Here is a 71,260-nt window from a genome sequence, read left to right as displayed (position 1 = left end):
TGTCCTCACATCTTCATGTAGTTTAACAGATTCTGAGAGAAGCAGCAGTTGTGCGTTTTCTGTGACGCCTTAAAGGCCCAGATCCACGGGATGACAGACCAGCAGGGGGCAACTTGCAGTCTATGGGAAAACATCCCTCCTTCTTCCAGATTTATTAGCTCAGTAAAACTTTTCCTGATGAGTTTATGTCGCTCTGTAGTTTTTTTTTTGGTGTTGTTTTTTTTTTTTATTTAAAATACTCTCGCTGGTTTCTGGTTTATTAAATGTTAAAATGTTTGTTTTCATGCTAAAATAAAAACTTTAAAGATTTCCTTATTTAAATTTAGATTTTCCAAATCTACCTTACATTTTATCCCTGACGTTGTACATCTGCTCGGTGTCCTGTAAAGTATTTTTGTGTATATAAATAGATAAATAAATGTGTCTCCCTTTGTTAACAGTGGTGCATGTTTCATTTTGGCCAAAGATAAAAATGCTCTACACGATACGAGCATCTGTGTGTGTGTGTGTGTGTGTCTGTTTGTGCTAAGGTGCTTATATCTATTTCCATCTGTGTGTGGCTGCATACCTACATTATGTGTGTGTCTGTGTGTGTCTGTCCAGGCTGGACGGCAGCCAGCAGCAGCATGTGGTGCAGGCCCGTTCCAAACAGCCCACTGTAAGGAAAGGGCTTAGCTTTAAACGCTCAGAGATCCATCTCTGGGATTACAGTCGCACTCCAACGGGAGTTTACACCTCCATCAACAGCGCAGCCAAAAAAACCAAGTCCTCAGTGGACACCGAGAGGGCGAGCTCCTGAAGATGAACTGCTCTTTGGGTCGTGAGGAATGACTCTCAGTTACTGTCCAGGATCGCAGGATAAATGAGATACTCTGTTTGTAAATGGGGAAAGAGTCGTGCTGTGGTGGTGAGTTCAGGTGCGAGCAGACGGAATATGCTGACACACCGTCTGTGCTCGCTGGCGTCAATCTGATAACATCCTGCAAAAGTGATGCACGATCAACATTGAAATCATTCAGAAGCAGCTGCAGCGATAAGTAGTTTATCTGAGCAGCCTGTATTTACCTGTTTCTGTTTGACCCTTTTAAACCGCACTTCGAATTATCCAAGAAATTCCACTTGTGTTTCACAGACGATGTCGGGTCATTTCGGTAATTCCACTGGCTGGAGGTCAGCGAATCTGCTCCAAACACTCTTTTGACAGACTGTAAGCTGGATAAACTGACTGACAGGACACTTTCTGCCCCTTTGACGGCTAAAATAAGCAAAAACTGCAGGTGGACAGCAGGAACCTTAAGGTATTAAACGGTTTTTGGGGGTGCTAACCGGCGACGCGGCATTAGGACGAGCACAGACTGTACGTCGCTGAGATACTGACATGACATCAGGCCTCATATCTGATGTCGCTGGTTTTCATTCATCATGTGACTGACCAGCCCGAACTGAGCTCCATCATCTGAGAGAACTGGCTGCTACGTCATCATTCCATCATTTCCTTTGGCCAGGCATGATGCGAAACGTTGGCTCAGATCCGGTGGGGAAACTTCAGGCAAGCAAAGTTTATTTCTGCAGAGCTTTTGCAATCAAACGACTGAACAGACGGTTCGTGCCCTGCAGTCCAAAGATCTGCGGGGCACAATCACTGTGGACTTTTCAACATAATTGTGTAACACTTCAAAAAAAAAAAGAAACATCTAAAAAACGAAAGATTTAAAATGCATTATAAAATAAAGGGGAGGCCAGTTCAGAGATATAACACTGTTTTATATGTGACCATCTGTGTGATGTTCATTAAAAGTCTTGGCAACAGCATTTTGGGCAGCGTCGGTTCTGTTGGGACAATCTGTTCAGACACTTAATCCAAATTTGATGAAATAAAACGCACATACGAACATTTCGATTTCATTTAACGACACCACAGACCAACAGACCAAAGTCTGGGAATATTTCATCAATGAAAGAAAAACAGAAATGAAATGAAAATATGTTCATCAAAAGTTACGGAGGGGCAAACAGGAGGAGCCTGACTGCCTCCTGAAAGCCAACAGGGGCAATAATGAATGAATAAATTCAGTTTGGTTTTTGTTAAAAGTAAAAAGTTGTCATCTGCATAGAAACAATAACGATATCGGTAAAGTCAAAGTGTACCGGCTTGTTTGATTTTAAATAGGTAGACGTTGACTCGCTAACAATCTGAGTCCTTTCTGTCAGCTGTTGTGTTAATTTTTGATGAGCAATAATCAGGACGGCACAGCGGCACATTTCGGGGACATTTTGGGGAGTTTTTTTCTGTTTTTTTTTTTACAGTTTACAGTCTTCTCTTTCTCCTTCTCCTCTTCAGTCTCATTGATTTCCAGTTTCATTATCACCTGATTGCCGGACGCACGACGGCTCTGCTGAAGCAGCTCCGGGACTGTGAGGAAAGCTAAACATAGAGGACGGGCACGAAGGTGGGAAGGAAGTGTTGCTCCGGACAGACCTTCGTAGCCAACCGGCCCTAAAAACACGAGCCGGCTGGTGTTTATGCCGCAAACACAGATTTCCAGACAACAGTCTGAGTGCAGATCGCTGAAGGTCGAGGAGGTGAGGACTGAATCGGGGTGTTGGGTCAGAGTCAAAATAACACCTCACCCTTCCCCATATGGTTTGAGGTGACCGGTGGCCATAAACAGCAGCCTGAGGGGGGGTCCTAAAATAGTGTGAATGCATTTACGGTGACTGTTTGCTCCTCTCTTGACCCTCAGCTTCCTCGGCACGCCTTATCAGCGCCTCCACATGCACACACAGGCATGTTCGAGATAACTGCGGCGACACACATGCACACAAAGTGCTGCGTGATCCTCCGTGATCTTTACACGACATGCTTCTCACGGCAGCAGCATTCTTGGTGTGTCAGGCTCCTTTTGGACCCGACCTTCCCGACCTTGAACAACCAGCAGAGCGGCGCTCTCTCGCTTTCTTGCTGATAAACTGCTTTTCTCGGGTTGTTTTGCATTCTGGGAACTGATCAACCTTTGGTGATCGTGATTGTTTCAGCTTCTTGTCTCCACATTTCAAAGTCATTATGTGGAAACGTGAATGAAAATCAGTGCCGGTCCCGTTTTAATTCGACTGCTTTGTGCGTGTTGTCTGAATGTTACAAGAGGAAAAACAACGAAAAGTCACAAAGGTAATTAAACGATCCTGACTATAAAAACTCAATAAAGCAATGATGAATGAAAATGGATGGACCGAAAGTTCAACCCCTTTTCTTTTTTGCATTCTGCAGCTGTTTTGGTCTTTATCACCAAGATTGGAGGAAGATTTGGCTTCTTGAGACTTCTCGATATGCGTGGCATTGATGACGTCGTCTTTAAGACACCGATTGATATGATAGCTGAAGTTTGTGTCAGGAAGAAGGGAAGTGCATTTTTGTGCGTGCTGTTTTGGACGTCTAAGCTACAAATAAAGTTTTTAAAGTCTCGGTTGGGGGATATTTGAGCAGATTTAAAAATGTAAAAGTATTTTAAAGATTCAGACACAGATATCAACCAGATGAACTACAAACCAGAGAGTCAAGTGATCGCGATGAGATTATTGTTAATCAACATTTAAAAAAAAAGGTTTAACTGAACTGAGAATTTAGCTCAAATAAAACAATAAAATCCAAAGTTCGCTGGTTTCTGGGATCAGTTGTACGTCCTGCTGGTGGACACGTCAGCCTGATATTGACGGACTGGATGGGCGGATGATCAGACAGCTGGCTGTTGTGGGTGGAAGTCATCAGAGAGAGAGAGAGACAGAGAGAGTCGGGGGTCGACAGAGAGACGTTCATGATGGCAGTGATGCAGTTTGACATGTGGAACACTAAGTTTATTAATCCAGCGCACAGCAGCCCTGTCACCGTGCATCTGTCCACTCTGCTGACACCGGCTGTGTGTGTGTGTGTGTGTGTGTGTGTGTGTGTGTGGCTGTGTGTGTGGCTGTGTGTGTGTGTGTGTGTCTGTATATGTGTGTGTGTGTGTGTGTTAGTGTGTGTGTGGCTGTGTGTGTGTCTGTATATGTGTGTGTGTGTGTGTGTGTGTGTTAGTGTGTGTGTGGCTGTGTGTGTGTCTGTATATGTGTGTGTGTGTGTGTGTGTGTGTGTGTGGCTGTGTGTGGCTGTGTGTGTGTGTGTGTGTCTGTGTGTGGCTGTGTGTGGCTGTGTGTGTGTGTGTCTGTGTGTGTGTGTGTGTGTGTGTGTGTGTCTGTGTGTGTGTGTCTCTGTGTGTGTGTGTGTGTGTGGCTGTGTGTGTGTGTCTGTGTGTGTGTGTGTGTGTGTGTGTCTCTGTGTCTGTGTGTCTGTGTGGCTGTGTGTGTGTCTGTGTGTGTGTCTGTATATGTGTGTGTGTGTGTGTGTGTGTGTGTGTATGTGTGGGGTCTTTTTTTTTGTTTGTCTGTGTGGGCGTGCAAACAAAATTGTAAAGTGTGAATTTGCACATGCATCCGTTTGTTGTGTAGCCTGAACACTGTGTGTTCTTTTCAGTGCTGTTGTGCATGAATTGTATGACTCACACACACACACACACACACAGCGGGTGGCATTTTTTGATCTCATTATTTTTCTTGCGACATCTGAGAAACACAAATTGATGCTTTTATTTGCGTCTCTATAATCTGGGATTTGAATGATGATGAAACGTATCTTCATCCCACTGAGCAAAAAAAAAAAAAAAAAAAAAAAATCAGGCAGCCATCTTTAACTGGTGACGTCGAGGCCCCGCCCACACACCTACAGCTGTCAATCAGGATGTCGCCCAACTCAGGAAAACCACACTGACCAGAAAAATAAACACAGAGCTACACAAAGACAAAACAAAGGGGGTGACGACAGTCTGAGGTTTCATATCTGTTTTTTTTTTTTTTTTTTTTGGCTCCTCCCCTCTCTCCTGCCGCTGGTTGAGGGATAAAAACGACGCCAGGAGGAGCAGCTGCGAGTCAAGGCCAGCAGAAGAACATCATATTGACAGAATCACTGAAGCTCCCTCCCTCCGTCATATCGATGTACTGGAATCCTTTAGTGAAGCTCCGGTGCCCTTTCTTCTCCTCTTTACGGGTTTAGTGAAAGGTGTGACTCCTTTTAGCGCCGCCTTCTGTCATTTTGTCCTCTCGTTCGACCACCACGTCCTTCAACTCGCCTCACTGCTCCTTTCCATCTCCCCCTTCTCTTCCTCTGACAGATATCCACTTATCCTTTTCTACTTCAGTTTTTTTTTTTTTTCAGCTCAGTGAGGTGGCGCTGGGCTCACCGCCGAGCGGAGGAAGGTCACGTTGGGATTTAGCGCTTTCTGGGAAATAAGGGCGCAGGAACTGAAGGCAGGAGGTGGCGACCTCTGGTTGGCATCACATGTCACAGATTACAGGTAACAAATCATACAAGACTGTTCTCACCCGAAAAACAAAAGCATCACGTCATCGTTTAAAGCAAGCTGGAAATATTCAAGGTTAGATGTTATTTTCTCACAGATCTCTTTACACTCAGCTTTAAAAAAACAATCTCTTCCAAAACATTTACTGCCGAAAAAAACAAAAGAAGCATTTCACAGGTAGGTCTGATGAGAAATACTAATTCATCCACCAAAACTGTCTCCACTGGACGCCTCTCACAGTAAAAACGTTTGGTAATCTTATCACGCAGTATCAAAGAGATCCGGAAACACAAACTGAATTTATATATGAAATTCTAAAATGTAAAAAGAGCAGTATGTCACATTACAGTACAACAGTTTTTACTTTAGAGAAGGTCAGAGGTCAGATCTGCTGAGAAACCGTTTAGAAGGATGTTCATATTTAATTTGTTTAAATTCCTTCATATGCATTCTTCTGGGTGTCGATCTCGATGCGGTGGATCGGCCGTCATCTTTTGACATGTTCCTTTTGGTGTACTGTTCTAATTTAACTTAAATCTTTTCTTATGAACTTTTGCGGTTCTGTTCAGTGATGTACTGACAGAGAAGCAAATCCTGAAGTGATTCGAAAGCAGAAGAGACAAACGAAGTTCTGAAGAAAAGCGAATATTTGGATGAAGCCAAAGAAAAGTCACCTTTTGCAGCTTTGTCTAAGTTGTAAAGTTGAATTCAGGCCGTCGTGAGCGGAAACCGAAGCCGGACTGCAGACAAAGTGACTCTCTGCAGTTATTTAGAATATTCATTCAGCGATGTCTAAGAACACAACGGCATCGAGCTCGGGCTGTTTTTAGTTTTGTCCGTGTTTTCAGTGAGATGCCAATCAGCAGCGCTCAGCCTGTGTAATGTAACACACCGCAATGAAGAGTGACAGTTCAGGCTGTAAGATGAGAACGATAAGGGTGTGTGTGTCTGTGTGTGTTTGGATTTGTGCATCCAAGTGTGTCAGTGCAGCATCAGGACACTCCAAATTTAATGAGAACGATCATCTGATATGTTCGAGTGCACGAGTGTCTCTTAATAAGGGAGGTGTGTGTGTGTATTTCGGTTTCTGTTCTGCTGTTGGAGCTCATCAGAATTTTTTTTTTCTCCTACGAGAACAAACAGAAAATTAACATTTTGCGCAATCCAGTTTCCAACTCATAGAGTTTTGAAGCACTTAAAGATTCGATCATCGCTGAGCCGATTGCAAACTGAAGCTCTAAAAATATTCATCTACCTCTTCATTTTTAAAGTGCAAGCCACCGGAACCAAATTTAATCATTTCACTAATCAATTATTTTCCACTGCGGCGCGAACGCTGAGCCGCCGTAAACCTGCTTCTGTCTGATGATATGTGAAGGCTGATCAGCGGATTTGGATCAAAACCAAAACCATCAGACGGGTCAACAACGGATGACGACAGCGTCCAAATAAACTTCCTCTTCTTCTTATTGAACTGTGAAATCTACAGGTGGGTCAGATTTATCTAAATACATAAAGCTGCCCACACACAGAGTTGTGTAGCACAGAAAAGTCTGTCGATGGACTAAACTGATGCTGCGACAGTGTGTTGATGTCGGTGTGTTTGTGAGACACACACACACACACACACACACAGGGAAGAACAGAGTAGTGTAGGTCACTGACCTCATTCTACACACCCCCGTCCCTCCCACCTCAGCTGAGCAGCAAAACAAACTGCATGCCGCAGCTGCAGACGTACAATCTGTTGTGCAGAAGAAACACAAACTGTGAGCTTTGCTGCTGAGATATCGCACAATCATAAAGTTAACACAAACCTCTTCAGAGCAACGACAACCGGACTGATCTAACAAATCAGCAGCAGGCGGATGTGAGATCGTGATGATGCGCTAACAATAAAGAGACCTGATTCCCCTGTGTGTGTGTGTGTGAGTGTGTGTCTGCGTCATGCCAGCTCAGCCCAGCACCTCTCCATCTCCTCGGGGGGTTTGACTTTGGCTGCTCCTAATTTCAGACATCAGCTGCCACCCCAAACGCACACACGCACACTTTACACCTCGCTCTCACAAGTGTGTGATGTTGTGAGACAGTTGGTCACAGCACCCGATGTTTGTTTGTGTGTCTTTTCAATCGTTTCCTTCCTCTTTGACTAAAAATCATGACATTCAGGATCAGCTGTAAATAAGACAGCCATCACACAACACACACACACACGTAATCGCAAGCATACAAGCACACAAACACACAGACACGCAGAGGCGCAGATGGCTTGCTCTCACCCTGAGGCTGCCATTAGCAGCATGAACAGTTTGGTTGACCGTTGTTGCTCTTAGCACACATATACACACACAGACACACACAAAATGAAGACACAACATGCTGGTGGAAGGAAGATCACTAAATCTGGTCCTTAAACACACACAAACACTGATACTGCACAATGAAACACACATCAAGGCCACGTTTAGACAACAGCTGTCAGAGAAACGCAACTGGAGCACAATGACGACAAAGAGGAGGTGAAGTGTTGTTGTGTCTCCTGTTGCTCTGCTGCACTTTTAGATCTAGATGTCGCTCCTCTTGGTCGTTATCTGGAGTTAAACTGATGAAGAAAAACGAGAAACCGAAAAACTGTGACGCTCTTCTCTCCTTTATGAGAACACAAAAAACTGCTGAGGCACGGTGTAACCAAAAAGGGAACGATCGAGCACCTCTTCCTCTTTGTTGCATCAAATACAGTTTTATATATTTTAAATATTAACGACAGCTGTAAAGAGCTCGAGGCGGAAATAATCCTCAAACATCACTTGAGACTGGAGATATTAATGTGTTCGTAACGATCAACAGATCCCGGCTTAGTGACAGCTGAGGATCCAGGCTCAGATTTATCTCGGCTCTCAGGATGTCTCAGAGTTCTCGGGTTCTCGGGTTCCTGCTCAGGTGCAGGTCTCGTGCTGTCCTGCAGGCAGCACTGTGAACGGCGAAGCTATTTTTAGCTCCGCTTCATCTAGAGGAAAAGATATTTATAGCCTACGATCGGCCCACTGTTACACTGCTGAGGCTCAGCCAAACACACAAATATGCACACACACACAGGCATGCCCATCCCCCCTCCCACGCTGATACCAAGACTAATTTCTAAACACACACTCACACTCCTGCGTGCAGTCACTCAGAGGATACGGGCCGCCTGAAGGAGTTTCTGCACAAACTGCTGCTGACCGAAGAAAAAAGGTTTTGGATGATGTAAACAACGATGAACACAAACAACAATGGACACACACACACACACACACACACACACACACACACGCGCTTGAATGGAGCCGTATGTTGTGCAAAGACGTTGCTGGATCAGGACGAATGAGATATTCAAGGCCTCATGCCTCCATTTGTACACTTTACATGAAACATCCGAGTGTCTGCAGCCACGTGGGGGAGCGGGGGGGGGGGGAGGGATGGGGTTGGGGGGGGCAATGATGGAAGAAAAAGAACAGAGGCTGCATTCGTTCACTAAGTGCTGCTCTAAAAGCCCCCAAACCAGCTCTCCAGTTCACACTTCGCTGCCTACTGGAGCCGACTAATGTTCCCTGTAGAGAGACACAACACACACACAAACACACACGTGTCTTGTCCACATCAACAGGCGGCTCCGCCTTTAAACACAGCAGACGTGATGATACAGCTGTGCAGACACACACACACACACGGAGCCATTAAAAGACCACAGAGTCGTTCGCCATTCCAAAAGATGAATCGTTTTCTATAATAGTATTGATTTTCAAACAGTTGATACAGACTGAAAACCAGAAGAGAAAGCTTCCTCCTGTCTGTGAGACTCAGAGTCAGAGACGACACCAGACGGCAGGAAGTGCAGCTGAACTCAGACAGGCCGCTGGGAGACGTGACCTTTGGGCTTTAAGGAGCCAATCATGTGATCAAATATCTCCACTTTTAGTCTGTCAGACTTCTGCTGAAGGCAGAATCTCCTCTAAAGCTCAAAACAAACAAACAAAAAACCAAACAGTGTGACTCAGTCTATTGTGTTCTACCAGAGTGTGTATGAGGACGCACGTGAACACACAAGCAGGATGAATTTCTGCACAACAAACAGCAGGAAGTAAAATCGTTAGCCATCATCACCCACCACATCGAAGCGTCCAAACACTAAACTGGAACATTTTCAGGAAAATAAAATCCTGATTTTGATTTCCGATGTTTGCTGCCATGTCTGGGATTTTAATCTGCCGAGTTATATAACTCTAGAAAGTCCATAGAACATGAACGTTTCCTGTTTCCTCCGTAAAGAAACTCTGCTGCCTTTAATCTGAGACATCGCTCTACAAAATGTCTGATGGTTGATGGTCAGGAAGAAGAAACACTGGTGCAAACATACACAGCGTGTTTTCACTCCAGAAGGAGAAATAAACACAAAACTGAAGCAAAGAACTTCCTGGTTTTAGTTTAAAGCTCCACATCAACATGAAGATTCAGTTTTAATCTTCATCACTGTCAACATGTCAGTTATCCTCATCAGCTTCTCTTTGGACTGCAGGAACCAGCTGGACTACAAACTCCAACACACAAAGGCCCCAGACCCAGGAAACTGGGCCACAACCATCAGAACCAGGACCGAACCACCAAGCCACCCAGTTCAGCTGGAAAGAGAATAAAGCAGCTCCTTTTTATTTTCCTGTCACCCCTCGTTAAAGTTTTCCAAGTTATCCTGTGAAGGCCACCACACTTCTTCTTCTTCAAAACTCATTTTAAACTTCTGGCTGGAGGACTTCTTGTCTTTCTTCTTCTGTGGTCATTGGCAGGTTGTGAAGCAGCTCCAGACTTGTTTGCAGCCATCTGCTGTGTGAGCAGGAACACAACACCGGCCTGAACATCAGGGAGACAACAGGGAACTCATTTATTCGTGATGTGAAAAATTTATTTAAAAATTGAACATGTTGAGATTTAAACTCTGTCAAAACTCCTTCCTGCTGAATTTTGACTCTAGCACGCCGTGTTTTCTTTTTTATCGCAGTGAAACAGCTCAGAGGAAAAACTGCTGGACTGTTTTTTTGTTTGTTTGTTTGTTTGTTTTGTTCTGGTTGGTGTTTTAATTTGTCACCTTGTGTTTTCCTCTTATTTTACCGTGAATCCATACTGAGGCTTATTCGTCTCATGTCTCTCCACTCCACCAAAAATATGAATAAAATCTGCTTAAGAACAAACTAAGATCAGGACTGTGTGGCTGCGGAGCTAAGAAATATATGACAGCCGGAGAAAAAACACAAATTAGGTGTTCAGGGTCCACTCACAAAAACACACACTGTGTTTAGAATACAAAAATGCTGTCACAATAATTTGTAACTTTCATTTCAGTGGAAGATGTTTTACCTGCGAGCTGCTTTACATTCACACAGCAGGTAAACAATTCACTGAAGGCAACGCTGAACTCAGCCAAAACAGAAACCACCGCGAAGCGCAGCACAGCATAGAAATATCTGTGTGTGTGTGTTACTCTGCTGTCTCTCTGTTGTGCGTTTATTTTGCTCTCTGCAGGAGTGAGGGTGTAGATAGATGAGAGAATTACCTGTGAGCAGTAAAAACTCCCACCTGCCTGCTCTGGAAGGAAACAAACAAAAACCAAAAAACAGAAGAATGATGCAGAAAATAAAGAGACTCCAGGACGATGTGTTGGTGCCTTGCTCAAAGGCTTGAGCTGGCATGGTGAAGGTTAGAGAAGCCGGGAGAGATCAACGTCAACTTCCAGCATCCAGATTTTCTTCACCGGTCTGGGAATCGAACCGGAAACCTTCGAGACCTGGAAGGAAATATCTGGATGGGTTTGGTTTGTTAAGGGATTTTGTGTGTCTTTTATCTGAGCTCAAACATGAAATCCCACCTGTTGGCTCAGGTTTGGACCTGGACCCTCAGACGAAGAGCTCTAAACCTTCCCAGCCATCAGGGAGCCAGAATGTGTTGAAGCCTATGGGAAAATGACCCTACCTCTACCTATTTGATCCAGAGACAAGTTTTAATAAATAATGAGCTTAAACATGAAAAAAACAAACAAAAAAAAACAAAAAAAACAAAAACAAACAACAAATAAACATCCAGCGCTTTAATCAGCTGGATCTTCCAGCTGATGAAGAAAAAGCTGACTGAAGTTTCTCCCTTTTCTGATCAGTTCTGCTCATTAATGATGAAAAATCAGCTAATAATTCTAATCACACAACACTGCTCATGCTGTGTTCTTTATTTGCTGTGTTTGGATGCACAGAGCGGCGGAGGGAGTGACGATTTCTAAAATCCTCCTTTTAGAGGAACACAGACAGCAAAGCAGAAAACACATGTGGGTGTGGCTAACGTGTGAGTGACAGGCTGCACCACCCAATCAGGCTGCAGCACCTTCTCCTGGTTTCAAAACGTCTTTTGGATGTAGAACTTGAAATGACAGAAGGACACGGAGCAGGTTTCTCTTCAGTTTTATTAAATCCACGGTGTCGGCTCACACGTGTGCGAGTTTGGCAACACTTACACATAAAACATCATCTCAGGTCATCTGCTGTCAAATAAGTTAAATCAACAACTTAACTAAAAACTTAAAAAACAATAAATTATAAACAAAGATTGAGCACAGGGCAAGTTACACTTCACAGGTTATAAAAAAAAGGTCAGAGGAAAACTGAACAACATAAACAGAATGTGAGCTCAACACACACACACAGAAATACACATCTCACTTATCTAACACAACGGAGGTCTCCAGCCCCCTCTACTGGTGGAAAAGTGAAAAACCTGCCTTCTTTTGGTAGTCAAGGCACAACACACACAGACACACAACTGTAATGATGTAACCACACAATGTTAAAACATGTTAAGTCCAGTTTGCTCCACAGTCACATACTTTCAACATGACAGGAGTTTTACATCATCTACATTTTTGGTTTCATGGAAAAACACACAGACAGACACACACAAAAGGAAACAGAAGCCTTTAAAAACAGCAGCTTTAGACTCTTTAGACTTTGTCAGCAGGAGTTTAAATGTCTGAACGTTGTACCGGCTGAATTTCTTCATTCGTCCTAAATTGTCCTGTAAAGATATAAAAAAGGTAAAATGTTCTCAGGTTGGAGGTTTTGATGAAACAAAAAACAGCTTCTACCATCAACAGTAAATAGTATAATATAGTTAAATGTCAAATCTAGCTCACATGCTGCTTTTGTCATGATCTATAAGCTCTAGTTACTCTTTGTTTCCTCCTGTGCACCGTTTGTTAAATGTTTGTGTTCTTATCTCTTTTAATGCACCTTCAGAGTTTATTGTCCCCAAATTTTTCCTTGTACAGACAATAAAGGCCATCTTATCTAATCTCATTTCCTTCGTTTCCCTTCATCTAACCTCAAGGACATTTGGTATTTGGGTGTAGAAGTATCATGGTACACTCCTGCTGCTCTGCTCTGTCCTGACATTCAGGCAGATGGGGAAAGTTAAGCTCCAGCTGAGCAGCTCTAGATCCCCCCTCCCCACCCACAGCAGCTGATACAGCACGACCCGACGGGGAAATACTCCGTTTTATGCAGAACGTGATGGTGTGTGATCGGGCCGACGGCGGGAACGTCATCAGCAGCCTTTGGAAAAATGATGTCATCAGGTTGGAAGAGGAAAATGAAAAGGAAAGATGTTTAGGGCGGTTTTGTGGCCAAACGTTCGAGTTCCATTAATCTCTTTTTGGGGACATTTTTTGTAAAGCTGTAGTTCTTTTATTAAAGAAAGACAGTAACATCTTCACTTGAAGTTCTAACCGCTCAAACAATGTGCCAAGTATCATTTAGTGCCAAGCAGCACTTAAAAGCTGCTGTTCTGGAAAAACGAGAGATGAGCTGATCAATTCACAATCAATCCAGCCTAAAAAAAAGTATGATTATTATTTCTGAAAGCTGCAAGAGATGCAAAATTTTAAACATTTAAAAAGTCTTTTTTTTTTGGATGTATTATAATTTTTTACTTTAACTTGTCCCATCCATGGGCTGTTTGAATATTTTGATGATGATCTGGATCTTGGAACATGAAGTTACAGGAGATCAGTACTAAATCCAGAGATCGTGTTTACAGACAGGAACTAAACAAAGCATGGTTTCAAACCGTTAAGTCGTGGACAGAGCGGATACTCAGACCCCCCCCCTTCGTATTCTGACTCCTGAGGAGACACTGAATGTATGCCGGAGATGACGAGTATCCATGGCAACGGCCATCATCAGGTGTCTGTGTACACAGCATTAGGTCGCTGATTTTGTTTCATATCTCAGGTCTGAAGCTTTTTAAGCCAAAAACTTGAAGGAGATGATGATTTTTAGAGCTGACACTGTCACCCTTCAGTTGAGGGGAAGAGCAGATTTACGTCGGCTGATGGGCAAAAAGACTAAACAGAGTAACTGTCTCCTCCCTGCTGACGCTCCTCCACACATCTTACTTCCACTTTCTCTGCAGCTCCTTCACCTCTCCTCTCTCCCTCTCGGGGGCTGGAGACATTTTACATTTACATCACATTACACAGTCTGAGATGATGAGAGCGCTGTGTACCTGTCAGTCCTGATACAGTGCTGCTCCTGCCTCCAGGTGAGGAGGAGGAGACTTCACACACACACAGTATCTCACACGCACGCACCTGTCGGCCCAATTTCACATCAGGCAGATGCGAACACACCAACGCACTCACTTTTTTTTTTTTTTGCTCTGTGTGGTGTTGCTTTTAGTGTGCATACACACACATTCCAGCATGCAGTCCACCACTGAGGATTGCGGGAGATCCAGTTTCTTAGCGTCCAGACTCAGATGAAACCTGCATGGCTTCAAACTTCCAAATTTTCCCGTTTTCTCTTTTTTAAACCATGATCCATAAAACTCTGCGGTCCCACTCAGAGAACATCCCTTTTTCCTTATGATAAAGGGTTAAATTGTCTTCACCCTGCCAAAGTGTCCATGAGCTGCCAGTTCTGGTGCTGCGGCCCTTCATTTTCCTTCCGATGTGACACGTTAACGTGTAAAGGCTAAAGGATTCTGTGAAGCCGAGGCCAGAAATAACCTAAAATACTGTTGGTGTATCCGAAGGTTTTCCTGTCCTCACCGAGACCTGACAACAACAGCACTAATATAGAAATATCCTCCACATTTCTGCTGCACATGCTCCAGCTGCTTGAGCTGGCACCTTTCATGCATCTTTCTGCCATCCTCAGACTGTTGCTTCGTAAAGACAGTTTGGAAAAGAAATAAAGTTAAGGAAAGCTAATCTCCTTCCTTTGTTCACTCATTGGTTTGTACAGTTGTGGCATGGAGGGAAATCTGAAAAATGAAAGCAGTTCACTCAAAGAACTTGGCCTTTTTAGTGCTCACACCGTAGCATTGCATGATTAATACATGATCCAGTGTTTCTGATTTCTGTTGGAAAACTCTTTGATACTGCAAGAAATGTAAATAACTGATGGTCATGATGTAGATACATGAGCTGTGCAAAGCCGGCGCCGCTTCATCCCATACAGCTGTAAACTTCCTGTCAGTAGGGCAGCTAAAAGCCGGGTGCTCCCATCCCCATGGGCATGATCGTGAGGTAGTTGGAGGGCACGTATCCTCTCTGCCCTGCCTTCACCTCCACCAGGCTCCATTCGGAGTTCCCTCGCTTGTCGTGGTTTTCCAGGACACGGACCGCCTCGCCGGCCCGGATGGAGACTTCGTGGTTTCCTCTTGCTGTGAAGTCATAGGCCGCCATCACCTGTAACAGAAGATACAGTCAGACAATCAACTGAGGTTTGGAACAACTATGTCATCCCTCCATCTTTACTATCATCAGTGAGGGAAAACTCAGAAGAATATATCTTCTGTGAAGCAGCCATTTTAACACAACTGAGGCTCAGCTCAGTCAGCATTTGATCTGAATGTTAACGTTGGTGTGCTGGCATGACGACAGTAATTATAATAACACAAACGTCGACTGTCGGAGGGCAACATGCTGATGTCTGGGTGTAACACTGAGCAATTAGCATGTTCAAATATTAATATGTGTAGTTGTACAGAATTGGACAGATATGCAGCATGTTTAAATGTGCACAGTAGTTGTGTTAGAATTGCAAATTCAATATATCTCATCCAGCCTGGATGGTGACAAGCAACAGCTAACGTGCTATATGAGTCCATTTTCAGGGGACGGCTGAGTACAAAATTCATCACACAGGACTTCAGAAAATGGGCAAGCTGGAGAGAGTACATTCACACGGGTACAAATCCAGACGCACACAGACACACTAACGCGGTCATGAATCATTGCATTATTCCCTGAAAAGGTTAGGCCCAGCAGTTATGTCCCATCTCATCGTCACACACACACAGAATGAAGGTTTCCTAATGAGGCCCGTGTTGGTATGACAGAGTGCTCGTGCAGCACTAATAGCTGAGTTTAGCGGCTGCTCTGTGTCATTGTCAAACCCTTCACCTCAGCTCACCCCTCAGCTATGACATTAACAGCGGCCTGATGGTCTATACCAATTAGCATTTAATTAGCATTTTGCTGGACCGAGACAAGGAGAAGAGAAATGTAAAAAAAAAAAAAAAACCCAACTGCAAAGCGTTTTTGACTACAGGCTGTGCAGCAATTCATGCTGCCAGAGCTGGGCGGATATTTGCTGCAGCAAAGTTTCTCCTGGAAACGAAAGGGTGGAGAGAAGAGGGGAGCAGCTGATCAGCACCTCTCTGTGTTAGTGTACTGCCATGACAGCGCGGTCAGGCCATATCTGAGACGGTCTGTATCTACAGACAGCAGACCACAATTTAGATGTAATTTGTCTGCCAGCAGTAACAACACAGTTCTTACAGAGATCTACATTTCATTATCTCAAAAAGTCAAAGGATTATGTGCTGAAAGGCAAAGAAGCTCTTCACAACTGAGTGTGTGGAGACGAACGTGATGAGAAGGGATGATGAAAGCAAACAGTCAAGGGAAGACCTTTAACAAGAATTCAATACTTCTCATTTTTTAACAATACTTCCTGTTTACTTATGACTCTATCCTCAAAGATTTTGTGTTCACCCCATGTGATGTTACCGATTGGTTTGTGAGCTGCCATCTTGAAGCCTAATTTTGAAACCAGCAGAGCTGAGGAGGAGGGAGGGCTCCTGATTGGGTGGTTCGATGTGTCAGTCACACGTCAGCCACACCCCCAATGCACACCAAGCTTTTTGGTGTATTTTCCTCTAAACAAAAACAATTTAATTAACCATCATTAACATCATTTAAAAAATTTAACATGATGTTGCAACAAAGATTTTAAGCTGGAGACTGAGACCATAAACATATTAGGAACATGTTTATTGAAGTGAAGGGGAACCCAGATCTGTTCCAAAGTGATAAAAAAAAATGTTCCTTTTAAAATCAGACTGGCATTTTTATAACTACAGCCTTGAAACTGTTCAGGTTGTCAGGGCTTTGAAATATGATCCAATATTTTTGTTTCAGTGTTTATGTATTTTGAAGCCACTTTGGCTGAGAGATGTGCAGAGACACACAATCACATTTGCACTTTGTTTCAACTACAACTTTGTCACAAATCACAGGGAAAAGTTGCAGTCAAAACAAATATGGCACTTTAATGTCAGAGCTACACCGCCCTGCCTTTAAAGGTTGGCAGCTATGAATCATTTTGATTATCTTCAGCCGGGAACAAAAAAAAAAACAAAAACAAAAAAACAACAAGACTGTCAATCTTTTGATAACCTCTATCTTCTGCTGGGGACAGCGGGGGCTTTGTGTGGATGAAAGCACAGAAATAAGTGAAAAGTATGCAGTTTTCCGATTGATCTGCTCCAGTGAGGATCCAGCCTGAGTTGTTTTGTTTACGTACAGATTCAGGGTCACGAGGCCTGATGTGGGGAGGAGGAGTGTGAGAGGCTCTTTATTAAAAGGTCACTGGAGTAATCACTCACTTTAACAGGCAATGTGGAGACATGTCTGTCTCACACACACGATGCCAAATGCAATCTCACTTCTCACCCGCTCACCTTAATTTCCCTCTCTGTCATGTACACAGCCCGACATAAACCATCACAGATTCATGACTCACAAACCTGTGTGTTGTTAATATAAACCAGTCACCCAGTGAACGAACGCACACGGACACACACTCTATCTCAGCCTGCAGCTCCATAAATTAACTCCCAACCTTTCACACAGTAACCCACTTACAAGGTTAAACAGCTAATTATGGACGTTTCGGTTTTCACACAAATGTGCACACACACACAAATGTGCACACATACACACATATTATATCCCATCTTCTTTTTTTTTTTTTTAACTGATGTACATATAAAGACGCACACACACACACACACACACACACACACACACACACACAGTCTAACACTGAGTTCAGATGATTTAAATTAATAACACGAAGCTGAGGTCTGTGAAACTCTTGCTTCTGAATATTTGAGGCCAATGAAGCACCTGAGCTGCCTGGTCATGAAATGAACACCCAAAAATAATATGACTAACGTCTAATTTAGTCAGTGTCACACTTTACGCTCTGTCATATTCTATTTGACCTGCAAGTGAACCGTTTATGTTCAAGTATTAAAGAGGTACTGTGGTTTTAGGAGGAGCCTGTGTGGTCTGTGTAGACGGAGTAATCACCTGGAAGGAAGGCTGGCTCATGGCTGTCAGCAGCCGGCTCTCTGGGGTGTAGGAGTGTCTCCTGATTCCCGTCGTGTCTTCGGCCAGGTTCAGGTGTGGCGAAGGAGGCGGGTCCTCTGCTGGTTGATGGTAGCGAATCAGCTTTGAGGAGGGAGCATAACCTCTTTTGCCTGCATGCAGCACACAGAGATGATAAAACTTATGTTGTGTGTTGTGTTCTACACAATTATTTGCACTATCTGTCAGGATAATATCGCTTAAGGATTTTCATTTTAATTTTTTTCCATAGTTTACCCTAAACTCTTCATCTGTTACAGCAGGCTGCTGTTAGCAATATCTGACAACAGGAGTTTACAAACTTTATCTACTGGTGACAACTGATATATGCAAGTCAGTTCCATTTCCAGAATATCTGTTACACACAAAACACTGTGATCTGGATGTCACTGTCTGGCAGCTCAACCTTTTTCAAATGCTGCTTGTAATTTTCATCAGATGCTTGTAGTTGTAACAGCAATGAACCACAAAGTGGCAGCAATGAGCCACCTGTGAGAAAAAGCCACATTGGCATTGCAGTATTCTTTATACGTGTTTCAACAAGGTCTTTGGTTTTCTCTTAACTTCTAGACTCTTTCTCCCCATATGCAGAGGAGCAAACGTCCACAAGCCACATTTCTTCCTGTCTGTATGGAAATGTAGATATTACGTGTCATTTCCATGAGAAACTCTCTTATTGTTCACTTCAGTGGTGGTGATCAGGCTTTTAATGCTGCTTCTTCACGAGTCTGATCACGACAGCAATGATACTACGCTAGAAAATAGACCTTGGAATAATCCTATATGTGTGGAGGATCAGTAGATTTATGTAAAAATTCAGGCAAAGACCATCTTGTTGTTAAATATTTGAACTGTTTTCACTACCAGATATTGATTTATACCTCCTGCATCAACCAGCCATCTGCGCTTATCTCCACGGGTGTCACTCTCACTGATGATGGCGACCAGCTCCCCTTTGGATAGGTTCAGGTCCAGGTCCCGGCTGCCCACGATGGACGTTATCACCTGGTAGATCTTGCCAGAGCCGTGCTTATCTGTCAGCTGCTTCAGACGGTGCTGAGAAGATGGGCTCAGGGGCTGAAAAGGCAGAGCAGAAGTGGGAGTAAAACTGATGTATTAAAATTGACAAAGGCAAAAAAGGACAAAGAGGACCTGAGCAGAATGGAAAGTGGTCAATGCTGAACCAAAAGAGCACTGAATGCATCACCGAACAAGTTAAAGCGTGTCAGGCTGGTTTATGAATAATTCATGAATTATGAAATTATGAAAAATCTCATTTAGATGAAGATTACCACCATTTAAAGAGGTCTTTCAAATTTTTTTCATCACTTTGAGGATGTAAAACCTTCACATTTGTACCACACAAGGGCTGTTGTCTTTAGTCATAAAACATGCATGAAAACGGAATCATCTTCCTCAGTGACAAGTTAAAAAAATATTTCAAATATTTCTCACTGAATGTGTGAATGCGACATGATTTAGAAACCTGCAGAACAAGAAGAGGAACATTCACAGCCCTGTTTGCTATTGCAGATTCATGATTATACAGATGACAAAGTTTTATCACAAAGGTGACTCAAAACTTGGCATGACTGTGCAGGTTATTTATGGAGGGTGTCTGGCAGGTTTGAGGAATGTCACCCTGTTCTAGAACGGCTGACAGGTCTCTGAGCGTTAAACCGAGGCAGCAGTGACACACATTTGGGAGATGCTTGCTCATTCAAATTACTTCAAGAACGATTAATAATGACAGAAAGGTCTGGTGGCAAACCTCAGTGCTTCTCAAGAGACGAGATGGTTCAAAGTCCCTGAACTTCATTGTTTTGATTTAAATCAAGTAGGCGTTTCCTGTTGTATTTTGAAACTGGGAGATAAAGTTATAGTCCTGTGGTGGAGCAGCTCAGGTTTCTCGTGCACCCATTGTGTTATGTGAAAAAGTAAACTGGACTGAGCTCAGAAGACCAACGACACAAAACACCTGTGTTTCATTTTCTCTGCTGGAGAGTTGAAAAAGTAAAATAATGAAGTGAAAAGTCACAAGTCGCTCTCCAGTGATGTTGGTAAAGAGCTTATCAGAGCACAATGTAACACAACAGCACCACTTTGACACCAACCTGGACAACAGGTGCATTGAGTGTGTCCTGAACACCTCGACACAGAGCCTCCAGCCTCCTCGCCCCTTCCAACACCGAAGTCTCTGCCCACTGCCAAAATGCACCAGGGCTGAGAGAGCTGTGAGGAAGCTGAAAAAACAAACAAACAAACAAACACACATTTATGAATGCACGACACGCTGATGTTAACCTGGTATTAAAACTGTTCTCCTCCATTCTCTCTCTCTCAGTGGACGAGGTACCAGGATCATCTACCTGTTGGGCAAAGCTCTGAAAAAGCTGTTCCATGTCTGAAGCCAGGTCTTTGTGGAGGCAGCTGAACGTACCCAACATGCTCCAGATCATCTGCAGAGCTATACCGTTGAATCGAGGAAGTTCGTTAAGGAGCAGAGTGTTGATTGTCCTTGAGGAGGAAAAGGGAAGAAGAGAGGAGAGATTCACATGGGAACTGAAGGGACAGAGACAAACAACAAAACAGAAACTACTTCAACATCACTGCAAAAGACTTGGTCGGATTAGAGCACGATAAAACCTTTCATTAGTTTTCCTCTCCCAGCTCAAAATCAGTTTTAACATCATGTCCAAAGGGTGTAATTGTGTAGATGGAGATAGTGTGTGGTTTTATAATGACTGTGATTTAGTTGTTACACCAAAACTTTCACATGCACTGAAGCCTTAGTTAAGTCTCGCACACGTAATACATACTGTTAGCGTGTGTTGGATTGTGTGGTTTGCTCATTATTTGTGTTGTGACAAGACATAGTGTGGTAAATTACTAGTTACTATGTATGTTTGACTTCTCACTAATCATTTTGTATCTGTTTTCATTTGTTTTTGGCTTTAGGCCAAAAATTTTTTTATTGCAATTGGTATGAACGTAGGTGATTAGTAGGGGTGGGAATCTTTTACTATCTCACGATTCGATTCATAATGATTTCTGCTTCAATCTGTAGGCGTGCAAAGGATCCTCATGATCTACTCCAGTCTGACAGAATGACAAATGGAGACATTCAAGTGTCTTTTTCACATTTACGTTTTAAACATTTATCCATGCTTACATGGAAGTGTTGCATAAAAGCAATATCTTATATGATATAACAAAAATGAAAGTGTCTCTTTATAACAATAATAATGAAAAATAGTGCAGTTAAACATGGGTTCCTCATTTAGCAAACCTTGCACACTGAAGTTCATGTCAAGCTCGGTATTCCCGGGCATTCAGTAAATAGGGCCCTATAAAATCTGCCATCACAAACTGAATTCATTATGGACACAGAATAACACGGAATCGGCCGACATTTTACATTTTACAACGTCCCCCCCCCCCCCCCCCCCAAGAATGAAAAGGAACATATCTGTTGGGAAATAGTGATTAATGCTGCCGGCCCACAATAAGAAGGATGTGGTTTGATTCCCAGTGTGGGCACCTGGGCTACAGCAAGGAACGGCTCCTAGACTGACCGGGCTCCCTACCTGTACGTGTTGGCCACAGATTGTTCGTCATAGCTCAGATTAGATTTGGCCTCTATCACTTCATAGTCCAGCAGCTTGTCCAGTCGCTTCCTGATCAGGTTCCTTGGGCCCACCAGTAGGTCACGGAGTGAACATAGTGGCTTGTGGATTAACGTCCTCATCCTCTTTTCCTGGATGAAGTTGTGGACAAAGAAACAGTCATTAGAACAACTTCAGAAAGGCTGGAGTCACACACTTCTTTCCCTGAAGCTATGAGACAGAAAAAAAAGACTCACAAATGTGGGAAGGATCCACTGTCTCAGAGCTGTGGTGATCTCCTTGTAGCAGATAGGGGCCTTTTCTCCATCCATATCGAAGTCAAACTCCTCTGTTTTGCAGGCCAAGAACCCCTACAGACGAAAAAAAAAAAAAGGAGGCTGCAGTCAAACTATGTATCTGACTTCTCTCAGAAAAATATTATGGGACAAATTAGTTGTCACATATAGATCTGAGGTTATTATAGATGTTGCTTTGTGAATATACAGTGAAGAAAACAGTCAATATTTCCAACAGGAGAAAAAAAAAGCTGTCTGGGCTCAAATGACTCAGCTTCTATTAGCAAGAAAATGTGAGGAAGTTGAGGGCTCCAGGCCTGATTCCTGCTGCTTTTTCCACAGTAGAATGTACACAGAAACTCATGCATTTGACCTCAGGACTTGAGGGTTTGAGTTTACACAGTATGACTCATAAAACCCCAAGTGTGACAAGAGGTTCAAAAATAAGTGTTCAGTCATGTTCAAGTTCTCCGTCTGACCAGAGAGACGGAAGAAGAAACAAACAAGCACAATAAACAAACCGTAAGTACATCATGCCTGAAAAAAGCAGGACATTTTCTGTCTGTCTTTAGTTAGTTTGTGACCTCAGTGATAACACTTAAAAGTCGTGTGCAGTGTGAATGAAAACAAAGATAACATACTGTATTACATCCACAGTTTCCTGTTGCCAATCTGTGTGAATGCGCCTTGCGGACAGGTTTATAGTGACTGACAAGGGCATATTTACTATTTACTCAACTGCAATGACAGACATAATGTCCCTTCTCGTTGGTCTCCTGACAAAGCTAATATGTCTTCCGTGCACTTTGTTGGTCTGCATCTAGTTCCACACTACTATATAAACTCTGCTCAAATATTCAAATGTCATAACATTTGCCATCCCACATCGATTTTTCGTCATACGTCTCATAATTTCAGAAACATTAAGCATTTATTTTCAATGATGTTGATGATGCAGATGCAGATGTTTTTTCATTTAATATTCAACCATTTATCCATCAGGGTTGTGGGGTATGCTGAAGCTAATCCCACCCTGACTGCATATGTTTCATAAAATTAATTTAGAAATTTAAACAGCTTTAACACCCATGTCTGATTAATCTTTTTCTTTTCCTATCAACTGTAACATGTTGAATTTCACATATTATCCCTGGGTTAACAGAACCTCAGACATTTGGAGCTTACCTGTAGGTGGTGCAGGTATGTCTCCACGTTCTCAAGGAGCTCCAGGATCCCGTGCTCCAGAACATAAAAGAAGCCTTCCAGGGTGTCAAACTCCTCATCGACCAGCTGCAGCAGAAATCACAGGGAGACATATAAGTGTTGTGCCTGATGCTGTGTGTCAGGACTGATTTGTTGAACACTAACATGAAATCACCATCCAGATTTATCTTTTCTCTACTGTAGAGTCTAATAAGACGGAGAAACACATTCATGATAGCATACAGTCAAATCAGCTAAAATGGAACATAAACTGCAGCATGAACAAAGCTGCTGTCAGAGGCATGATCACAGCAGTTGTTGAATGAGCCAGATCAGCACCTGTGAGATAATGTCACACTGTTTTAGAACCTGTGGTTTTAAACAGTTGTTGTTATTACCTGTAGCACGCATTAGTCACTGTAAAACACCAATTAATCTGTGTGTTCTGTCAACATGTTTTTTTAGAAACATTGTCCTTCAGGCTTTGCTGCTTTTTAAGTACACAGTGCTTCATGATTAGAAATACACACATCACAACATTACCTGTAGAGCTTTGTTTTCCAGTACAAGTTAAACCCTCAACAGCAGATAATGGCTTTAAATGTCAAATAAATGGAAAGCTTTTGAAAACTTCAAGGTCAGATCTTTTTCCAGCCTGGGCCTATCTCTCCAGGCTGCAACCTATATTTAAGAGATGTGAAAAGATCAAAGGATAAAAAAGGGGAAAGTAAAAATCGAAATGAAACTGCAGGTGATGCACAAGGATGCTCATGAATGTGAACTCCTGGGTCAGACCTCAGCACAGCACAGCAGACCAGAGTAAGAAGCAGGCTTGATAACAGGTGTGTGTTTTCTCTGCAGGTTAAACATTAACTGCAGAGCCACAGCTATGGGGAGTGTGTGTACTGCGGGGGCTATTTATGGCTCAGAGGATCAGAAAAGTTCAGGTTATACTGTTACTGCTGGTGTACTGTGTCCTGAAGTGCCTCGTGTGATGTGTTGCTTCATTTATTGTCCCCTCATTGCCAACTTTTAACAATTGAAGGTGGTGATTGGTTGGTGTCAGTGACAGCCCAGCGTCCTGGAGCCCAGAGGTTGTTTTACTAGACCATAGCTATTAAACTTTTCAAACCTTATGTGCTATTCCTGTCTCATGTTTGAGTTGCTGGCTGAGCCTCGCCGTCTTCTTGGCGATGCTGTGAGAGTTTAGACGGATGATCTTGTCCTTGATGGTCAGAGTTTCTGTCTTCTTGTACTTGTCAGCTATGAAACACAAGAAATAATTACAGAAATAACTGAAATCAAGCACATCTGATCACAACAAAAAAACTGAACAAGAACTGAAAAGTTTTGACTCAACATGGTCTCACCAACTTCTCTGAAGCGTTTGTACTCGTTGATGCCACAGTTTAAGGCAATAGAGGTGTGAGCGGTCTGCTCAAGAAGCGTATAAGCTGGGTTAGCTCGGTCAGTGTGTTTCTGGATGGTCTGCAGGAGGAGGGGGTAGCGGGCGATCCGCTGAACTGGCATCACCAGGAAGAAACTCAGTGAAGTGGCATTTACTTCAGGCCTGGTGATATGGAGACAGACATAACTTCACCACTGAAAGCAACAACATGCCTAAACATTTTAGGTTCTTTCCAGTGCTTAAGGAACAGAAAACAATGAACACCCACGCTGAGGTCTTGATGATTCTGACAATCTCGTTCCAGAGACTCTCCTTCTGTTTGTAGCTGTTCTCCACCACTGTTACATGGTTGTAGTTCGCCAAGTATTCCTTATAGGCCGCTTCAATGTCTGAGGACAAGCTGAGGAATGAATTACCTGTGAGGAAGGAAAAATGTATTCATACATATCATATACAGATTGATAACAACACAGAGCTATTGTCCAACTGAATTTCTCTTTTTTGATTTGAAGTGTTGAAACACAACAAAGATAAATAATAATAGTAAAGAATGTATCCTGCATTTGAATAATCTAAGAAGAAGTGTTCATTTTGCAGTTTAATGTGAAGAAAAGTTGTTGCCTTACAGAGTGTCTCCAGGAAGAGAGGATCTCCGGGCCGAACCTGCTTCTGGTCCAACAGGCTGAGCAGTCGACTGGACACGTCGATCACGTCCTCAATGTAGAGAAACATGCTGTCCAGGTTGGCGAGAGGAGGCTGAGAGAGAGCAGGGACAGATAGGCAGAGAAAAACTTTAATTTTAACAGAAAACAAAAAACGAACTGAACATCACTGTTACTGTTACTTCGTTCTATTCTATTATATACATACGTGTGCTTGTGCGTGAATGAAAAATAAATGCACATGCCGAAAAAGATCCATTTTGTTTTGCTCATTTCCATTCTAATGAGAGAACAGTGGGAAGACGAACTGGAGACAGTCTGCACATTGCTCCGGAAAACAAACCAGCAACTTTCCAGCCACACAATAGTGTCATTCATCTAAATGTATTCTGTTTCTCTGTCCATCCCTCCTTTATTCTGATGCCTCCGTCTGTCTGTTTCCAGCTGCCTATTGACATTTATCGTTTCTCTTTTTGTTGCCCTTTGCACCTTTCCCATCCCACCCATCCAAATGCATCTATTGATTTTGAAAACACGCAACATGCTTTTTATGCCTTTTTTTTTTTTTAATCTACCAGCTTCTCTCACTGCCTTGGAGGTGAAAAAACTTGCGGACCAGTCTGTGGTTAATAATCTGCTACATCAGCTGAATGCCCTCCCCTGTCAACCAGCTGCCTGCTGAGGATGGTCTGGACAAGCTCCAAGGATGAGACAGGCATTCATTCATCTTCTACCACTTATCCATTACTAGGTCACAGGGGGTGTTAGAGCCAATCCTGGCTCACATTGGGCAAGGGCAGGGTCACCCTGGACAGGTTGCCAGTTCAGCACAGGGCCAACACACAAGACAGATAAGAGACCAACAACCTATGAACAATTTAGAGTCACCAATTAACCTAAACATGATGTCTTTGGACGGTGGGAGTAAACCCATGTAGGCACGGGGAGAACATCTAGACTCTGCACTCCCCAGTCTGGGAAGCGAACCTGCAACCTTCTTTGTTGTGAGCCAACAGCACTAACCACTATGCCACCGTGCTGTCCATGGATGAGTGAGGCATCATAACGAAATTTAATCAAGCTATTCCTCCTCTCTATATCTTCTTTTGCTTTCTTCTCTCTCATCAGGTATCACAATTCCACCGCTCAGCCCATAAAAACCTTATTTCATTACCATACCCATAATAAATGATTATTGAACTGTCATAAGCAATGCTTAGGCTGCAATAAAACAATAATTATAATAAACTACCAAGCGGCCTCTGCATGCAGTATCAGTGCCTCTGGACGCTGCTGTGCTGACTCAGCATGTAGTGACAAACAATCAAAACAAACAAAATACACATTAGCTAGGGGTCATCACTGTAAGTAACAACACTGGACTGGAACAAAAATTAAATCACAAGTTGAATGTTTTAACGTTTGGTCACATAAGACTGAACTTGCATGTGTTCGGATGTAAGTGTATTTGAAATGAATTTATCATATAGTCCCATGTATCTGCACCTTGGGGCTCTAAAACACGAACAAACAAGCCTACAGAAGGCTTCAGTCACGTGCCTTTGTCAAGGGCTATGTGATGGTACTGGAGTGATGAGTATGAGTAGTTCTGGAGCTTCATCTATCAATAATTTTCCTGATTAAATCAATCTCTCATGAAAAGTTAAAAAAAAAAGAAGTAGCAAAACATTTTAATTGTGATAATGATTAATAATGATTCTGCAGCATTTTCAAAAAGACAAACTCATATGTTTGGTCGATTAAACAATTAGTTGAACCACAAGAAAACTGACTTGAAAAAAGCTGATTCATCATACCTAACTAGCTATTAATTTGGTTCTGAAGCATAAATAGTTTGGCAGACAGCATCACATAAAGAACATGGTCAACAGAGTTTACACACCTGTAGTTTCTGGAGGTTACTCCTGATGGTCACAGTACTAACTTGCAGCAGTCGAAGATAATTCCTCTCAGACTGGACCAGCTCCTCGATGGCCAGCAGCTGCCTTTGGGCCTCCCTCTCTTTAGCTGCTGCTGCTTCCTCTTCAGACTTCTTTCTGGCCTCTTCAGCCTCCTGTGCGAGCCTCTCCTCTGACACTGAACTCTCCTCTGAGAAACTATCCTGTGAGGACAGCCTGGAGATCACAGTTGGGACATCGGACATCAGTTTGGAGGTCTCAGCTGGTGCTTCAACAAACACAGACGCATCCAAGTCCTCCTCGGCACTGAGCGTCTCCTCTCCAAGATCATTTATGTCCGTGGTTGCATCGATCCGCAGCTTCACTTTCATTGGATCGTTCTTGATGGCCTTCTTTACAGCTCCAAGTGAAGAAGGTGCAGAGGAGGCTGGTTTAGGGAGTGGCAATGTGAAGGAGGAAGGCTGAGGCCTCCGGGGCACCTCCATGGTGAAAATCACTGTCAGACAAAAGAAACATTGTTTAGACAGTGATGATATGTTAACAGATCAAACAAAAGTCTGATCATAACAAACAGCACCCACTGCCTAATCTATAGTAAGCTAGTTCTTTATATTTTAAAGTCTAAAATTCTGCCACTGAAGTCACCTTCTGAGTGATTGATGATATAACAAGAGCCGACATCCTCTGTCTGCTTGTCTGTCTTCTACAGTAACATAGCTGTCATATAAGACAGAAAACTTAACATGACCATGCTAAATCTGTCAGTTTCTCCTACAAGGCCATGGAACAAATGTAAGCATGGTGGAAGAATGATGTAAGTTTACTTAGTCTAACACGACTGCTTTATTTTATAACATAAGCAACCTCCACTTTTAAGGTCCTTTTACAACATCTATGTGGTATTGCATGATTTGTGACTCCATTGTCGACCCTTTACCACTAAGACAAGGGTTACTGAGAGTCCTGGATAAATCTTCCATACAAAACTCCCACAACTTAAATGAAGATAACATCACATTCCTGAGTTTGATTCAGTGTCTCTTTGTTGGAGGAAAAGGGCATAAACACCACAGCAGTGAGTCTGTTCGGTAAGAAGAGTTAAAAAAAGAGAAACATGCAAGTAGCATCACCTCTGGTTGTATCCATACTAATTTACAACAATTTCAACCAGCACACACCAGACGCACCAGCTTTGCATGTGTATGTCTATGTGTGCGCAGTAAACAACAGAGCCATGTTCAACCCACCAGGAGACTGGAAGCTGCTTACAGAGCCCCTAATGCTACCACCAGTGAGAAATTTAGCCATTACATGGGTGAACTGAACAGCCATGTGGGGCTTTTAAAGGACAGACCCCATTCACAGCACAGCCAACATCAGCAACAGTTTTCTTGTTCCATGCATCGTAGTCCTCATCCTGTATCTGTAACATGTTGCACCAGTGCATGCTGCTGGCCTTTCAGTATTGTTTGAATCCTTCTGTTCCTATATATGCCACTACCCAGGGGATAATGTCAAGATTTTCTATTCCCATTTAAATCAATATAATATTTTTTTATATTTGATTTCATTAAAAATGAACTGAGTTGCCAGTGTATTAGGTACACCTAGCTAAAAGTTTTGCTGTGGAAGTCTGCACAAATTCCAGAATGTTCATAATGGTCATAAATGTTCAAATGTTCAGTTTCATTATGGTCACATGCTGATAAAACTTTATATTAAAGTTTTGCAGAGAATAAATTGAGAGGTTAATATTTTTCACATCATAAGCAAATGTTAATAAAGCTGTAGGAAGACTTTGTTAGACATAAGACTGAATTAGTTAATCTTTTTCCTAACAAACCTGGAAACAGCGTAAATGAAAATGTTTTTACATGTCTGAAATATTCCTCATTCTTATTATTATACTCTGAAGGGCTACACTAGTTGTGTTGCCTTTTTTCAGATGTTAAATTATCACCAAGTTACTACGAAAACTGGTTGTTATTGTTGCTGTTCATTTTCATTTAATCCTACCTCAGATTTATCTTTTCCCTCCAATGAAGGATTTAGGGGTTGACAGCATATGGTGACCCAGACGTGAGGATAACTGAGATCAGAAAAGGGCCCACTAGCTGGACTGTGGATTTAACAATTGAATACTAATTATTTTGTCGTTGTTGTAAACTGCTTTGTTTATGCAAGTGTCCTTATAGGCTGGTGAGGTAAGAGTTATAAGATATATTAGGTACGTTTTATTGGTACAGTTCGAGAAATTCACATGCTCAACATATAATTTCTCTCAGCAAACACACTACAAGACGTTTGATCATGAATGAGAAAAAGTTTTGTTTTTTCATCCAAAAGTTTGGCATTGTTCCAGATAACAAAATCTATGACCTAAAAGACAAACCTGAACCACAACAAACTGACCACTATCTGTACAACAAGACATGTTAGACTGACTTTAAAATATCATAAAAAATAGAACAAGAACAACTTTACATGAGATCAGGCTGTTACCTTGTGCAGAATCCCTGATTCAACTGCAGTGCAGCTCGCTCTCTCGCCTCTTGCTGTGCTCTGTCCTGACTGAAGCAGAAATCTGCTGCAGAGACACCGCTGCATGGAAAACAGACACACACACGCTGCTGTAACTTTCTCCAGTGACTCACACACAGCAGGCTGCTGCTGGACCTCATGTGGCACGAGTGCCCAAGTGTGTATTCACAAGTATGTGTGTGAGAGGAAAACAGTGTATGACTATGCGAGGAAAGGGGGGATGGGAGCGGAAAGGAGGGTGGGCTGGCTGTTTGGTGGAGGAAAACAGGGGAGGGGTGGGCATGCACACATGCGCACACACACGCGCGCACACACACACGCACACACTCAGCTGAATAAGCTGATTGACTGCAGCAGCTGGTGGGAAAAGGAAATGGTGCTCACCCAGGCACAGGCCAATTGGCTGACAAGTCTTCCTAGTGCAAAGAAGGACCAACCAGTCGACACCTTGAGAGGCCTCATGAAACAGAAGACGGACCAATGAAGATAGGCTGTTGAAGTGATTGAAGTTTTCCTCTCACAGGGAACAAAAGCACAGCAGGAAGTACCATCCTCTTCCAATTGAAAAGGGATTGTCCGGTCTTTCTGAAAGGAGGCAACAACAAGTAATTTAGAACTGCTTTCTGTGGATATTTTTCATCTGGATTTAAAAAGGTTCATGCAGGTTGAGTCTAAAGTTTATTTCAAACTAACAAACAACAAACAAACAATTAAACTGTGCTCCCACTGAGCAGAAACTGGTGGCATTTATCTAAATGAAAGTCAAGAGGAGTGGACTAAATGTAAATCTAGAGTATAACTTCTCTTCCAACCTCAACCAAAATCCAGCAAGCAGCGGTGCTTACAAATCTTTCTTTTTATATTCTGGTTTAATTTTTACATCCCTCCTCCAAAACATTAGTGAACCCAAAATACAGACTCAGATGGCCTCCTTGGTATGTGCCTTTGACAATAATAAGAATATGATGTTAGCATGAGTGTGACCTCAAGCACAGAAGGAATTCATTGTTGTGAGACTTGATGAATCTGGAATGACGGAGGCAGCAAATAATCTGATTCATCAGGGAGGAATGCTGCAGGGCTAGATGCCTGTCTCAGCTGACTTATGATCATTTTATAAGAACTTCAGGTGTCTTGCAGCAGAATGAGGGTTTACAAAGTCACATTACACTTTTCCCGGTGCTAAAACCTGCCTTTCGAGAAAGAACAGCTGCATTCATATAGAGCAAAGATTTGTTGTTGTTATTGAAATCATTACTTAGGCCAGTAAACAAGATAATATTCTATGATTACAGATATCTTTGTATTGGAGAATCAGTGCCAAAATGGTTTGTGGTAGTTGTGAAACAGTATAATGTCATCCAACACAGAGAGATACACTGACCATGAACCCTCACCAGCTGGAGTCCATCCAATGTCCTTTGCTGCATGTTGATCCCCTATCTCTCCAGGAAATCAAAGACTGATTTAGATACAGAAAGTTGTGAAAGATTTATCATACTTAATTAAATCTTAGGTGCTTTTTGTTTTGACTAAAGTGGTGATATAGTTTGATTGTAAAACTTCCTAAAAAACAAACAAAAAAACAAGGACAATTTTATTAAATTTGGCCTTTTTCTGGGTGGAACATCAGAAAAACCTGATATGTTATTTCAGCTGAATTAGCTGGACAACATGGGGGCTCTATTCTATAACTGAGTGCAGCTGTATAAATCATGTTAAACACATGCAGTGCCAAGCAGTTGTTGTAGAGAGAGTTGGCGACTTAGTAAGAAATCTAAATGTAGAGGTATAATTACTGTAATTGTAAGGTTGGACCAGTCTCTGGCTGTGGCCCATGGGACTTCAGATTAAGACGCAGCTCAGCCTTGGAGGTATGTTCAAAATAGGCTGTGAAATCACAAATTCTGATATCAGATACGCCGAATGGATGAACCTCTGGAAATCAGTGGTACAAAATGGTGAAAAGATCAAGATGACCTGTCACGGACTGACTCCTCTTTGGCAACATTTAAATCCAGTATCACAACAGTCATGATACTGTCATTTGCTGACCGACAGTTTAAAGTCTACCCATATTAAGATAACTCCTGCTGAGGGCTAAAAAAAAAAAAAAAACAAGCAGTTGACATCATATCTGGAAATTAAAGCGGTGATGACTGCATCCTGTCAGCAGTGAGCAAAGAATGATCTCTGATTGACTGTGTGTGACAGCCATTTTTAAAGTGTAATTGTTTTTTTATGTTGTATGTCATATTGATCCACAAAGTACTGCTACTGCTGATTTCAAGCTTTATGTTATGGGGACCAAAAAGAATGAGAAATGTTTGGCTTCCAACTAAGCATTGATTTCACACAAGGAGGTTACATGAGAAACAGTCATCAGAACTCCTGTGACTCTCTACTGTCTGAAACGACAGGCTTTCCAGTTTTCATGTTTGTCTTTCTGCATTGCACATACTGTGAAGGCAATGCAGGTCAAGTTAAACTAATGATGTTAATAAGTTGTAGTATTTCCCACATGCCTTTGAGTTCATTGGCCAGTGAAGTTCCACGAAGGACTGCAGAAGATGCAGAAGAGGCAGAGGAGGAGGCAAACATCCTGGAGGTCATCGTCTTCGCCTCTTAATTACAGGACAAATGAGGAAAACAATTTCAGATAGACTAAACACTGTCTTGCACAGCAGTCTTGTTTGTCTCTTACTGGAGTCAACAACCAGCCAGTTTGACCTTCCTATCTGCCACATTTACTGCAGGAAGTCTGACCTAAAGAGCAGCTGAGCCTTCATCAAGTAGGTGTGTGTGTGTGTGTGTGTGACTGAAAAACAAACAGACTGAAAAACACACGGCAGCTGTTTATTACACACATTTAGACTTAATCTCTCTACTAGGTTTATTTTTTAATTCGGTACTATTTAGGAAATGTATGTTATTAAATCTTCAGCCATCAACACCTCATATATTAGCATGCTGTTATCTTTAATGTAAATAAAATGACAGCATCGAGCAAAGCCAGTGAAGACGACAGGCGGATTTATTCTGTCTTTTCCGCCATTTTATTATTTTTGATTTTTTTGTTTTTTATCCTAAATGCTTCTTCGACATGTCTGTCTGTTTGTTGTTTCTTTTTTTTTTCTATCCAACCGAAACGTCGTTAGCCTTAACGGTCGCTGATAAAACAACAAAAAGGTGGAAAAAAAAAAACACAACAGCGTTTTTTTTTTTTAGCTTTTTAAAAGCTGCCGCGTGTTCAGGTAGATACTACCGATAGCTATAGTGACAATATAGATAATAAATCGTTACCTTTCCGTCCCGCCGAGCCGCCTCCTGCCGCCGGTGTCCGGACATTTAAACTCCCGTTCACCTGTTGGCACTCGGTAGACGTCATCACGTCCGTGACGTCACGACGTCCGCCCCGCACTTTACACAATAAGAGCCACGCGGAAGTAGGATATTTTCAGACTAAAAGCCGAAAACCCTGCTGAGACCCAGGAAAGAAAAAATAAACAAACAAACAAAACACACGTGTTTTAATTTTTGGCTTTTTGAGGATAAATTAAGTGTGTGTGTTCGAAATCTCTGCACAACTGTGTATTAGTGGAATCAAGCAAAAACTAATGTGCGCCACAGCGGACGAAAATGATTTGGGGTCCCAAGAGGATATGGTAATTAGAAAATGGCAAAACTAATAACAATTTAAAAAGCTTTATTTGTATATATTTGCAAACATATAGTTTAAAATTTGTTTAAACTCGTAATGGTGGGACATCATAAAGTTTATAATAAATTAATTCGTGTATACTGAGATGTAATCAGACTGATTACATCTCACAGCAGAGATGATCAACATCCTATCAGTTATAGTAATACATTTTAGATTCTTTAGATCAAACCTCAGGACATTTTCATTGAGTTTTTATCAACATAAAAGGCTGTTTTGTATGTTAAAACAAGCCCTGGATAACTTTATCTGGATCATTATCGCTGAATAATCGAGTGGTTTTCCGCTGTTCAGCTGCAAGCACCTCTATGTGAAAGAATAAACTAACATTGAGGAATCTGATACGCTATCAGAAGAAAAGCTGACACCTGCTGGCACACTTTTCTTATAGCAACATCCCAAGGTGACATTCCACAAGGAGACTTGTAAAAAACATTCTTAACGACTGGAATTGGACTGGAACCCTAACCCCACAAAAGTATTATCCGTTTTTAGTTAGGTCTAAGTCAAAGCACATTATCATACATATTGGTGAGAAAAAGAGATCATAAAAAGGAAGCAATCAGTGTGGCCTGTCTCCTACCAAACTATAACAACAAAACAAACAAAAAAAAAAAACAGTGGCCTTGATTGGTCATATTATCGTGTGACTGTTGTGACTGTTGTTTTATAAATGCTTGTTTTCACGTTTTATCTTATGGCTGATTGATTTATCAGGAAAACGAAAGTCACTGTGCAAGTGTAGAGGGGATTTTATTCATTAAAAATGAATGAATGAATAAATAAACACCGAAACCTGGCAGACACGTGACTGGGCGGTCACGTGACAGACAGCCCGCCTGTAAACACGGAAGTAGCGGCAGACAGAAGCAAACGGCGGCGGCCGCAGCGGACCTCAGTCGTGTCGCTGTGTGACCGGAGCAGGATGGACCGGTCGGTGATGTTGTCGGTAACCGTGAGTTTGATCGTAGCCGGTGTCGTCACTCAGGTGAGCGGCAGAAGAGTCACCAAGGCGAAGGTGAGTCTCCCCCCAGCAGGACCGGTTAGAATGAGTTACCGACGCTGGCAGCATGAACGCATGAAAGCGGGCGGAGAGGGAGAGTCCAGTTGGACGCATAAAGTCAGTGCACAGAACTGGGCTGCAGCTGTTTGTTCGTTTTGTGTGCAGGTTTTCGGCTTTGACTGGAAGAACTGCGGCCGGCCCGATGACCCGGCCGTGCTGAAGTCCCTAACCTTGTCTCCGGACCCCATCACCATCCCTGGAGACCTGACGGCCTCGGCCTCCGGATCCACATCTGTGGGGCTGACTTCTCCGCTGGCTGTGAGTGCACCAACACACCAAACAGCTTCTTCCTGCCCTGTGAGGAAACGAGGGAGCTGGAGAGTGAAAAGCTCTTCTGCTCAGACCGTAGCTGACCGGCACACAACCCCAACACAAGATAACTTGACATATCCACTTCAGTGTTGATTAGACATCCAAAGTATTTTCATTTAGTACGGTTACATGATGTGCTTTTCAGTGGGGCACCAGTAAAGAAATCTGACAGCCCTACACAACCAGCAGGAATCTTCTCCAATAAGAGCCCTGTTTCTGTGTGGTGAGCAGATTGTTTTCTACAGAGGAGCCAGACGTGTGTCAACCTGCTGCTCATCCTGCAATTTTTCAGCCAGCAGCAACCCCATGTAATGACTGACGGCTGCCAGTCGTTCCTCTCATTCAGAGGAAAAAACGGAAGGAGGAGAGAGACAGAGGAACCTCACTCACACACACACACACACACACAGGAGAAAAACGAACAGAGCTACACACAACCATAACAAGCGAGGGATGGAAAAAATCAGCGAATGACTAATTTTATCTGGCTGAAGGTAATGGTTAGACTGAGGAAAATAAAAGCCCACAGAAACTTACATATGTTTTTGATTTTCTTTCATGCTGACTGTAGATTAAACAGATATTTGAGAGAATGTGTTATAGACAGGGATTTCAACTTTTAATTAAAAAAAACAAGGCTTTTTGATAGCTTCACGGATGAAATGGAAACAGCGTCAGTGTGTGAGAAGCGTTAGACGCTTATTAAAGTCTCAACAAACATCACGTTGTCCTCAGAAGAATTAGTAAAAATGTGATTTTGGATCGTTTGGATGCAAAAACACATTTTCCTGCTGTCGACATGTGACATGCTGTTACGCTGTTGTTGTTGGCCGGGTGTGTAAAATATTATCAGCTCGAATCAATAAACCATGACCTTTGTTATGTGACTCCCTCACATCAACATTTATTCTTTTAAGAGATCACACAGGCTCTCTTTATATTCCTGTTGGTCCACTTTATTTTTGTTTTATCTTGTTTTTCATTCCACTAGAAGTTGTGTCTTCTTTTGCTCATAGAGCAGATATATAACAGTTTTAAATGTAGGATTTTTGTTTTTAAATGGATTAGTTTATTAGTTCAGATTTAGATTTTATTTCTTAGTTTTCATTCTTTCAAAGTTAAAGCTGAAGTAACAGGATGTGAAATTGTTACACATCTCCTGTCTGTTTTTTTTTTTTTTTTGTTTTTTTTTATATATTCCACCCTTTTCTTACTGTGTTAATTCTTCTGACTGGAGGTTGTAGGACTTTGGATGAAAAGCTTTAGGCCTCGTCTCTGTTAACTTGTCTCGTCCTCAGGTCAATGTGACCCTGGAGAAGGAGGTGGCAGGTTTCTGGGTGAAAGTCCCCTGTGTGGAGCAGCTGGGCAGTTGTCACTATGAGGACGCCTGTGATATTCTGAACCAGCTGATCCCTCCTGGTCAGGACTGTCCTGAACCGCTGCACACCTACGGACTGCCCTGCCGATGCCCCTTCAAAGCTGTGAGTCCGCTTTATCTGGCTGGAAAAACAGGCACTCTTGAGATTTGTGATTCAAATGGTTTTCACATTATGTTTCTGCTTTAGAGGCTGAGAAGTAAACACTGCAGTGACAGTGTTGCATCAGGTGAATCTTTAGCTCTAGATAGCGGCGACTGCTATCTTGAAATTCACAGATTTAAAATCTGTGTGGTTTTTCTAAGCTCTGATCTCACTCCCTTCACTCAGATCGTCAGGCCTTGTCTGAAGTGCGACTTTAAAAGCATTTTCCTTTTGCCTGTCACATGCTGCTCAGCTGACATGACTTCAACAACACAATTTAGTTTCAAACAGCATTGATGATTCGTCATTTAGGTCAATAAATTTAGAAACAGCTGATTTGAAATAAGTTTGTTACTGCTGATCTTTGTTGGCAGCAGGCACACCTGAAAATTAAAACAATGATTGAACCAGATTGTTTCACTGAACTTTGTTTCTCTGTCTCCACAGGGCACCTACTCTCTCCCTCAGTCGGACTTCTACCTGCCCAACGTGGATCTGCCCTACTGGCTGACCAACGGGAACTATCGGGTCCAGGGAGTCCTGGGCAGTCAGGGCAAAGAGCTGGGCTGCCTCAAAGTCGCCCTGTCCATTCACTCCAACTAAACAACAGCAGGTACACTCTGTGGGGGGGGTGCAGATACTGGTTTATTTGCACATACAAAAGTTTTAAAACTGAGAAACGAAAGCAGATGCAACACAAAATTGTGGGATTGAAGTACCTCGTGTCTTGCTGTGAGAACAATATAGTGACGGACAGGCAAAACTAATAAAACAGCACATTTCCTTTTAACTGAGTCCACTAACGATCAAAACAAAAACGATGCTGTACGCACCAGCAAAGCTTCAAATCCATCTGAGCCATGAGGCAGGTTTTTTTTTTTTTTAATATATATCTACAAACTGCTTCACTTTACCATCTATTTCAACTTGATGGGATAAACAGCAAAAACATTGAAGAGCTGGGATTTTTTGGTTTTATTTACATAAAGGTACAAAAAACTGGTCACGTGACTCTGGTCCTGTTGGAGAAAACCGTCACTGACTGAAATTACTGTGAGTCTCATTCAGGAAAATTTTTATCTCTGAGAAACAGGGTCAATATCGAGCTTCTCTCAGCAGTTTAAAAAGACAACAAAACAAAACCTCAATTTGAACTGCACAAATGGAAAAATCTGTTCCTCTTTCAGTTTGACCGTTGCTTTGCTTTCTTTTTTTTTTTTTTTTTTTCAGCCCACAGATTTCAGCCAACAACTTTTCACATCTTTCTAAATGAAAAGCTGTACGGCAACTTAAAATGCTGAATACATATTTCAGCTAATTAGTTCAAGTTATTTTCAATTGAATTAAGAACTTAAAACTCAAACGTGCGTTCTATTTACACATAAAACGTCGAGACAGGCTGTATAATTTACAGAACAAAGATATTAAAGATTTTAAAAGGAGGTAAAATGCCACGGCTGTCAGATCCACATGATGCCTGTTCAGGTTTTTTTTTTTTTTTAACTGTTAACTTGTTTAGCCATTACTTGACTTGTTTCTTACACATGTTTAACTGTGCAGAAGATTTCACTGCAGTGAGCAGGACAGAACTCAGAGTATGAGATTTTACAGAATGACCAGGAGAGGGAGCGTTTTCCACAAACCTCACAGCTGCAATACATTCTGGTCTATTCTGATGGGGCTTCCTCATCGACAATAAAAAAAATAAAAAAGGAAGTCCACCATCAGTGTTTCACATTATTGATGAAATGTAAAAAAAACCTAAGTCTGGTCAGAGTCAAAGAATTTTTTAATTTATTAGGTTTCTCTCTTGTAGTAAAAACAGATATAGCACCTGCTGACAGTTTTCTTTTTTCTTATGAAATGTCCTGTCATTTTCTTTCATATTTGTAATAATGTACCATCTTTGCATTATTTAGTGCTTTAAACCAACAGTGCTGTTCTTCAATCACTGCATCTACTGCGTGTATTTCTTGAAGAGGGATTTCTGATCTGCTGATATGAATTATAGTACTTGACATTTAGTAAAGTTTGACAGAAGTTTCAATGAATGAAGAAGAAGGAAAGACAAAAGTAAAATAATTAAATGCATAGAACTGATGTGGGACTTGAGCTTGTTAGTTTAGTATGATTTTCATTTGCCTTAAAAGTTTGATTTGCTTTCTACCGAGCTGACAACAAATGTTCACTAAGTTTTGTTTGTAATTGATTTTATGTTTTGTACAGTTTTTAATAAACATTATCTTATGAATTGAATTGTTTTCTAATCAATAAGAACTAACAATATTCTGCCATGGTAAAAAGTGTTCAGTGTGTAAGTTCAATAAATAAAAGGATAAAGACATAAATGTGTAATTCAAATATAAATGAAATTCCAAATTGACAAGATGCTAAATGAATATTAATAAAGAGCTAACATTAAAAATTGGCAGTTTGTGTTTCACTGTAGGAGACAAGACTGAAATCAAACCAAATGACTGATCATTTAAATCAAAGTGAAACTAATTCTCTATGAACAGTCTGATTTTCTTTGAGAAATGAGATTAAATGTAATGTCAGGTTTATCGAGTTCTGTTCTCATTCAGGACCAAAGCTTTTATGTTGTAGCTGTGATGTTTGGGTTTCATTATAAAGCAGAACCCTGAGCACCACAAAACTGCATCTTCACACTTTTTACCACGAGATGGAAGCATTTCACCTAAAAATCTGTTCACAGTGATATCAGCTGCAGAACTGACCCAAACCAACAGTTCAACACTTTTACTTTGTGATTAAACTTCCTTCTGCAACAAGAGTAAACCAAATATTGACAACTAACAGCAACGCCCTGCTCTCCTTTTAATGACACAGTGTAAAATCAGAGTCTGGGTGGTTGCAGCAGTGAATGTTTAACAGGAAGCTGCAAAGAAACCAGAAAACAAAAGGAGGAAAGAACAGAATTACACATGTAGGAGCGAGCACACACATCATGAATGAAATACACTGAGTTCAACCACTGAACACTGAAGACACCACAGAGTCCTGGAACGCAGAAATATCAATTATAGAGTCATGATTGCTTGGAAATGCAGCAGAAAATGAACAAAAAAACAACAGTCGTGTTTTCAGCTGCAGAAGTTTCTGAAGAAAATCAGCTTCCAGAGTCTGGAAAAACCTTCATTAACAAGTTCTGGCTCTTTGTGGTTTCACCCGGAGATGAAAGATCCCACAGATGAAGCAGAAACAGAGTCGCTGATCACTTCTCTCCCACCTCTTAAAAACTAATGAGAGGAGCCTTTTTTTCCCCGAACCAGCAGCTGCACAGCAGGTGGTTTTTATTTTAATAACAAGTTCCTGAATGAAAGCTTTTAATGTGAAACCCGTTCAGGCATTTACTTCTGTGAAGCACATTTTCATTTTCAAAAACAAAGTAATTATGAAATATTCTGTGTGATCATCAGAGGACGGATGCAGCGATCTTTGTTGCCATGGTTACTATAATAGTTCAGATTTTGGGAAAAGATGGTGATTTAAGCACTTTGTCTGCATTAGGCCGTCTTTGTTGTCATGGTTACCATGTTAATGCGGTTAAATGGCCATGGAAGATAGAGACAGCACTTTGTCTCGCAGGCTGATGTTCCTGATCAGTTATCTGTTTGGTGTTTCTCTTTGTTCCTGCAGAAAACTGGAAATTTCAATCAAACTTCATTCGCGTCACACTTTTCCTTCATGTGTATTTAAACTGCTTCATTGGTAAACTAAAAAAAAAAGGACACATTAAATCAGAAAATGCCAATAATCCATTTTAAAACAACGTTGAACAAAGCAAGAGGCTAAAATAAAGTCAGAAATGATTAAAACTACTTCAGCTGCTGACCAAACACTAACTGTAGGACAATGGTGCCATTTCAGTGACTCATGGGACTGTTTGGATTCACCTGTTGGAGCTCTTATTTCCAAAGAGAAGAAATGACAATGTTCGCTTTGCGTTTTGTCAAAATGTGTGATGAATGGATGTCGATGCCAAAATAAAGAGAAAAGTGCCAATGCTAACTGCTGCTGCGACACAACAGATGAACATGTAAATGAGACTGTGAAGATCAGAGCGCAGTAACACACACATGTTTAATCAATGAAAACCAAAGGGAATTTCCTCCCAATTACTGGCTGCATGTGTGCGGTAAAATCTCCATCAAAGCACTTCAATGTATGTGTGTGTGTGTGTGTGTGTGTGTGTGTGTGTGTGTGTGTGTGTGTGTGTTGACAGACAGATGCAGACCACTTGCTGCCTTCAGACAGGAAGTGTGCTGCTTTGTTAGCTGCAGCGTTTTAATCACAGGGAGGTTACTGTGGTTTCACTTAATATTTGCCCATCAGGGACACATCTGCTATATCAACAGCAGTAATGATAATGATAATTATTATTATTATATGATCATAGTGATAACACACTTTATTATGCTTGCATTGTGTGAGTTTTGGATGAAACTGAGTCGCCATCTGGTTTAAAAATGCTGCTAGCCACATCAGCCATGTTGAATCGGGTTAAGTGAGGAGGATTTTTGGTGGGTCAGTGACATGAAGGAAAGCTGGAGGGGATCTTATATAAGAGCCCACATCCTGCAGAGGCTGCATGTGTAGCAGTAGTGCAACTTGATCGTCCTGATTTGAAGGCCTCAAGAAAGGCAGCCTTCTTAAAACCAGCTGGATCCTTCTCATTCAAAAGATTAGTTGGACACAGTAAAGAAATTAAAATGAGCAGCGACAGAGAGCCTGATGGACACACGATGAGTGATGTAAAGCGAAAATCCATAGGACGTGTTCTTTTATAGCTAGATAGCAACTTGGGTGAGCAACACTTGGTGGTAAAATAGCAAAACAAATACTTTTACATATTGATTACCTCGGGTCATGTTAGAAGTTAGCAGAGGAAAGGGAAGCAGCCAAACGGTCGTTTGGTTGATTAGCTTTTGTATGAATTTATGTTGCTCCCAAATTTTCTCCTGCAGAAGAATCAGTTTTCGAAGTTTAAATACAATCAGTAAATTTGCTTGTGCTGTCTGAAGTTGGATTGTTGGAGGAACATATTTAATGCCAATTATTTCAACTCCTCGCTCACGAAGACAGCAGCGTGAATCAAGGCAGAAATAAAACCCTGAAGGCTGTTTTTAATGGAGGACCTGCTGCTCTGCCACTCGAGCTCCATAAAAGTCTTTTTATATTAAAACCAGCTCATAATCATATTATGCTGTCACTCTTTCAAAACAGGCTGCAATCTGAGAAATTCCTCTGTAAATCTAATGATGACGCAATAACCACCACCATGGGAAGAAAACTTGAGGAGGAATCTAATTTTCTCTGCACAGAAGCTTCCTCGTCATGCTTTCCCAGATGTGACCAGCAGCCTCAAATTCAAATCAAAGTTCACACTCCTCCTCCTCATTTAGATTTAGACCTGGAGAAGTGAATCGAACTTTAACGCGTCTGAGTTGACTGATGCTGTCATAGCATAACGGAGGTTAAGCCGGTTTTATCTAAGTGCTTCTCCCTCGAGAGGAGAATGAGATGAGAGAAAATATTACCTTTGTCATCTTCATCTGATGACCAAGATTTAACTGTCATTCTTTTCATTACATGGCTTCAGATACCAAATAATTTATATCTCCCATCTGATAATTATAATAATAGACTGGTTGATTGACCTGATGTTATCAGAGCTCCAAAGAGAAGCCTGAGAGAGAAAATGATGAGGTGATTTTTGTTTCTTTTTATAGAGCAACACTTTGGATGAAAAAGAGGCTTGGTGATATTCGGCGAGACCAACAATTCCACACTGCCAACCATACAAAACCACAACTGCCTTTAATATGTCTGAATATCAGAGCAGGTTTTTTACTGCAGCTTTTGGCAGGAATTTCAGGGAAAAACCAGAATCTTGATTCCTGGCGTCCGACCCTGAAACAGTTGTGGCTCGTATAGAAAGATTTCAGACCGTTTCAAAGTTTTCCAGATTTTCTGATTCAGACTCATCTTAAAATGGCTTCATCAGACCAGCAGCTCCAGCGTCTCCTGGTCCGAGAGTTGTTCAGGCGTTTTTCGGTAAAGCGCTGTGTCTCCAAAATCATGTGGCTTCACTGTCATGCTGGCACACACACTCAGCTGAGAGACCTTTTATAGGCTTTCCTTATTATGACCAATGAATTCAATCACGCACAGCTGGACTCCAATCAAGTTGGAGAATCATCTCAAGGACTGATGTCAATGGGATCTAACAAAAAAAGTGGAGTGGAGTCTAAAAAAAAAGGGCCTGAAAACTTGAGAGACATTCCACAGATACACATCAGGAATGTTAATGTGGGAGCAAAGTGTGTGTCTTTGTGTGTGTCCAGTGGAGTTCAGTGAGTCAAGGTGACGTTTAGGAAGATCCACAATCGCAGGAAGAAACAATTAACCCAGCTGATACACAACCAAAGACTAAAACACACACAAACACTCTCAGCTCTCACTTTATTGGCCCGATAATGCAACAATACAGAATAAAGAATTCACAAACAGTCTATATCCTCACGAGTGGTCACCTTCCTTTTTTTAAAATACAGAAATCTGGAGCCAGATTCTTTGTGCTTCCAGTTGTTTCCCTGTTTGTCGCGGCAAACAAACAGGAAACACGAAGTGCATCATAGCCTCCTCTGCAGGAGAAAACACCTGAGACTGCCAAACATTCATCTCATGAATTAGAGGAAACAAACAAGATGGACAAGATAGATGATATTAAAAATTAGGAGGTGCTCTGCTATTTTAAGCTGATGAGGTCAAGTTATAAAGAAAGCCGTCGTGAGGCGAGTGAGGACAAAAGATGAAGGCTCAAACTGCTTGGATGTGACTTTTGTGATGAGAGAGATGCATAATTAACCTTTTTCTCTCCTCTCCTCCTTTCCGCCTCTCCTCCTCTCCTCTCCTCTGCAGGACATCCTGTTTCTGGCCCTCCACCATCAGACCGTTTCCTGCGACAGGAAACGTGCTTCCAGATGCAGCAGAGGAGGCGAGGGAGGAGACGAGGGAGGAGGCAAGGAGAGGAGGAGAGTCTGGAGAAATGTTCAAGGAAAAGAAAGAAGGCCGGCGGCGTGAAGGAGGCAGACAAAGAGGAGGCGAGGAGGGAGGGAGAAAGAGGGGTCAGAGGTCGACACGTAAACAAACAGATCAGCAGATTGGTGGGACAATGGAAGCTGAGGTGACCGGGTTCACCGTGGTCCCTGATTGGACATTAACAGGCCCGTGTCATCACCTCTTGACGTGTGATCAACCAATAAGACGACGGCTCTGACAGACAGACCTGAACTTTTGACACAGAGGTTATTTTAACGTAAATGTATTAAGACAAACTTTTCAGTTGTTTAAATGTTTGAAAGGAACGCAGTGTAGCTCAGAAGATGGACGTTCTCACAATCCTCAGGAGGTCCACAGCTTGAATCTTAACGGCTTCGGTGATCGCTGACTTTTTCTTGAGCTGCACAGTAAAGTTTTTTAGTTGCTGTTGAAGAAAACACAGCGACCAGAAAATGGCACAAAGGACTGTAGGAGTAAAAAGGCGATGTTTTGACAGTTGGGATGATAATGACTGTATTTATGTCCAGAGAGCCTCCGGCCACCTATCATCCACACCAGGAGCAGACATCTCCCCTTCTTCTTCCTATCTGTTCACTGTTTTTGGGCGATACTGCAGAGATCACATCAGTGGGGGACTCGGCAGGGGGGAGGGCCGGCAGACTTCACCCCCTGGGGGTGACGTCCACCTTTCCTCATGGTCGCCATCAACAACAACACCACACACGTCCATAAACTCTTTTTATCAAACCTCCCCGTTTTGTTTTGTTTTTTTTCTTTTCCTGTGAGCATCAGCATAAAGACCGAAAGACAACTGGATTAAGTCCAGTTGTGTTTTCATTAGTCAGTGTGTGTGTGTGTGTGTGTGTGTGTGAGAGAGATAAAAGAGATAAAGAAGGAACAATACACACATTCTGTGAGACGAGAGAAAAATATACATTTCTGTTCATGTGACACAATCAGCGCACACACATACAGACACACACACACACAGACATGTATCCTCTTACTTTACTGGAGAGTGTGGTTGGTATTTGTCTTCTTCACTCTGATCCTTATCTGGCAACATGTGTGTCATCAGATCAACTAAATCCTGCTTTTAACACACACACACACACACACACACACACACACACACACACACACACACACTGCCTGTCAGTGGAAGTTTTCAACTGCTTTCAGGCTTTAAGCCAACAAAAGGTGAATTTTTTGTCAGCTGCACCGCTAATGGCTGCTAATGGGGTCAATATAATCACTCACACACAAACGCACAAACACACAAACACACACTAAATGGAGGACTGTTAGTTTCAGCGCAGCATCTTGGGAAAGCCATGTACATTGGTTCTAAGATAAAATCAGCAGAATCAGCATCATCGAAGTTTTGCACTGAAGTCACGTACAAAATCGCACAAAACAGGTGACAAGACAACACAACGCTGCTGCTGCAGATGTGCTTCATTCAGATGCTGCTCTTCTGTCCAGACGTTTCCAGCTGCTGAGGAAAAAAGAAAACATCGCTTAATGATTTTTTCTGATGATCAAGTAAATGACAACAATGAAAGAGTTAAAGTTTAACAACACACTTCACAACTTTCACTACACACAGGAAGACTGATGGTATGGAGCAGCAGCTTGACCACACGCACACGCACACGCACACACACACACACACACACACACACACACACACACACACACACACACAGGTGGTTATTTAATTGCAAGCAGACGTGTGTGTGTGTGTGTCTGCCAGCATTTTCCTTCTACAACTTACTCAGAAGACACACACACACACACACACACACACACACACACACGGGTGGCAGTTGATTGGCTGCAGACGGGAGGTCGATGATGTTTGTTTTGGTGATAATCTCGCCTGATTGGCTGACCTCTGCTCCGCCTGAGATCGGGTTTGTGTTGCCTGAACAGACGGAGTTAAAGGTCAACTTAAACATTTCTGTTGAGGATTATGTCTCCTCTTTGTGCTCGTGTGTGAATGTTGTGTTGTGTTGTTGTGTTGTCACAAACGGATCATAGAACAAACTGACTTTAGGTCGTTCAGGTTTTTGTTTTTGTTTTATTTATTTGTTTTATTGTATTTTTCTCACGTCTCTCTGCCTTCTTGGCCCTCTACAGTTATTTTAATGATCCAGGTGACACTTGGATCATATTGGTCCTTAAAATAATGAACATCTTTTGATCAAACTTTTAAGTTCAGCTCAGATTTATTTAGAATTGAACTGGCATGGTCGGGCCTTGCCCCCCTCTTCCTCTCTGTTATCTCCTCAGTCGTCTCTCACTGGCAGGTGACAGTGTGCTGATGTCTTTATACTTCGCCCCCCCTCCACACTTCATTGCCAACCCCCCGCCAACCCCCTCTGAGCTGAGAGGAAAGTGATACTCTTGAATCCTCTTCAGTCCGATTCTTTCTCAGCCTGCAGGATATTTTGGGGACCACATGAAAAATAAGCCCCGTGCACGCTGGGAAAACATTTCGCTTTTTTGCCGGTGGATGTGCAGCTGTGAGCGCCAACTGGTTTCCAAACTGAGACTGAAATACCGTGAGCGCGCCCCTGAAATACTCCACCACGGTGTGTGTTTCACTGCGTCTTTGTCAGCCTGAAAGCCACCTCAGTGATTCACAGCCCAAATCAAAGCTCACTGGAGAAGGAAACATGTCAGAAAATCCAGATGAAATAGGATTTGATTTAATACCTGCTCCCTCTGAACAAACCTTCAGCTCATTCTGCGGTTTGCTGGAAGTGCTTTGACCTCTGCGGCCTGCGGTTGAAGACGAGCTCTCTAACTCCTCATAGTCATGTTTGGGAAAAATGTGTGGAAGTTGTCACACTGAGGACTTGCTGCTTGATTTTGAGCATTCATATCGTAGATGGTTGAACTTTTCAAGGACTGTTTTCCCTCCTCGGGACAATCGAATCACCTTGAATCACCAACCCCCCCCCAAAAAAAAAAAAAAAAAAAGCTGCCACCTTGTTGGACTTAATGTTTGAAAAATCTGCAATAGTAATTTACTGTATTTTTCTACAGACATATTTTAATGCAAAGTGTTACTGAGTGACAGCTCTGAAGCTGCTGCCGTATTTCTAATGACGTTTCATCGTCGTGTCTTCATTTGTTTGGGTTTTGTCTGACCTCCAGACCGTACGTCACTGCAAAGGAGCTCAGATATGTGTCTTTCTGGGGCCTTCAGTCTCGCTGGGATTTAACTTAACACAAATTTTCCACATGATTTAAAGGCTGTGTCGGCAGGTTTGTGATGGGTTTATGCATTTTGAAAGGGGTGGAGCGGGAGGGAGGGAGCGGGGGCTATAGGTTGGTGTCATATTTCTTTAAAAGCATCCCAGAGTTGTGGTGTTTCTCCTCGGGGCAGGAGGGCTTTTTCTTTGTGTTGAGTCTGGGTTTATTTGCATATAACCCTCCTCCTCTCCTGGATTGGCCGGGGCTTCACCGGCATGTGGAAATCCACATCCAAACTTTCTCAGTTGGAGCTAAAGTGTCCTGAGTAGAGGAGGATGAAGTGAGAGGCAGGACGCCAGCAGCAGCATGAGTGAGTAACAGCAACAGGCAGGATGATATCTTAATTATAGGCTTCTATAATTGTATCCTGACCGGACTCAAAGTTGTTTTTTTTCCTCGGTATTTGCTTTATAAACTGTTTATTTCTCCAAGTTTGGTTGTTGCATTTTTCTTTTTAGGAAGAAAACTATATTAATTTGATGAGAACTGGATTTGATCGTTGCTTTATTTTTACATTTTTAACTGGTAGATGAAATATTTTTTCTTTAAGACTGTCTTAGTTATAAGTTTTTTTTTTAATCGTGCTGACGTGATTTTTTTAGAGATGTCAGTTTAGCTGGTAGATAGGAGATTAGCTGTACTTCAGATCATCATGCTGCTGGCTCTGCTCCTGGTTCTGAGTCTTTGCTCTGAGGCTCAGTCCTCTGAGCCCTCCTCAATAACGATCCAGTACCGGGTTTGGGAGGAGCAGCCTCCGGGAACCCAGGTCGGCCGGCTGGTGGACGACCTCCGGCAGAGAGATGAAGGTGGTCCTCTGGAGGATTTCCAGGTGGTGGAGCACGGGAAGGCCCTGCCCTTCTCCGTCAGCACTCGAAACGGGGTCGTCTCCACCCAAGGCCGGCTGGACAGGGAGCAGCTGTGTCGCGGGTTGGACATGTGTGAGATGGCCTTCAGCGTCCTCTACAAAAAAAGCGGCGTTGTGAACTGTCTGAGGGTTCGTGTGGAGGTGATGGACCTGAACGACCACAGTCCCAGCTTCCCCAGTCCTCTGCAGGAGGTTGAGATCTCAGAGACGGCCAGCCTCAGAATGCGGATCCCTCTGGACCGGGCTGCTGATCCTGATGCAGGACCCAACAGCCTCCAGACCTACTCGCTGTCCGTCAATCAGCACTTTGCTCTGGATGTGACGGTCGGGCCAGATGGGACAAAACAGGCAGAGCTGGTGGTCATTAAAGAACTGGACCGGGAGCTTCAGAGCTCCTTCAATCTCACTCTGGTGGCGTGGGATAAAGGGAACCCCCCCAAATCTGGGAGTACATTAGTCCGAGTTAATATTCAGGACTCAAATGACAACAGCCCAACTTTTGAGGACAGCACTCCCACTGTGGAGCTCCCTGAGGACACAGCTCGGGGGACAACTATCATCAACCTCAAGGCCACTGATCCAGACCAAGGTGCAAATGGGGAGGTGGAGTACTCGCTCAGTAAGCACACCCGTCCTGAGGTTCAGAAGCACTTCTATGTGGATCCACAAAATGGAGCTGTTAGTGTCAGAGCACCGCTGGACTACGAGGCCCAACCCTCCTACGAGGTGATCATACAGGCCCGTGACCGTGGACCCAATGCGATTCCCTCGCACTGCAAACTGCACGTCAAACTCAAAGATGTCAACGATAACGCCCCGAGGATACACGTGACGTGGACTCCACCCAACTCCCCCGTGCCAACAGTGCTTGAAAGTGCAGAAGTGGACACTTTTGTGGCACTGGTGATGGTCTCTGACGCAGATTCAGGCTCTAATGGCAAAGTGAGTGCACATATTAAGGAAGGATCTGGCCCTTTCCACCTCAAACGTAACCACGGTGATAATTATATCATTGCAACCGATGGCAGGCTGGATAGAGAGAATATTATGCAGTACAACATCACGATCCTGGCCCAGGATCACGGAGATCCTCCTCTGTCTTGTATTAAACACGTGCCAGTTCATGTTTTGGATGAGAACGACAATGCTCCAGTGTTCTCCACCTCGCTCTACAAGGCTTCCTTGAAGGAGAACAATGCAGCAGGCTACCACGCTCTCAAAGTTGAAGCCCACGATGTTGACCTGGAGCTCAGTGGAAGAGTTTCCTACTTCATAACTGGCTTCAACGACATGGAGACTGACACACAATCTTTCTCCATCCACCCAACCAGCGGTGTCATCAGCATCCAGCGGCCACTGGACTACGAAGAATCCCACACGTACTCTTTCACCGTGGAGGCCGTTGACCACGGTCATCCGCCGCTCACCAGCACAGCGACCGTTCAGGTTGAAATCGAGGATGTGAATGACAACTGTCCCATCATCAAGGAGCCAAAACCCAGAAAGGGCGTGGCCTCCTTGAGCGTACCTGTCAACGCGGATAAAGGGGAGATAGTGACCGAGCTGGGGAACGACATGGAGGAGACGGCGACATCTTTTCCAATGAACCCCCCGGACAGCGAGGGTCTTGTCGGATTCCTCGCATCCACCATAAAAGCTGAAGACCCGGACTCGGGGCTAAATGGTGAACTTGTGTACCGCATCACAGAGGGAAACCCCTCTGGGCTCTTTTGGTTGGACGAGACTACAGGCCAGCTGTTTGTAAACACGACCAACGCTACTGAGCTCATTGGGAAAACCTTTAAGGTGGATATCACGGTGTCGGACATGGGTACTCCCAGCCTGGACACCAGAGTAATGCTGGAGGTGAGCTTCATCAACCTCAAGGACCATTTGAAGAACTCCTCTCCCAGTAACCGCGGGCAGCTGAGCTTCACCATGATGATGGCGATCTGTCTCGGTGCTACCTGCCTGCTCTTCCTGTTGGCCATCGCCTTGGTGACGACATTCTGCCGCCCAGAGAAACGAGACAATCGGGCCTACAACTGCAGACAGGCTGAATCCACCTACACCCGCCATCCTCGGCGCCCGCAAAAGAACATCAGAAAGTCCGACATCCAGCTAATTCCTGTCATCCGCGGACGAAAGGAGGAGCCTCCTGAGGATGAAAGTGAAGCCCAGCCGCTGGCCCCGCCTCCAATTATGTCAGAGGAGCTACATACCGAGAGACAATACACCTTAACGCAATCAGTCATGAACTCGAGCTTCCACTCCCAAGGCTACCAGGAAGTGGACCCTGCTCAACCCGTCACCCATCATGGCAGAACCCTTTGGAAGCCTGGAAACATTGAACTGGATGGGGCTTTGCCTCTGACGCCTGCCACATCTTACCGGACCCTGCGGACGGCCAGGAACGCATCGTCATCATCTTCGGTCTCACATTCGAGCACTTTGAAGAGCCAGGCTCACCGAGACGGGGAAGAGGCCGAACCGATGCTCTCCGGATCCCAGGCAACGCTCAGGAGGCCGAAGACCTTGGAGGGACGAGGGGCCCGAGATGCAGAGCACCGGCAGATGCTTCGGAACCTGGTTCGACTGTCCATGGCTGCGTTTGGAGACTCCATCGAGCTTTCTGCAGCTTCTCCAGAGGTGCAGGTGAGTTGTGGCTTCTTACTTCCAGCTTTCCGCATAATCTGCATCATCTCATCCAATCTGGCACCTTTAAATTGTGAGCGGCCTTTTTCTCCTGAGTCGTACTCGCTTGATTTATGTAGTTCAGTCCTCAGTTTAGTCTTAATCAAATTTACATTTTCTCCCAGTTAAGTCTTCAGAGCTCATCCAATGGATTTTAAAGATGCTTAATGTTTAAGGCTTTATTTGTAACAAAGAACAGTCTCATCATGGAGGTTCATTCAAGAGACAAAAAAGAGGATTTTCCGGAAGAAACCCAAGAACCCAAATACAATGCATGATGGGAAGTATGCTGACAAGTTGGCAGAGTCTTTTATAAGAAACTTTAAATTGAGTTCGCTCAGCTCATCATTCATTAAAACTAATTAAATTGGTGCCGTAAGACTTAAACTCATGACTGAAGTTCTGAAGTTGTGTTTGAGGCAGCTAATGACGAGTTTACTGCAAGTTGAACTGACAAATATATCCATTTACATAGAATTAATGATTTCTCTAAATCTGCCTGATGATTTTTTAATGTCTTCTTATTTACATTTTCCACTATAGTGTGAACATTAAGGCTAATGCATCGCCGCTGGCTCTCATTTAAATCTAATTTAGTTCCATCTTAAAATGTGTGATCACATTTATTTCAACATGTGCTTACAGTTAGTGCTGGAGTAATTAAGTCTCCCCCCTGCAGGCTTTCAGATTAATCTGTAGTGAAGTCCATTATAGAGTAAAAGCCCCCTATCACCCCCACCAACACACACACACACACACACACAGACCAGCTTCCCCTTTCCCAGCAGCCTCTGCTTTTTCTGCCTCCTGTGTGATGACTTATACTCACACAGCCTGAAGGCTGGAGACGGGTGGAGGTGAAGTTTTGTGTGTTTTAGTGTGCGTGTGTGTATGTATGTGTGTGGGGTGGGGGTGGGGGGGTGTAACTAGCTGATGGATGACTGAGAAACCAAAAAGCAGCAAGTTTATTCAGGTGCTCATGTGTCACAGACAGTAATCCTCCCCCTGCACCCCCCAAGTCTGACTTTTCTTTACTAAATGGCACATATCAGATTCATGTTGAAGGAGATGGAGGGGGGGTGGGGGTGTTCTGTAGGATCGGGGGTCTGAAGAGGGGGAGGCCAGCCAAAGTAAGCTGTGATGTGTTTGTAGTGTAAGATAACACCGCTGTGCCACTTATAAACGACCCCCCCCCCCACCAAAAAAAAAAAAAAAAATCACTTTTACTGAGGAAAGAAAAACAGCTCAGACTAAAAACAGCATCCGAGCAGGACGTCAGATCAGGACGTGGCCCGTCACTTCCACAGTCTGACTGCACCGACGCACATTTAACCCTCCATTTATTGTCTAACCAATCCCAGCATTGTGTGCGTAATCAGAGCCTGATGTCGCTTCTTCCTCCGAGCCGCAGAGCTCCATTGTTTCCAGAAACACATCAGAAACACATCATTGCCCTGAGTGGTTCCCCTCATTACCACAAACACACACACAAACTGCCCTACTGCCCCAAATACTCAGTGAAACACCAAAACTTTGGATCTATCCGCATCAGAAAATAGTCCCCAACTACAGTCGTGTTTAAGTCAAAAAGTTACAGTGTGAAGTCGCTAGTTTTGGTTTTTTACTGGACTTCTTGATTAGAAATGTCTTTTGAAAATCGCTCAGTTTGAGAAAATACAGATGATTACTGACACTTTTGCTGACACGAAGAAATAAAATGACAGAAAGTTGGATGATGGATTTAATCTGCGATGACACACATTGACGGTCAGGATGGTCAGATCCACCTTCTGAGGGGCGACTTCACGAGGAAACTGTCAAGTAATTTTGTTTTTGATAAAAAGAAATCTAAGACATGCTCAAGAACGCAGCCAGGCAGTTGGAGTCACTCAGTTTGTCAGAAACAGGTAAACAATGACAAACAAACAAAACAGTTTTCATTCAGTTCAACCAGCTGAAACACAAAGCAGCATCGGGGGCCAAAGTCAGAGAACAAAGATTTCACCGGGTCCGACATCCTCACGTGAATCCCATTAAAGAGAGGAAGAGGCCTTTTTCTTTTTTACCCACAATCCCCCTCTTTGCCAAGCGTCCAGCCGGCCTAGTTGGCACTTCTTCTACTTCAGAAGTCTCACTCTCGTCGAGGTTGCAGAGGAAGAGGCCTGCTGGACGCCTGGGTGGAGAGGGAGATTTACTGTTCACCTCCACCTCAACACACACACACACACATCCTCTACTCGTCCAAATTTCAGAGTCCATCCTGGAAGGAAACGGCCCAGAGAAGAATAGGCTTTTACATTGAGGCCATTTCCTGTCGCTGCAGTGGCGTTACACGTGCAAAAACACACAAAACACACAAATGTCATGCCTAAAACAAAGTCGTAAATTAGCATGCGGACACACACACATGCACCTTCCTCAGTGTGTGTGTTTCCTCCCCTGGTGTTCAGTGTGTATCCGCTGTATAGCGGAGCTGTCAGCAGTGAGACGGACGCAGACGCTCAGTTCTCACACTGCTGAACTGACTGAAAACACAAAAAGAGAGAAAGAAAATGTTTATTCGCCTTTTTTCACCTGAAATCATCGTTCAAGCTGCCAAACCAAGAGACGGGTTCGAAGCAGAGAGGTTTTCATCACACCCTAATTAATGTCAACCACAACCTGATATCCTGATAAGCAGCAGCTCTGGATTCATTACTCCGGCCACATCAGCCCCGTCATGTCGTCTTTGGAGTGCGATTGTTCAACTTTTTTTTTGTCCTCATCACTCCAGAACCAGATCTTTCTAACAAGCCCCGATTTGTCAGTGGATGCCTTTAACTTCCATCTATGAACTGATGAAGAAAGTTCAGTCAGATCTGGATCTGACTGACTCTCAGCGTGTTTATCCGTCAGTCCTCATCCTCCATCTTTGCTCGTCACATCTCTAAAAGTCTCCTTGACATTCAAGTGGAACAAATATTAACTAGTGCAACCAAAATAGTTTGCCATTGACGACGTCGGCCAGTTTACCCAGAGTTTTGTCCAATCCTTACTAAACTACACAGATATGAAACATATTTCAATATATATATAACATATTTACGTCTCTGTGTAGACACATATCACATAAATACACTGTATATCTGTTCAGTCCAGACATCTGACTGAAGAGAAATATGTTCAATTTAATGAGAAAATAATAAGAAAAACACACATAAGTTTCAAATGAAAAAGAATAGATAGAATTAACGCCCCTGGTCACAGTGTGTTACACCATATTGTCAGGTTAAGTCTTTAGTCTGATGTGTAAAGATAAAATGAGATGAGATCCCTTAGTGAGGAAATTTGCAGATTATAGCAGCGTCAGATGTTTAAAACAGAAGCAGAACAGCCCACATATGGAGCAGAAAATTTGGCTTTTGTATCGCACACTTTGACTGTTAATGCACGCCTTCCTCACCACTCTCTCCTCTTCTTCCTCCTCACAGCAGATCTCCCAGCTCCTCTCCCTCCTCCGGCAGGGTCAGCTGCAGCCAAGGCCGAACTTCAGGGGGAACAAATATTCTCATCGCAGGTCAGTCCTCCTCGTCTTCCTCCTCTGTCCTTCCTCCCTCTGATGTGGACTCAGCGAAAACCACAACAAAGGCAAAAAGAGCAAAGAGCTCCGACTGCTTTGACGTTTTTATTGTTTCATTCTTTTTATATATTACTCTGGCTTTTTACTGATAGTGTAGCAATTATGTCTATTTAACAATGAAGAAAAGAATTTCTGAGCGTAAACCAAACTTAAAAATTCCATTTTCCAGGTTTGTTGGGAATAAAGTGCTGTAACACAGTTGAACAATGTATCATCTGATATGAACAGTCTGAGGGCGCCAAAAGAAGATGGAAGATATTTAAAAGTTTTTCATTTGACTCGACCTGCACTGGTAAAACACTTTGTCACCGGGGCTGAATCCCATCTGTGATTTCCTTCATCACTCATCATCCTCTGAGGTTTGTATGGGAGCCAGCTGGCTGCAGGCCCCAGACTGTGATCTCTGCTGCGTCCTCTGATCAAGCCAGGCGGCCTCTGATAGCGGGACGGGCGGACATTAAGGGGGAACGCCACCCTCAGATGTTTATCCTGAACCTGAACACTTCTGTTTGTGATTCTGTTTTAGTGACCTCTTCTTCAGTTGTCTGGCTGAGCGCCATATCAGCATACCAAAAAAGCTGATTGTGTCTGTTATTTTACCAAAATACGATCATATTCTAGTTCAGATTTTATTTCATCATCCATCCATTAAACAAACAACAGCAACAAAAAAAAAAAACTTAAAAACTATTTCACCCTGAAATCTAATTTATCTTTCCATTACTCTCCGTAAGATTGTCCATCAAAGGAGGCTGAGCTTTGACGCCAGTCTGACATTTAGAGAAAACAGAAAAACAAGCATTCATCATCACCGGCAACTTAAAGTCTCAAACAAACTCCAGTGGGAGTACAGCGAGAATTCACACCAAACACATTTATCAGCGTGAGTAACATTCAAACACAAATCTGAATTATGTGAAACTGCAGTCTGTCAACTCTTTCTGGAGTCTTATTTACCCTAAGAGACAACAAAACACATCCTCCGGTCCACAAGTTGATGATTTTTAAGATTTCTTTGATTTCCAAACAGTCTGAAACATTTAAAATCACTTTAAGGACTAACTGGCCCAGAGAGTTTGTCTTTGTTCAGGGTAAAACTGCACTTTAATCATCCGTTAACTCCTTCAGTTAGTTCCATTTGTCTTATTAAATTGAACTTGGAGTTGTGACGTCGGTGATTGTGACCTACTGACCTGCAGCGACTGAAATAACAGCAGAAGACAAACAGGACACGGAGTCAAACGCGCAATATCACAGGAAGACTGCCAACGAGTGTGTGTTTGAGTGTGTGCAGGCAGGTTCCGACTGATTCACAGGAAGCAGCTACCTCAACGTTGTCGTGGTGATGAGATTAGATCTGACATCACCTTGATAGGTGCGCCCATCAACGCCGAGAGCAGCGAACGCTCGACTGAATCACTCGGCCTTTCGTTTCCGTTCCGGAGGTGATGACAAACCAGGTGGTAACACAACCGTGATGTCATCCATCAGCTGTCAGCTACAGTTTTGAAGGCGCAATTTGGTCACTATATGTTGTGTTTGAGCTGTGTTCGATTCCTGCGGTCGGTTCCAACCACGAACTCTGACTCCATTTCAGCCTCGGCTGTGTTTTTCGTGTGTGATGTTTCCGTCTGAAGATGGTTCAGTTTTATCTGACGTGTGTTTACAACGTTCTTTAGTGATTGGAGGTGAAACAAGTGACCTTAACTCATTGGATCTGATTTGGATCTTCAGTACTGGAATGAAAGGAGTGACTAACTCGCCTGTGAGCTCACCTTTATCTGACTGCCACTTCCTGCGCTGACCCGCCTGCAGACACACACACTGATACAGGTTGTTTGTGCTTATCACTGGATTTGTCACCTAAAACCTCAGGAATTTTATCTCCATTTTATCTCCACACCAAACCTCTGGCTCCACAGATGAGTTTTAAACTGCAGCTTTGTCTGGGACTTTATCAGAGTTTATGTTTGTTGATCTGTGAAAAAGAAAAATCTGCAATAAGCACAACTTTTTTGTCACTTTTTTATGTTGAATTTATTCGAGTCATGAATCATCTTTGTTTTCTATGAGTTGCCGTTCGGTCTAAACTTCTAAACTTCAAACTTAAAAATGCGTTTCAAAAACTTTTATTTTTTCTCTTTCATTTTCCAAAGAAAGGACGTGAGGAGGATCTTGTGTAATGTCTGCAAATGTCTGATCCATGGTTGATAATATATTTACTTTGTTGGCTTCGTGTGTCTTTTGTCGTTAGAGGAGAGGTCTTATTTCCGTTGCTGTCTGACAGTTGTGTGTGTCTGTGTGTGTGCAGATATGGAGGCCAGGACTGTTCTGATTGGCAGAGCACCAAAGACAGTGGACATGGTGAAAGTGAGGCTGGAGACGTGGACTGGGAACCAGGAAGGGACTCACCCATTGACCCACAACTGGAGGAGGGGCTCAACAACCTGCTCAACAATGCTGGTACACAAAAGCACGCACGCACGCGCAGACACACAGAGAAAGAAAAACATAAAACACAAATAGCCGCAGTATCATTCTACAGGCGACCGCCTGCTGCGACTCTCTGATCCGTCAGTGCACTCTGACCTCTGCAGAAAACACACAGGTCGCTTACAATAAACACACACTGTCGAAGGCAGTAAACAGGACGACAGCAGGAACTAAGATGGTGGCTGGTTTTACATCCACATCCACCCACGTGGTCAGATTCAGACGAATCTGTGAATTTCTTTGTTTTCATCGTCCAAAATTTGCACAAACAAACCTGAATCTGTCCAGATTTCCCCCAAACAGCCAAACAGTAAAAGTGACGTATCGCTATTAATTAGCTTGTTAGCCTTAATGTTGTCAGTCCCTCCAGGTGATGCCGCGATCGTAACACTCAGTTTCAACCAGTCCTCACAACGTTAAACACCTTTTGGAATTTTATCCAATTTTATCCAACCACTGCAAATTTGACCAATCAGGTTAGTTTGCCTCCGTGAAATAATGTATATTAAAGAAAACCTGATTTTAATACGCAAATAAAGAATGTTTAGTTAGAATTGTTGAAATCCTGTGCTTTAAAATATTTTTGAAACTTTTTGAAAAAGCTGACACGAGCTGTGTTTGTTGGTAATGTTGCGCTGTGTTTTTAGCACAATAATATTTATTGTGATGTCACAGAATTAGCATGTTAGCATTTTTCTACAGTTGTTAGCATGCTGTAGTGATGTCGCTGTAACATTTTGTGTTGAAAAGCTTGTTCACATTTTCAGTTTCCGGTAATTAGCATTTTTGTGCTATTCCTGCTGTTTGCATGTGTTAGCTTCAGCTTGCTAGCATCAGTGCTATTTCTGATAGTAGCACGTCATACGTCACATGGCATCCAGCGTCGTGTCCTCACTTTTATTGTGAAGTCCTTGCTGTAGAAAACACACTTCAAACTTTTATTTTGTTTTATTATTTTTTTTTAGCTGGGAACTCCACAGAGTTTTATCATCAGGAATGCAGTTCATACAATTGGCGAGTGTGTACAGTAGTTGTGTGGGTGTTAAACACTTTCTTCCTGGTATTGTGTTGGTCAGGGCCTCGGGCGAGGAGAAAGGGGTTTACCCCCTGATGGGGGGGGAGGCGAGCTTGAATTTATTACAGGAGAGGGAGAAAGAAAAGTGTGAGTGTGTGAGTGTTGTGTTATGTGTGTCATGAGTATGTGTGTGGTGTTTGACTCACCTTCTCCCCCGCAGGCTCAATTATCACTGTAACTCACACTAGAGTTCTGTGGCAGCTATGTGTGTGTGTGAGTGTGTGTGTGTGAGGTGTAGCTTTGATGAAGCCGTCACAGAAACACATAAATCTCTCCTTCTTCTTTTTTATTTTTCTGTTCTGCTTCTTCTTCTTCAGTCCGAATGAATCACGCCAACAAATACCTGCCTGTTTGTTCAGGCCTGATGATGAGTGCGTGTGCGTTTCCTTCCTAATCTGCTGGGACTGCGGTTGTGTTTGTAGCCTTTGTGTTGTTAAATATAACCTGACAAAGCTGTGGGTTGTGTTTTACCACAAATGCAGAAGATTATAATGTTTCAGCCTCGGCTTAGTTTCGATTTTGGAGAGCCGACTCTTTACCTGCGAGGAATCTGCTGAAACTCGACACGTTTCGGTCATTTAAAGAAGATTTTTGCGTTTGGAGGGAAACAAAGGGAGGAAAGGAGGGGCGGGGGAGTCGGGGGAGTCGGGGGTTAACTCTGGAGGCTGTGTGTGTGTGTTGGTAAGTTAAGTCCCTGCATCTGGTTGCGGTTAAATGAAGGAGGCCGCAGCTCTGTGACTGATTAGTCTGAGGCCGAGCAGTTTCTCCTCCTCTACATCTGAATGACGCCTGGAGATAAAGAGATGGATATCACTCTCAGCTCAGTGTGTTTAAAACACTTTGTCATTATTTATTTTTTTATTTTTCTGTTTGGCACGATCCAGATAGCACCAACGGGGCGAATGAGCGGGAGGAAGCAACTGAAACGAGCCGTGTCACACATTTTGTAATCACCAGGCTCTTGTCCCGGCCTCATCCTCATTTTGTCACTTAAACGTGTTTCCTTGGCTGACATGTCGTCATGCTGTTTCTCTAATCGTGCACACACACACAACACGTTTCCAGCAGCACGCTGAGAAGATCTTTTGTGGTCCGCGGACCAAATTAGATCTGATGAAACTGAAACAGCTCTGATGGGAAATCAAATCGCTGCACCAGCAGATAGCAACAAGCAGAGAGAGCAGGATGTAAACAGGACATCATGAGGATAAGAGCTGTGAGAATGAGGCTGCTCAAAATTTTTTTTTCTTCACATTCACGTCCAGCGGGGTGGTTTGCGTTACAGCCAGTGAAGAGATGAAATGAGACGTATAATCATCCAGGTCTGTTTGTGTGTGTTCGCTCAGACACACCCGATGTTTACGCCTCTGACTTTCCTGGATCAGGACCGGGAAAGTTTCACAGGAGCAGATTTTAGATGTTAGAACATTACGAAGCGCGGTTCTGCTCACCACCTGTTCTATGTGCTCGAGGTGTTTTAAGATGCTTTTTGTTCTTTTAGTTTCAGGATGACTTAAAAAATTCAATATTGTAATATTCAAGATAAAAGCCAAAAAGTGCAAGTGCTATCAGATTTATCTCAGGCTTCTCTCACATTTCTCAAAATGTTCAAGTTCTTTCAAGGTTCTCTTCTTTCTGTCAAACTTCCTGCATCGTGTTTTAGCTGCATCGTGTTTTCTGACACGTTCACAAACCAACCGTCTGAAGACGCAGCAGACTTCCCTCAGCTCCCCGACTGAGGTCAAAGGTCGCCGTGCAGATCAAATCAGTCTGGTGATTCCTGAAGTACCACAACTCTGAGTTCAATCGGTGTGATCTCGGATGATATATCAGCTATTTTGGAAACAGAGATGAGCAGGAAAAAAAAAAAAAAAATCAATAAACAGTTTTATTTATTTATTGTGGGTCTCTCTCTCTCTCTCTCTCTCTCTCCCTGCAGATGACGTCTTCTCGGACGTCACCGATCCGTCCTGGATGGCCAGACTCTCTCTCCCGCTCACTGGTGATTACCACGACAACGTTTTTGTCCCCAACGGGCCTCCGTCACCTGAAAGTGAGCTCCTGCCCCAGGACCCTCTGGACTCTTCGTCCTTCTCCACCTTTGGTAAAAGATAAAGAAGCTTAACTGCAGTTAAATCTGCTTTGTTGGTTTACATAAACGGAGCAGGTGTAGTGACACCTCCTCGTCTCGCTCCTCCTCTCAGGTAAAACTCCAGAGAAGGACGGCCCACTGGGGGGGACCCTCCTGTCTGAGGTCAGCACGCTGTTCGAGATGCTGCTGACGCAGAAGGCCGACGCCCATCCCGGGCCTCGGCCGGACGTCCTGTACCGACTTTCTGCAGCCTACCGCCGCTCGCTTGGCCTGGACGCCACCGCTGCTGCCGCCGGCACCCCAACCACATCTGCAGCAGGCGGCGCCCTGAGGAGCTCCGGGAACCCTGAGAAGAGGTCCGGCATGGCCGCCCCATCAGGACTTTATCAGTGAATCTGTGCGTTGAACACTGGAACAGACTGAGAGCTGAGTGGCGCAGCTCAGAGCAGCACGTTTCTACAACTGATTTAGTTTTTTGTGTTTTTTTTTTTTTTTTTTTCACTGTAAAACTGCAAAAACGCCACAACTGTACAGAACTTAAACATACATGAGATGTGTCACTTCCAACAGCGGACACGGGAACAGATATAAAGCTGTTTGTGTGGTTGGTTTTCAGAGCAGGAGCCAATCGACAAAAGGAACCAGGTAGGCTGACCTCAGAGGGAAAGGAGCAGGTGCACAGGTTAGCGTGGAGATCAGGTGACCAGATGAGTTAGTAAGAAATGGACAGAAATGAGGCGATGCTGGAGTCCCAGAAGTCTCAGTGTGATCTTCAGGTGATGACATCACAGCACTTTAGGGCGGTCAGTGTGGAAAATGGCAAGTTCGCTGGTTTCGGGCATCAGACGATGATTTAATAGAAAAACAGGAAATGGAGGGGAGGGGCTAAACAGGAACAAAAATAACTCATCTGAAACAGCAAATGTGGGATCTTAAATTATTTCAGGTTTATTTGCTGGGCTGAAGCCCCCGAACCCTCATCAGGATCAGCAGTGAGTTTAAAATCCACGCAGACCGACGATCAGGAGGAAACGAGGCTTTGTTTCTTGTTTTTCCTCGAGACTAAACAACGACAATGAGCTGAATGAAGAGGAGAAAAAGAGTTTGTTTTTTCAAGCAGCTCAGCCTGAACTTCATATACTCACCAACTCCAATACATTCTATTATTACTGGAAATGTTCATTCAGCACAACTCTGAAATATTCACTCAGAATATTAGCTTGTCTCCTAAATTATTGGTCCAACTTCCACATTTCTTAGTTGTAGCTTTTTTTTTTTATTATTTTAAATTGTCTTACAAACCAGATGAACAGCACTTTGTACATAGTCTTTTGTCATTTTTAATTTGTATCAATATTTTTCTGTCATTGAAAGAAAGATGTGTAACTTTATCAATAAAATGTGTATCACGTTTAAACTAAAATGAGGGCAAAAGGAGGAATTTCACTCACAAGGAAGAATTTGTTTGTGTGTCTGTTTGAACAAACATCTGCTGATGTTTGGGGAGGATTCGTCTTCTGCCGGCTTGAACGTTTGGTTTTCGCAAAATGAACTGCTTATTTTAGGTCGGAGATTTATTTTTTGGCTGAGGCCAGCCTGATGTTTGCTTAAAGTCTGAGTGTAATAAATTGTGAGACAATGCAGTGTTGTCTCACGGGTCGAAGTGTGTGTGGATTCTCACAATGGCGACCTCTGGAGGCTCAAACACTCAGTTTGGAAGAACAACTCAGCAGAATATCAACAGCTCCGACCGGTGGCAGCTTCAGGTAACAAACTATAAAATTAATGATCCCACAGTCACAAAACCAAGATCTGAGGCAGGATGATGCTAAAACCAGAAACGGATAATAGAACAAAACAACATCATGATCAGAAACTAAAGAAGTGGAACATCCTGGGAACATTTAGAAGGAGCATTTTGGAATTTTATACCAAAAAAAGAGAATAAACCCAAGAAAAATGGAATGATGAAAATCAGAAATGTGACTAAAATGTGACACGGTATTTATCCCCCAACGCATCAGGGAAGACATGAAGGAGCTCCCAAAAAGGCTTCTGTGTGATTTTCCAAATCTCTGCACTTCTGATAATGTTTTTATGTTTTCATGTATCTCATTTCACTGTAGAGGCAGAATGATGAAAGGAGGGAGCATCCTGTGTCATGATCGCGACAGCGAATATATTTTATGACATTTGAAGAAAAAGATAGAAACTATGACCAATCAGGATCTGGAGCTGTGCAACAAGCTTTTATTGGTCGTGAATCTGGATCCACTCAGACGTCGGGACATCATTGGAGGAGATGGGCCGCCATGCATGCAAGATCCTGCAGATCCAAACGAAACACATGAAGAAAAATGTCACCCAGTTCATGCATCGACGTTTTTAACCATTTAAATGTTGGTTATATCTCAGATTGAGTCCTCAGACACGCTGACAACAGGGACAGTAAAGCTTTTAGAGGTCTCAGCGGATCCAGAAACAGCCTCAGACCAGCGCTGCTTTCAACCGCTCATCAGAACGATTGAATTAGGAAAAGATGCCTATCAGGAGTATGGGACCAGTCAAACCAAAAAGTGGAAACAAACCTAATTTCTCTGTTGCCCTAAACCATGAAAACAAACTGACACAGTAACTTTCTCCTGTGAGAGACACAAAGCAGAGACAGATGTAGACTCAGTGACCACAGTCTGACCGCAAGTCTGGGGACCAACGGAGACGAGATGTAAAAATAAGATATTATCAGAGGAGAAGAATGAGCTCTGTGAAACATTATTTATTAATTCCAAACTCCAAACAGAGGAGACGTGTAACAAACTGAGCTGAGCTGAATACGAATGAGAGACGCACAATTCTAACAACATCACAAAATGTGACCAAGTTATCTGAAAATGACGTCCATCCAAAAATGTCTTATTAATGGAGTGCCCTTTCAAGAATGTGTAACCTAACCAACATTTGTCCGCACAATGAAAAGATACACACACAGAAATCAACCTTTTTTTTTCCCCGCTGTTTTTATGTTTATTTTATTTAACTACTCTCTTTTTCATCTTTTCTTAATAGTGAATTCTATTAACCTCACGGCTTCGGTAATATTGTTCGGCTGACTTTGGCGCCAACGAAGCACAATGACTTGAAGGGAGCTGGACTCAAGTCTGCAGGAGTTCCAGTTAAAATCCGAACGAGCTCGGGAGGCATCTGATGAGCTCTGAGCGTCCGTAATGAGCCCAGCCTGTCCAGGAAATATTCATTTAAAAGAGAAACTGGTCCAGTTCAGATTTAGTGAGAAACTAAAAGAGCAAAGCAAAGGTTTTCCCATCCCCACAGATGGACAATAAACAGGTAGGAAGGGGAGCCGCAGTCCTGTGGCAGGAAATAGATCTGGAAGCTGCTAATGCTCAGTTTGCTATTAAATCTGCCACCTATGAGTTACCGAATGCAGGAGGAACCAAAAATCTAATAAAAACTTGATTAAAACAACGCAAGTATTTTATTTGTAAACCCCAATAATAAAAGCGCCGCCGTATAAACTCATTTCTGGCTGAGATGTGAGGATGTCTGGGCCGGAGAGTGAATTCCAGGGGGAGGCCGTGTGAAGGAGGAAAAGTAGATTCACCTGCTACAGAATAAAACACAGCTGGGCCTCGATGGGAATATGTAAAGAAACAATAAATAAAAACAGAAGCAGTGTTGGAGCAACAGGTGTTTAATTTTTCTCCAGTCATCTCAGATGATGAAAGAGCTGGAATATCATTTAAGGCTGGAGAAATAAACTGTTGTTTGTATTACGAAGGAAAAGAAGGAGGAATAAAAAAACAAGTGGACTCCTGTTTGTGATTAATTTACGCACTGATAGAAGTTTTCTGATGGGCAACAACTGGAGTTCACCGATAACTCCTGAGACTATTACGATTTCTTTTTATATTAGGATGTAAACTTTCCTTCTTCTTTTCCTGATTGTTAAATTTGAAATAATCTGCACACTGAGGCTGCGTCCTCGCTAAAAACAGTGTTTTAGGATAAAACTCTCCATCCAGCAGAGTGTTTTCGCTGCGTTTCAACCAAAAAGTTATTTCTGAAAAATCTTCAACAACCTCAAGATTCTCGTATCCTTAAAGAAACCTTAAAAAGCTGAATGTTAATTGTAATTTGTGTGCTAGCTGCCTGGAGGTAGGGCTAGCTCTCAGGGTCACGTTTCACGGTCAGCTGAAATTATGAATCTTTGTGTAACTGAAACAAAAATCAGTCTGTAATAAATCCAAACAGCTTATCCATGTATCGTGTCGGCCCACAGCACAGATCATGTGACCGTCCACGAACGAGGCACTCGCACATGTTGGTGTGAACGGGAGACACGTCTTTAGACGCATCCGCCACTGGTGACCGGCGGGAACAGCCCGGTAGTTTTTAAACTAAGCTGAAGGGTTCTCTTAAAAACTTCAGAGGACTCGGGGTGTGGAGACGCCGCCTGAGGAGAGAAAGTAAAGAATCTGACTCCAACACGATCCCTCAAGACATGAAAGTGGAAAAGGTTCCAGAAATGTAGACGGACGGATGGAAATGCTTCATATTTTGTTTGTGTCTTTCTGAACTCGGCTGTGTTTATCTGAGTGACTGAAGTTGCTGGTTGTTGTATGAGTCCATATTTTTACATGTTTCAGATGTTGTCGACAGTTCTGCTGTTTATTTATCTGTCGCTGGCCCCGAGCTCTGAAACCATCGGCTCGAACCAGCTATCTTTACATCAAGTTAAACAGCTACGACAGGAAACACAGAATAAATCGGTCATACACTGCAGTTAACTCTCAACAGCACAATATTTTGACATGAAGGATCTGAATGCTCTTGTTCGCATGTCCAAAAGCTAAATATACATAAACATGACAACTCTGATGAGCAGAAGTTTTTCAGTGCTGCAGTGAGTGATCGCTGTGTTTATATTGCTTCTTACTTTTGAGATAAAATCAGTGGAGATAAAAGACTAAATAAACACGTGATGTTTGCTCTGTCTCTCTCTGCAATTCAGGCAAGAGAGCTGAATCTCTCCTTCAGTCCAGAGTAACCTGCTGCTGACGGCACACATCAGGAAATTACATTTTAAAGCCTTCAATGACTTCAATGAACCACTTCAGGATGAAAAAAACAAAAGAAAGCACTTTATTAATCCTGGCAGAGAAACTCATTTCTTAGTTCATTTCTTCAGCGCGTGTTCTTTGTTTTATCGACGTCACTGAGCCCATCAGATTTCCAACAACAAAACTCAAACATATGCGTGGCTGCCAAGATCGCGTTGGGCCGAGCGAGATCTTAAACTTCCTGTGTGTCTGGGAGCGCCACTTCATGATGCAGCGTCCAGCTCTTCCACGCCGTTAAAACCGCCGGTGGATTGGTTTGGCCTCCAGGCTTGCCGTAGGCTGCTTCTTTGAGCCATGTTTTGCTTATTTTGACTTCACACACGGCTCTTCCAAAACTACTTACTTCTCAGCAGCTCAGGCTGCGGCTATTGATCGTTTCGGTGAAATCCCTGCCAAGTGGCGGATAAAAAGCCTCTTTTTGGGCTGTTTCTCCCCTGATGGTTGTTATTCACCTGTAGTTTACAACCTCCACCTCAGACTGTGGCTGCAGGGTTTATGTTTTTCATTTCATTTTCTATTTTTTACTTCTTCTTTACCTCCATTTTATTAGCCTGGGAGAGGGAAAGGATGAATATTGAGCATTCAAACTTTATTCAAAACTTTTTTCTGTGATTTTACTTTTATGTATAGAAAACATTGAGACGAGGTAACGCCTCTTGAATGTTTTATAAAGCTGGTGAACGTTTGTTTACATTAGCAACTGGATTTTTTTTATTCCATACAAAATCCTTCTAAGTTTGTTCCACAAAATCTAATTTAACCTGGAAAAAAAAAACGAAAATGAACTGAGATTCTGCATCTACACAGTAAAAGTATTAGATGGACAATTATTAGCAATTTCAGTGAATTATTAGGACAAATATGGATGTTTGGATTGTGTCACATTCATTCAGAAAACCACAATTTAAGTCATGAAATAGAAACTAAAGATTTCAGAGCTTTGTGAATGAACACAAACCTGCGATCACATTTTGAACAGAAGAATTGGAGCTGGTTGAGTCTTGCATTTGTGAAGTTAAGAAGTTGGAAGTTGGGTTTGCTTGGTCTTTGTTGTGGATGGACACAGTGAAGCAGAGCGAGGCCGCTTTGTGTGGGGCCCTGTGATGCTGCAGCTGCAGGAGACACTGGAGGGCAGCATCAGCCTGTGGATGAACACAACCTGCGCCTCAAACCGACAAGAGCCAGGTCAAGTGTTTTATCCTCAGCTTCCCCTCACACAATCTGACTGCAGGATCTCACCGGGAACAGCCGCTTAATAAATCAATCAGACAACAAAATCCTACATCAAAACGCTCCGGAGTCAGCAGCTACAGCCTCCACAAAACCCCCCTCAAAAAATAAATGTCACTTTCAATATCATCCTTTCAGATGTCACTATCAGCTCCCTGCTGGGGACCTGAGACGACCCGGGACTGTTTACATCTGTCACTGTGGAGACAACACGTGAACATGCTCACTTTACAGAAGCTACCACACACTGGACGGACACGACCGACGTTGTTCTTTGACCAAAACTAACAACGTGTCCGTCCATCTTTGTCCTCGGAACTCAGTTCTGTTTAGGGACAGATGCTGGAAACTGGAAACTGATTTTACATTTAAATTGTTTTGTCCATGAACATAAAACCACAAATGAGTAAGTAACTAAAATCACTGATTCCACATGGATATTTAAACCTCTAAATAAAACTCTCCATTTCCGTTTAAAAAAAGTAAGAAGTGTGTGAACTTCAGCGGCGAGAAAAACGGACGAGGCTCAAACTCGTGTCAGTTTGGCCGGCGGTGGCGTTCACAGGAAGGTAAAATCGCTGTGTGTGACAGGTGGCCAAGTGACAGAGCGTCCAGACAAACACACAAACACACAAACTCACGCACAGAGCTGAGGCGAACACTCGACTACAGCAACAGATGTAAACGGCTCGTTGCCTGGAACGGCGTCGATGCTAACGGCTGCTACGCTCCGCAGAGCTGCCATTAGCTCCCGCGTTTTTCCCGAAGCCACCAGAGCGTCTGCAGGAAGACGAGCTCGTAACGTCGACCGGAGCCAGAGGGAGCGCTGCCCGGCCGCTCTGCAAAAAGCTCAGCCTGTTCAAATCTGCTCCGCCGTCAGGGATTTCCTGCCACCTCCTTCTTTCTCCAGAGCTTAAGCACCATTTTATTGCATTAGGCTCTTCGTTGAAGCTGGCAGATTTTTAAAAAGTGAAATATTAAAGCCCCACGTTGTGTTTGGTGTTTGGTATGAAGTTTTGGGGTTTTGTCAGTAAATTAAAATAAATTCTTGTTGGTAGGGATGCAGTAAATAACGGATGAGGTTCATTTCATCTGTTGCAGTTGCTCCTCTTTTTAATTACAGCTCTTCCCAAAAACATGAATATCAGTTAACCTTATCAGTTAAACTTTTGTCCATTAGAACTCGCGCTCCCCCGTTATTTTCCTGAATCACTTTACTTTTATCTGTCAGGAGCTTTTTATTTAAAAAGGTCTGATAAATTTTACTTGGCAGGAAATCACAGAGACTAAACTAATACCATAGTGGCATCTTTCCACAGCTAGCTGACTTAAATATTGCAATAACTACGCTTTGCACTTTATATAAGAGCATTTTTTATAACAGGAAGAAAAACACTGATACGGAGGAATAATCCAGAGAGTAAAAGTTTATGATTCAGAACGATTTAAACTCGTAACAAAGGAGCTATCGCAGCATTTGCTGTCATATATCTGCAGTTTTGCCTTTAGTGTCTCATAACTTCATTAGAAACCAAAACCATCAGCCTCACTTTGTCTTTGACACGCAGCATGTCTTTAAAAACGCTTCACAAATACAGTTTTATTCAAAAATCACCCACAGGTATGACGTAGTGTCATGCTGTTGTCAAAATGAATCATCTACAAAGACGGCATTTATTCTTCCTTTCCGTCCTGATGTGTTCTCTGTCCTCCAGCATTTTCAGTCCTCGTAAACTGAATTTGTTCCTTTTCACCTCTCTGAGCATTTATTAACCATGTGGTCTGTGGCCAGACGATTTCATCGTCAAGCAGACAAACAAACCGGTCCGACTGTCTGTGCGGCAGGTTTGGTAGCTGACGACAAAGAGCTGAAGTCGCAGAGAAACCCGCTTTGAAGGAGCCTTTTCAATCCGTTAGAGAACGGCTGGAGTCGCAGCAAGAGCCAGCATGCGAGACCAAAATGGAATAACAGTCAAGCGAAACCCCCGAAGGAGTAAAAGGACGAGGACACATCCCGTCCTGAACATGATCCATGATCCAGTTTGTCAAATTAGCATTTTTTTTTCCCCTTTCTACAGAGCTGAGAGATGCTTGTTTGGTCTCCAGGCCGCAGCAGTGGAGAAAGTGTGTGAGAGGCCCAGATTGTTGTGAGTTCAGAGGCTGTGAGGCTCAGTGACAGAGCAGACTGTGGTCAAACACCAGCGGCCAGCAGGCAATTTACTCCACACCAAACATTTATTAGAGTCTAAGCTGCGGCTGCTGATGGAGGTTTATCTTCCAGATTCAGTTCTGTCTCTCTCTGATCCTCCACTCAGCCCTCTTCCCCTTCCTTTGTCTCTCTTCATCCTTCCACTTTCCTTTGAAACAACAGACCTTTTTCCTATTTGAATATTATTAAACACGTTTCTCATTTTCGGTTCTTCAGTGAATTTCCATTTCATTTTCGTCTCGTTGCTCAGTCATCATGACATCTCTTTCTGTCGACACAGGAGCCGTGGTGGATTTTGCTGGAAGCAGTTAACATCTGCCACGTTGATGGAAGACAAGTCAATTTAAGGGTTCACAACAACTTGTTCATTTCTAATGGTTTCCATCAACAGTTGACTCCTTTCTTTTCTTTTTTATTGTTCCAACCTGGGAAACAGCATCAATGAGATCAAACACCCGACTTATCCCAGTTACGAGAAGAAAAAAGGTCTGGGATGAAGGCGGCGAACTAAAGCGCGTCACTTAAAGGTCCCAGATCAGATAAAGTGACATTTCTTTTCTTTTGATAGATCAGGTCTCAGTTTTGTATTATTTCAGTGAAAGTATCAAAGGTCTCAGTCACAGCCTGGATTCAGAAACTGAACCTTAAAAATCAGGTGTCAGAACTTTTAGAACTTGTGATGCCCCGCCCACCTGGACAAACCATTCAACCTTCCTGGATTTGGTTTATCTGTATTTTGCTATTTGCTATTTCTGGATCACTCAGGAAAGTTTGAGCCAATCAAATTTAAAACTAACTTCCTTTAAAAAAATGTAACTTTAAATAGAACACTGGAAAAGTTACAATATGGGACCTTTAATTATTCATATCAAAAGTTTTTTTTTTTTCTGCTAGCACGACATCATGTAACCTATGCTTATTTGTGCAAGTCCACAAATCAGCACCTCTCGACCTGTCAGAAAGTGCCACTGTCCTGTCTCCCTGTCTCTGTTGATGCATGTAAACTTCAGAAAAAACAGGTTTCATTTATTACATTCACTCCCAGAAGTCATAACATTTCAGGTGCTGTGACAGTTTCTCCTCTCTGTGTGACAGAGTCCATTGTGTGCAAGAACCAGAAACAACATGATGCAACTGTTTGTTGCATGACAGTTGCTGTTGACAGTGCTTCAGTGGGAATGAAAACAGATCTCAGGATTATCATCATCATGCACCGGCTACAAGATTTCAGAGTGATAATCTGTATATTTTCATGTTTGCTTCAGAAGAAATAAAATAAAGTACCACCAGGTCTTATAGGTCAGGTCAGGTTTGCAAATATTGTTGAGTTGCTTGAACCTCCAGAGCAGTCTAGAAATCCAAAAAGAGAAGCTCGAACACACTAATCAGAGCCTGACTTTTTCTTTCTCCTGGTAATTTATGACCACAGTTGCAACTGAGTCTGAAAAGAAACTAAAAACTGGAGAAGCCACCAGAAAAGCCTCACAAAGAGCCATATGATCAGGTCTTCCCTCAAAACCAAACCAGGAAGACCAAAATTTAAGCTTCGAAAAGAGAACTGACAAACGCATCAGCACAACCAAAGACAGGAGCAAACAGAGGCTCCTCCCTCCAATCAGGCCGGAACTTGACCCTCCTGGTCCAAACAGCACCAGCTGATATTCATAACCAAGCTCTATCTGAGCATTTCACCTGGAACAGGATGATAAAAATACACAAATGTGGTGCAGTCTCTCAGTCAGACGGCATCTTTCGCTGGAGTCAAACTCCTCTGTTCACTGAAGACAAAACTAAATCTGCCCTAATGAAAGGTCGCCCAGCGGCGCCTCCACTTGTTAACCTGGAGTTCCCATCAGAAGCTAAAGGTGAGCCACCTCCTTTGAGACAGAAAAATAAACCTGCAGCATTTGACCTGATGCTCCGTCAGCTCCACCTGCCTCATGTTCAAACTGAGATTGAAAACATGGGGCTGAGTAGACACCTTCAGGCGCTGGGGCAAAAGGCCTGAAATCAGATGATATGTTGTAGTTTATCCCAAGACAGAGTATCTAATACAAACCCCACGCCTGACCCATTTACTGCTACACGCACCAGAGGTCAGAGGTCGCGGCTCAGCAAGGCAGGAGGGCATTTATTCAGCTGTCTGTGGAATAATGTTACAAAGTCTTTCCCTCCAAAGTTTCTTTGGAGAAACAATTCAAAATAAAAAAAGTTTCGTCCTCAGATATTCATTGTATATGGGCGTAAACAGACACACACAGGCTTAATCCCACACCTCATATAGCTTTATGAGCAGCTTGGCATCACCTGGGGAGGAACCGCAAACTCCTCTAGCAGCAGTAACAACTGTGTGTGTGTGTTTGTGTGAAAACCTGGATGCATGTTGTCAGGAACCCCATTAATACAAGAGAGTAACCTCAACCAGTGGGAGCGAAAGAGAAGCTTTGCAGTAACTGATGAAAGAAAACAAAACTCCCAAACTCCCAAAGTTAAAATAGCACTCACTTATTTTCAAATCCCTCTCCCATATGGACAAAAAAAAACATATTCTATTATAAGAGAAAAGACAGCTGCAGAAAAATGTATACTAACACATTAAAGCTGCAGACCCCGTTTGGATGACCAGCCTCTCTCCTTTATTGAACTAAGTGTAACTTGTTTGTTGGTCCCATATGGCAGTGGGAGGAAACAGTTGGAGGAAACAGTCTGTGCGGCTGTTTTAGGAAAAATATTTGGATTTGACTCCTCAGCTTGGATCGACTACTTCCTGTGTGGAGGAAGTAGCCAGACTGACACAAGGATTTCATTTGGCCAAACAGGGATCTTGAATGAAATGCCCAGATTTTCACTTTGCCCGGCGACAACGCCAAGATGTAGAGAACAGTCGGTGCGGCCATTTGGTCCAAAGCGAGATACGCAGCTTGGCCCAAAGAAGGCGGACGCGCGGCCAGTACGCCCATATGCAGTAGCTCCGTATCGATATGCTGCTCCAACAGCCTGAACTCTTCCGGTGTCCGACTTTTATCCAGATGTTGGGCCTGGCTGAGGGGATGAAGGTCTGCGAGTGGAAAGCTTTTGAAGGAGGTCTAACACAAAGCCAGGCGACACTGTCAGGATAATGGCCC

At 42.9% G+C, this 71,260-nt stretch overlaps 3 protein-coding genes across 7 annotated transcripts; 2 read left to right on the top strand and 1 right to left on the bottom strand.

Annotated features, from left to right (window-relative positions):
• Positions 1-11,850: 11,850 nt before the first annotated feature.
• Positions 11,851-33,092, bottom strand: arhgef37 (Rho guanine nucleotide exchange factor (GEF) 37). 5 transcript variants are annotated; one of them, XR_003841183.1, is made up of 18 exons: positions 33,058-33,092; positions 31,139-32,378; positions 30,139-30,339; positions 29,716-29,814; positions 27,198-27,709; positions 25,259-25,388; positions 24,901-25,048; positions 24,595-24,794; positions 24,357-24,487; positions 23,207-23,311; positions 21,983-22,096; positions 21,708-21,877; positions 20,490-20,637; positions 20,235-20,363; positions 19,002-19,197; positions 18,064-18,233; positions 12,547-15,150; positions 11,851-12,447 (listed from the first exon to the last, which is right to left on the bottom strand). XR_003841183.1 is itself a non-coding variant. In XM_029513119.1 (16 exons), exons 4-16 carry the CDS (start codon positions 27,696-27,698, stop codon positions 14,947-14,949), a joined length of 2,346 nt encoding a protein of 781 aa, XP_029368979.1. In that variant the 5' UTR covers positions 27,699-27,709; positions 29,716-29,814; positions 30,139-30,339; positions 31,139-32,442; the 3' UTR covers positions 11,851-14,946. The 5 variants fall into 5 exon arrangements, 1 of the variants encoding a protein (XP_029368979.1); XR_003841184.1 differs by lacking the exon at positions 33,058-33,092 and adding an exon at positions 32,459-32,516; XR_003841185.1 differs by lacking the exon at positions 33,058-33,092 and having other exon boundaries at positions 31,139-31,199; positions 31,554-32,442.
• A 1,235-nt stretch (positions 33,093-34,327) lies between these two features.
• On the top strand, positions 34,328-38,196 carry gm2a (ganglioside GM2 activator). Its single transcript, XM_029512615.1, has 4 exons — positions 34,328-34,493; positions 34,644-34,796; positions 36,149-36,331; positions 36,818-38,196. The coding sequence occupies exons 1-4, from the start codon at positions 34,401-34,403 to the stop codon at positions 36,971-36,973; spliced, it is 585 nt and encodes a 194-aa protein (XP_029368475.1). The 5' UTR covers positions 34,328-34,400; the 3' UTR covers positions 36,974-38,196.
• Positions 38,197-47,295: 9,099 nt separating this feature from the next.
• On the top strand, positions 47,296-60,004 carry pcdh12 (protocadherin 12). The gene is made up of 5 exons (XM_029512027.1): positions 47,296-50,240; positions 53,750-53,835; positions 56,210-56,361; positions 59,406-59,570; positions 59,671-60,004. Exons 1-5 carry the CDS (start codon positions 47,373-47,375, stop codon positions 59,949-59,951), a joined length of 3,552 nt encoding a protein of 1,183 aa, XP_029367887.1. The 5' UTR covers positions 47,296-47,372; the 3' UTR covers positions 59,952-60,004.
• Positions 60,005-71,260: the final 11,256 nt, after the last annotated feature.

Source organism: Echeneis naucrates, chromosome 10, assembly GCF_900963305.1.
Source record: "Echeneis naucrates chromosome 10, fEcheNa1.1, whole genome shotgun sequence".
Lineage (NCBI taxonomy): Eukaryota > Metazoa > Chordata > Actinopteri > Carangiformes > Echeneidae > Echeneis > Echeneis naucrates.
The sequence above is the reverse complement of the archived record's forward strand: the minus strand, read 5'-3'. Positions and strand labels throughout refer to the sequence as shown.

Excerpts from the sequence above, each read along its gene's own strand:
- arhgef37 (XM_029513119.1), bottom strand. The coding sequence starts at position 27,698 with ATGGAGGTGCCCCGGAGGCCTCAGCCTTCCTCCTTCACATTGCCACTC. Across the intron at positions 20,638-21,707 it reads TCTGTGGCCAACACGTACAG|GACAATCAACACTCTGCTCC; the intron begins GTAGGGAGCCCG and ends TTCCTCCTCAAG. Across the intron at positions 15,151-18,063 it reads TGAGCCAGCCTTCCTTCCAG|GTGATGGCGGCCTATGACTT; the intron begins GTGATTACTCCG and ends CTTCTGTTACAG.
- gm2a (XM_029512615.1), top strand. The coding sequence starts at position 34,401 with ATGGACCGGTCGGTGATGTTGTCGGTAACCGTGAGTTTGATCGTAGCC. Across the intron at positions 34,494-34,643 it reads GAAGAGTCACCAAGGCGAAG|GTTTTCGGCTTTGACTGGAA; the intron begins GTGAGTCTCCCC and ends TTTTGTGTGCAG. Across the intron at positions 34,797-36,148 it reads GGCTGACTTCTCCGCTGGCT|GTCAATGTGACCCTGGAGAA; the intron begins GTGAGTGCACCA and ends TCTCGTCCTCAG.
- pcdh12 (XM_029512027.1), top strand. The coding sequence starts at position 47,373 with ATGCTGCTGGCTCTGCTCCTGGTTCTGAGTCTTTGCTCTGAGGCTCAG. Across the intron at positions 50,241-53,749 it reads CAGCTTCTCCAGAGGTGCAG|CAGATCTCCCAGCTCCTCTC; the intron begins GTGAGTTGTGGC and ends TCCTCCTCACAG. Across the intron at positions 53,836-56,209 it reads AACAAATATTCTCATCGCAG|ATATGGAGGCCAGGACTGTT; the intron begins GTCAGTCCTCCT and ends GTGTGTGTGCAG.